The sequence below is a fragment of the Primulina eburnea genome, chromosome 7 (assembly GCF_022965805.1).
Source record: "Primulina eburnea isolate SZY01 chromosome 7, ASM2296580v1, whole genome shotgun sequence".
Classification (NCBI taxonomy): Eukaryota; Viridiplantae; Streptophyta; class Magnoliopsida; order Lamiales; family Gesneriaceae; genus Primulina; species Primulina eburnea.
In genome coordinates, this window is record NC_133107.1 from 1,246,396 (window position 1) to 1,307,343 (window position 60,948).

The following is a 60,948-nucleotide window of genomic DNA, read 5'->3' on the forward strand; positions in this document are numbered from 1 at the left end:
GTGGTTTCTCCTTTTTTTTTTTTTGTTTCACTTGTTGGCCAGGAGGTCTGAAAAGGTTGAGGTTTTTTTTATGCACTAAACAGTGTTTATTGATCTTCATTGACTAGCAGCCTAGCTGTTTTGCTGTTGCCTTTAGTTGTGCAGTTCAACGGGCATGTTTTAGGCCCGTCCTCATTTGGGAATAATATGCTTCGGACTACCTAAACTCTGAAATTATATCGCACTAGTCTTTCCAAGTTGCAGGAAATCATTGCTGGATGTTGATTTATGGTATTTGGTATTTTGATTCCTACAATGTTGTAAAAGAAGTAGTTGAATTAGATGTTTCAGGGGGAGACATTTAAACCGAGCATTTGTGATTCTTTAAATAGTTAGTGGTGAACTTAACTAGTTAGTGGTGAACTTAACAAGAAATACCAGTCTTTGATAATTTAGAGGCAGAGGTTGAACGAGAAGTGGCTGTAGGACTTAAGGACATGCTAATATCGATTTTTGCTGGAATTTTATCAACATTGAGAAGGGTGATTGCAAGACAAGTCTCACTTAAGGTGCTGATGTTTCTCTGTCACCTGATATAACCTCTCTTTCGAATCTGCATACAATTCAAAGCAAGAAGAAGAGCAGGAGCTAATGTTGGTATTTTCCTTTCTATGATTCCAGAATCAACTTAAAAGGCGACTTCAGGCCATGACTATTACTTCTGCCACCTGTTTTATGTTCCCGATTGCCATGTGAGTCATAATATCTTTGATACTGGGTTTGTTATTGAATTTTCTTGGGTTCGAAACTTCTCCATCATGTGAGAATCGAGTCACAAGACTAGGAAACTCAGAACGTGAAAAAATACCTCGCATATTCTGACATTGTGATCTCAAAGCCTTTCCAAATAATTTGTCGCAAGAAAATTACTATTTTCTACGGAAATATCACAGTTGGAAGTACTAGAATAGCATGCTCCAATTTGTTGGCTGCAAGGCATGCCGATAAATGTAACTTTTGCAAACTATGACGCTACATGCATTGTCCATTTTTTACTAAAATCAATGAGATTTGTGTCCATGTTCTCTTATTTTGCTGCTTGCAGCGAATGCTCTTGTGATGAAATGAACAAGAATTCCAAGTGGACGAAACAGCTCGTGAAGGGACACTAAATGCCTCATCTTATGCTGTTCTTCAATCCATCATAGTAAACTGGCCTGTTTGAATCAAGCAGCACGAGTCAGAATGCCTACACTCCGCGTATGTGTGACCTGTGTTTTTAAGTTGCTAAAATTGGAAATAAAAACATGACAGTAAAATTCAAGAAAAATGCGTTATTTTAAAATCAACCATTAATCATGTTTTAAAACTGGAAAGTAATCCAACAAATATCAAGTACATCAACAAGTTAGACAGCATATATATAAAGAATAGTGCATGCATCAAATATTTGTCAAAAGAGCACTCTCAAGTTTCTTTTTTGCTTTAATTCGGCACGTTCGACCATTATGTCTAATGAATGTGTATCTGACAATACAGGGCAACTCTTTGGAGTGTCCGTTCATGGGAAGAGGCAGAGAGATTGACCTTGCAGTGAAAAGATCGACAGCGAAAAAATGAATCCAAGCAGAAGCCGGCGTCATCTCGTTGGAGAACATCTTAGCTATGCCGGTTAACTGGACGATCATCCTGTAGAGGGAAAAAAAGCACTTTCAGTCCAAAACTTCAAATTTTTCTTTAGAAATGGGAGTAAAATTTCCAACCAATTTAAAAGACACCTCTGGCAACCAGTATTTACTTGCAAACATCAGCCGAATAGTATCAGGTGTTCAGGACAGATACAGTAGATAACCGTATAATAGGCCAAGAACTATATAAGCTATGCTGCTCGATATTATTTTCTTGGTCTGCATAACAATAACAGAACTATTAGGGTGTGTTTGGTTGAGTGAATTAAATAAGGATAGATTAATAGTCCAATATTTATCGTTAAAATTTTAAGTTGTTTTAATAATCATTTTGACCCGATTTGAGATCCAATTTTATTAATCAAATAATTATCCATAAAATTGGATTTTAAACCGGGTCAAAATGATTATTAAAACAACTTAAAATTTTAACGATAAATATTGGACTATTAATCTATCCTTAGTTAATCCACTCAACCAAACACACCCTTAAGATACACATACAGATATATATAATCACACATTTCAAACAAGAGCATCGCCCCCAGTGTTTGGTGAACTTGTAGTTGTAGAAGTTCATTATTATTTCAAACTCAAACAATTAATAGGTCGCCACAATGATCTTGTTTATTTTAAAAAACCAAACCATTTTTTGTTTTTTTTGTTTTTCACATCGAAAATCCAATAAACATTCATGACTGGCTTGCGCACTTTTTCTTGTGCAAATAACGAGCTTTGCTTTAACCAGACACAATGGGAAACACTACAAATAAATTAAACAATGTAGGAAAATTATATAACAGATCGAAGAAACATGAAAAAATTACATGAAGCATACAGAGAAGACCTTCTGAACAAAACGATTCTTCCAAGATTAGGTCTAGAGATGATTCTTGATCCTTTAATGAAACTCCAGACAACACATTGACCCACTTTTTTCCCCTCTGCTAGCTGATCAAATAGCAATTTATCCTTTGTGCTTTTCTGATTTCCACACGAGTAGGCCATGTGTATCTGTAGGCGTGGTGCGCATGCAGAGATCGCATTTCTTGGATTCTCATCGGTTGACAGAAATTTGAAAGATGAAGTATTGTCACTCAAGAGGGATCAGACGTTCTGCTGCATATTATATTTCATCTATTTTAATTAATCAAACTGGATAATAATAAAGATAAGAATGTTCATTTAAATTGTTATTCAGACAAGGCTCCAATTCATCTGGGAAGTCCACAAATGTAGACAGTGACTTAACATCTCCAAACATATTGGGACGTTGAATCTAGCTTAAAGATGATATTGTTATGTTAGTTTGAAATTTTCTGCTCGTGTGAGCATACAGAAAATAGGTGGGTTTGTTTTCACTTGTACATGTGTAAACCCTGAATATTTTAAAGAAAAGCATGTGTCTTTTTTCTGAATATTATCCCCATCCGTTCCCCAATTAAATCACCCACTTCCGCTATTACATTGCTAATTATTTTTTCCCTGCCTTTCTGATATAATAATACAGAATTTCCTATTTTCTTGCAAGTAAAATAATTAATATCATCTCAACGAGTTGGCCAGAAACTTCAAAAACAGGTGCAGGAAACAGCCCATGGAAAGATTAGAGACGTTCTAGCAATGCTCGTCAAGCCAAGTTATGATATCACCAAAAACTTTAAGTATCATCTCATCTGGCTCGCCTTCAAGAAGAGAATGATAGACATCATCATACAGGTTGAGTTTCTTGTCTAAACTGCTCGCCTTATTGTACAATGCTTCACTCACAGATGGATCAGTTACTATGTCGTCTTTTCCGTGTAAAATCAATAGTGGCAGCGACACCTGCAAAATGTAAGGCTGGAAATTCAGATTCCATGATATACATTCTTCAACATTTAAGTCCATCCCCCTTTCTTGTGCCTCACGAGTAGTTCACTGATTGAATCAGACATTATTTGATGTACCTTGTCCAGTTGGTGTTCTATCTCCTGTGTTGTCCTCAGCAATTCCACAGCTGTTCCTAGCCGAGGTTTATGCTTGTAAGCAATGACGTTATAAGCTGTCTGAATCAAGAACAAAACACGAGAATCTCATTGTTCTCATAAATAGTTGGCTCTGCATGCAATTCCACTTCGTACAGGATAAAAAAATTAATTTCTTTTAGGCTCTACATATTCAGGTCACGTTTTATTTTATTTTATAATTTTTGGATGGCAAAGAGAACACGCTTCATAAAACAATTACATTATTCAACTCAAAGGCCGAAATACACAAAAAATTGCCCAAAAGTCTACAGTTGGCATTTTCCAATTCTTCTCTCTTAATATTGAATACAACTCCTTGCACGGAATGGAAAATATCCCAGAGATGAAAGCACTAATCACAAGAAAACTCTATCTAATATTTATTACCATTTTGATAACATTAGCAGATATTAATATATTATAATCATGTCATAAGATAAATTTGATTCTAATATCTGAACATGTCAACTTAACATGTCATCACATTCTCTTTGAGAATAAAAAGTAAAAGCTAAAGCTAAAATAAACCACACCTCACTTAACCTCAAGTGTGCTTTCCATTAGCATTCTATTGTGGTTATATTTGGAATTCAAATTTCAATTCCCTCGACTATCATAAACTTGTAACTTAGTTCAAGGAAAATGGCCTACTTGTTCTCTCTTCCTCGCATCTTGGAATGCCATCTCAGCCAAATCCTTCTGCGGAACCAGCTTCTGTTTTGGAAGTAATTTTGAGACTCCAATTAGAATTTGAGTTACTAGCCAGGGAGGGACCATGTCATCTGCAATCTAGAGAAAAGTTTCCATAACGAACAGACACAGTTCAATTGGTAAGCTTTGTAAGAAATAAAATGCATAGAGTACCTTACACATAGGTGCAACAAGAACTGCACCGCTCCACAAATCGGGCTGTTTTAGGTGCACTTTAAGCGCAACTGCTCCCCCCATAGATTGTCCAAAAAGAAAACTTGGCAATGAACTGAAGTTTGGATTCCCTGCACCAACAATCACCTTAATACAATGGAAAAGTATACCGTACACCTTAAAATCCATTCATGGTACTTGAACAGTTCTCTCTTTCTCTCTCACTCAATATCTGTGAGTCATCAATTTTTAAAATAGCTCGAAATAACAGGAGGTGGCACAATGATTAGCTTTGTATTTTAACAACGAGATTTTAGAAAATAGTTGTAACTAACATGGTATCAAAAGAAGTAAATCACATGTTTTATCAGAAAGTAGCCATAGAATTCAAGCGCACTACAAAGTATGGTTACTTTGGAATTATTTATATAATTTACAATGACAGAGGCGACTTGGAAGTTAGTTACAGGTTTAAATGATTTCCTACGGGACAAATCTTATGTTTTCAGTAAAACATTTGCACATCCATGTGTCCGTTAGGTTCATGCCGAATCATCATTCCTTTCTTTATTTGCCATGAGAAACCCATTAGGGATGTGCGCGTTCATTTCCAGTGCTTAAGCATAACACAGCGGTAGAGATTGTTAAAATCTTAAAGCAAAATAAGATAGTTCACCTAACGACAGACCTTTCACCTTTGAATAATGCTCAATTACATCATCCACGAGCCTGTCAAAGCTTGGAATATAGCCATGTAGACCTTCTGACAGACCAAATCCAGCGTAGTCCAGTGCGAAAACACCAAAACCAGAAGATGCTAGCTTTCTGGCAATTCCTGTAAACATTGTATAAAAGCAATAAGTTCAACTTTACTCAAGAAATAAGTTTGCGATATTAGCAGTTACATGAGATTCGTGCCTTCAAAGAAGAATGTGCAAGTATCTCCATAACCATGACAAAAACAAACCACAGGCTTTTGGGGAACCACTTTCTGGAAGCCAACTTTTTGAAAACATCTCCAATCCCCTAGAGTTCACTTCAAGTGACTGAAAATAAAATGATAATAAGTATCTGATAATCCAGTACTAGCACAAGGTGAAAAAAGTCAACAAGATATTCGACAAATGGAGGCAAAAGTTGAACCCTGTCATGCTGGATGGTGCAGGATAAATCAATGTTACCCATAAAGAGTTGGCCAATGGGAGATACCAAGGCATATTCTTGAAGGTACAAGGGTCAGCCAAAATAAAAATCCACCAAGTAAGAAATCTAGATGTGTGTTAACCATGGAAAAGTGGAGAGGGAGCAATGGAACGGTTGAAACCTTAGCATTTCTTTAATATATTTGAAACGAAAACAAACAAATTGGAAAATAATTACCTCATTCATCTTCAATCTTCCATGTGGCATCTGCAAGACAAGTCAAGTCAAGTGTTATACATAATCTCAATTTCAAGTCCATAAAAATCAATTATTAGAGAACGATAAGACTTAGGTGTAAACTACAGATTAAGTCCCAGAAAAATAGTAGACATACTCATCTTTCAAAAGCATTCGAAAACAAGCGAGAACCGACTTGGAGCTGATGATTTTCCTCCAGCGATATAATCATCAAATCAGACCAGGAAGAAAGATTGATTCCAGATACTCGAAATAATATACCTAAAATTATCCTCTCATATTCACAACCAATTTACATTAGCAATCATTACTCACGCAAGATATCACGATCTTACTGCCTTTTTATCGTTCTTTTCTGCCAGATTTTCACTTCTTACGAAAATGACAATTTCTTTCTTATCTATACACATGGTTCGGATTCAGCCTAAAATAATTGGAGATACTACAGAAAAAATGACGAATAAATATTAAACGTAATAAAACATCCGGGGGAATTCATACACAACCATGAGATCAGTCCCAGTAGTCATTTCACACGTACGCAAGCAGCACAAGTAGCTAGTATAACCTTCAAGTATTTTAACTATAGCAGTAAAATAAATCTCCTAGCATTAATTGACCAACAGAAAGTAGCCTAAAAGTAACATATCAGAATCTTAGACTCGACTAATTTTATCATATGTTAAAATTATCCATCAACTAAATCTTAGCATAACCAAATTTAAAACGTGCTAAACTAGGAAATCATTTGCATGAGACAATAATATTAAACAGGAAAGATGAAGCCCTTATGCCTTCCCCGTGACGACAGGGTGGATCCAGGATTTCCAGGGTGGGGCTAAGGAAGTGGCAGCTCAGCGGCATTAGAGGCGGAAACTCGATTTTTAAAAAATTATATATAATTCCAATTTTTTTTTTAACTCTGTATGGGGAAATCGGTCCCGTATGGTAAAAATTCCATCTTTAGCTTAGACTCTAGCACAGATCAAACCAAATCGATAAGATATCTAATACCAACCATTATCATTCAATTTTCGACAACAAAAACGAAGGAAGAAAAACGTAATCTTTAATTCAACCATGATGATTATATCCCATGAAAACACGAGCAGGAAATTACCAAATACCTTGAATAAGATATGATCTATGGAGAGCTGAATGTGCTTGAATGCCTCTCGAGCCCGGCGCCTGGGTCCCACCAAGTCCATGTCAGCATCCAATATCTTCTGCAACTCCTCATCCACACCCACAAACTTTACGGTTTTTCCCATTACTTTCAAAGTTAAATCACTCTTCGCAGGCAAAATCCTGGCCTTCAATTCTTGTCCATATCAAGAACCCACGAAGACTTGAAGAAATAGGAAATCAACGAAAAATGAAAAGAGAATGGTAGGAGTTGGATTTTGCTTGTACCATTAAAAGCGTGTCTGCTATGAATTCTTGAGGAATCCAGTGCCATGTGTTTGAGGTAAGTGGATGGATATGATGAACGAGTCGTAGATGCGGAGCTGTGGGAAGCAAGAGTGTGATGACTTGGACTTTTCAATGGGATCCAATAACTCATTAAATTCAATACTTTTCATTAATTATTAATTGTAAAAATAATGCTTACCAAACTACTCTCGGCATGTTGTTTCAAAAGTCCTTCAAGTTTTAAAAAAGCAGACTGTAGATCTAAAATTATGCATGTTTTTTACAACCTATATTAGGATTGGTATATTCCTATATCACGTGTGATTATAGTAAAAGAGAGAGATGGAATTCATATACACAAAAATCATTGTTATTTTATAAAAATTATGTTTTTAAATAATATTATGATTTTTTTTGCCACGTCAATCATCATATTTGATCTTCGAATACTTTGAGTTGATCTAATACAATTTAACTTATTACTTGAGGCCAAGATCACATATTTTTGACTAATTTCAATTACTCTCAAATTTTTTCACCATCGATTCGCTATCTAATTGAAATATCCAATGATTGAAAGGTGAATATTATTTGATATAATCTGACATAAAAAATGATCAAATTTGTAAAAAAAAAAAAAAGATACAATATTAAAATGACAATTTTCTCTTCTCCCATCAATCAAACTTTAGTGTTGATATTTATTGTGTTTTGATCAAGATAGTGACAATAGTTAATATGAATTTCATTAATAATTTTCGATCGATGATGAATAAAAAAAAACAAAAACAAAATCTACCAACAGAAGTAGATCGAAAAATGGGATCCATATGTTTGGTAAATCAGGTGTGGGCTTCGATGTTTGAAATTACTAATATTGGGTCAGGCCTAAAATTAAGGAAAACTCGAAAATTAAATATCCCAACCGCAACCTACCAACAGAAGTAGAACCCAAAATGTTAGGTAAATCAGGTTTGGGCTACAATATCAGTAATTACAGATGTTGGGTCAGCCACTTCATGTATGCTCCCACGTCCTACCCGATTTCCATATTATTATTATTATTATTATATTAAAGGTTGAGCTTTGAAACATCATAGATATCTGAGTTGGTGAATTAGATATATATTTGACTAGTGATCACGAGTTCAATTTTTTATCCCGATGTTTTAATTCAGTCCATCTAAATATAAAATCTCGGATCCGTACCTGGACCATAGTTATCCAAGAATCACGATCAGAGGGATAAAAATTCACATTTCCCCCTTTCCATCGGATATAACATGGAATCTGGCCACTTTTTATATATCGAAATGTCATATCAAAGATTTTTTAATCGAGTTGACGTTTTGTGTATCATGGGTTAGAAAAAAGATCTAGTCTAGATATGCATTCCTCGGACTAAATCTATTTGCAAATGAAGTGATTTGATGTCACTATAAAACTTTAGATATGACTATCTGATCATACAGCTAGCTTTATTTTTTTCCCCTCGATATGCATGCCTAAGGGTACTGATCAGTAAATTAACTCTGTTTTTAAAAAAAATTACGTGAGTAAATTTTCACAAAAAACTGTCGTGATGCAAATAGTGTTTGTTACTACCCCCACCGTAACTTTTGTGGACTGTCATAATGGTGATCCCTGTGTATAGTTCTGGTGGATAAACTGCAAAAACCCACTAAATTCATTAGAATCCCGGGGGAAAAAATAAAGAAAAAAGAAAAATCAATGAGCTAAAACCCTTCTAATTTTTATATAGTAATATTATATAGATGGAAGAACTGTCGTTTCAAAAATTAACGAACTAAATCCATGTGAAAAATCACCGAACTACAACTCCATTATGTTGAATTTATAGATAAACCCGTGAATATTTTTTATTGTTTAAACCCTTTGTTACTAACTTTGGATATAATTTCATATATGCTTAAAAAGCACATGCACGACAAAGAAATAGTGGCAGCGGTTTTAGCAGTAAGTACAGGACTCGTGGTTTCAAGCTCATAGATTTTCACATGCAGTTTTTAGCAAAGTTAAAGAAAGCATACATGGTTTTTAAAGTTTGACCCATTTTGGTATTGGTCAAGGGAGGATGCGAGTTGACACGCGCTGATCAATATGTGTAATTCTTTGATCATATTCTAACAAAATTATAAGCAATGAAATTGATCAGTAGCTCGAATTCAAGTCGAGTTTTTAGGTATCATGTCATCCACGTTCTAGCCATTCGCGAGTCAGGGATCGGCTCGCCTCCGCTTTTGATCTCAATCCACATAAAAACTTCAAAGAATATATAATATTGTCGATCTTGTTTGATTTGTCAACGTACCCACATTTCAAACCCTGTCACCATCAGTATCCACAACTCAATCTGCTCCACCACACACATTATCAGTCACTTCAATGGTGCGACGACCGATCTTTTTGCATGGCAACAGGGAACTACACTTGCTTTAAGCAAGATGGCCCTGAGAACCAAAATGGATAAAAAAAAATATTTCGGGTGACGTCCAAAAATGATTTTTTTTGTTTTAAAAAAAAGGTTGGTTCTGATGCAAGAATTTATCTTAAAATTTAATAGAATATATTTAATAATGGGAATTTGATTTTGCTGTAATCTTAATACTCTAGCTAATTTCTTTTTCATTGGTTTGATTGATTGGTAGCATACTTATAAATTAAAGTAATTCTTGTAATCTTTTGCTTTTGTTGTTTTCGTTTAGTGGAAGCGGAGACACGGTTCAGTTTTTTCCAAAAGCAAATTATTAGAGCTTGCATGCTGTGGCTTTATCAGAAAGCACTGAAATTTTCCTTAGACTAATGGAAGAGTCGCCCTTACTGTCTGATCGATCAAGAAATTTAATAGAGCTAGCTAGATTAATTCGATTTATTTTATGGATCAAATTATTTCTATTTTTTTAGAAAATAATATAAAGCATATATATATATATAGTTGAATTGTTTTCAATTAATATGAATATCTGTTCATTCAGCAATGAGTATGCTCGTACATAAGTCAATGTCCGAAAATCAAGGGCATTGCAGAACAACTGGTTAGTCTAGTGGCATCAAAAGATGCTTTACATTTTATATATCCACAACCTTTTTTTCGTATACTCCAAATTCTAAATGCATTACTGATTATTCTCCTATCGTTCGAGTTTCCCATCAAGTGAAAGAAATATACCTTTAGTTGAAATATAAAAATATTATCGGACCATAAGAGCCGTACATGTGATTCACATTGTTTGAGGCACTATGTTAAAAAAATCTTATTATAATAAATAACTGTAAATCTAATTTTGCAAATTAAAAATAACCAAACAATAGATATAAGGAAAATATAATTTACGAGTTATATATTTATCTCTTTGCGATTTTTTCTTTCGTTCGCCACAACATCAACATGGCTCTAACATAATGCAGTATCATATGAACAATTATATTGAAAAAAGATTGAAATTGGTAAAAATTGTAAGATATATTGCCAAAATTGAAATTTATCAATATAAACTATCAAAATAACAAAATAAAAAATATAATGAATCAATATTGTAAAAATATATGATTTGTTTTAAATAATAAATATAATATTTTATCAAGAAAATAAAAAATAAAGATATGTAAAATAGGTAAGTATCACAATTTTTTGTGTTTTATTTTTTGAAATAGGCCCAACTACATAAATTCAAGAAAGGAGGCCAAATAATCGACCAAATAAAGTATAAAAGTTTAACACATGAGGTGACACAAGATAAAATAATAAATATATTGGATAAACATTATCATTTTATGCATACAAATTTTTTAAAATTGAATTAATGAGCCGTATAGCTTTATTATTTGGACTCTACATAATTTGATTAAATCCACAATGAACACAATCATCATATTTAATCATGTTTTCAATGGATCAATGTCCAATTTTTTTTTTTTAAATGAGCCATTGCACATACTATTTATGTGCAGGTCTCAACAAAATGAAACTTATGATTTTTTTTGGACCTTTGTGAGGATCGGGCCCTGAGACGATGGCCTCTCTCGCCTTACGGGAGGTACAGGCCCAGCAGACCATCCCTCTCAAATGTTTTGAGTTCTTGTGAGAATGTGATATCTATCTTGGTACCAGAGAGCTTCAGATTCAAAATCTCTAAAATGTACCATTATGTTCGTCTGTTGTTAAATTGATCTTGATTACTGTTTGATTCGCTCAGGTGTGTCTGGTGCCTGGTATATTTGTATTCAAACACTTTTTATCTATGAATTTATTTTTACAAAAAATAAATAAATTGAGTTCAACAGCTTAAATGTGGAAAGTGGAGTAAACAGGCCTTTGGCTGTGCCTTTTTTTTTTTTTTGGATTTCGTCGAGCAATTATTTACCCCTTTACCTAGTGCGATTAACGGCACTGTGCGTTCGTGGGAGAACGGATAAACGGTCACATTGTGAAACATTTGTCAGATTTTAAATGTTAGTTTTTATTAAAAAGAATTGAGATCTTAAAATGAATTTACGTACACACGCTCATCACACGTACTTTTTTTTTAGTGATCCACAATTCCACATTTGTCATTTGCTGCCACATCTTTCCTCTCTTTAATCAAGGGAAAAGGCTCCTGCAAACCAAATTTATAAATCCTTTGTACAAGTTCTTGCAGTGAATGAGTTATTATTGCTGGCGGAATGCTCGAAATTTTGATATTTGATTTGTAATATGATTTGAAATATTTGAGTTGAATAGCCATCAATATTTATAACTTTTTACGAAGTGTTAGATCCTATAATTGTTAGATCGGTTAAATAATATCTTTATCGAAATATGATTTTGATGCGACTCTTAAACTGTTGAACAATTTAAGATATTTATATCATAATGTTATCACCAACTATAGGTATTTCATAGTTTTAATGCTTAATGAATATTGGAACTTCATGAATACCTATTTGTATTGGCCTACAATATTTTAATGCTGAACGTGTACGAAATGTTCATTGGTTTGACAAACTAACAAATATGAAATTTACTTTAATTCGTTTCATTAATTATTTTAATTTGGAAGAAAATTGTCTTTTTTTTGTGGGAGGGAGTTAATTACAAATGATGATCATTAATTTAAATTAAATAATTTCATTTGCACTAAAAGTTGATTATCAAACGTCTATTTAAATTTGGGGGATGAAGGCTTTAGTGGGTGGTTGGGTTGTAGTAAAGGTGAATGAAACGATTAATATTAATCGTTTTTTGACAAGAATATTAATCGTTTTAGTGCGCTTATTTAAAGAAACACTAGATGTTTAACGTTAATTTAATATTATTTATGTTAAACGACACGATTTTGTTGTTTTAAAAGCCATTGATGATGGATATTGCAGCTAATAAAGTTTTGGATCCAAGTCACTCACCTTTAGGGTTTGGTAAAAAGGTGTAGTGTGTGTACATAGCTTTCCCAAAATGGTTTACCAAATTAACATGATTTGCAGGCTATTGTATTAGAGCGAGTCTCATGTGAGACCGTCTCACGGATCTTAGTCTGTGAGACATGTCAACCCTACCTATATTTATAATAAAAGTAATATTTTTACCATAAAAAATAATATTTTTTCATGAATGACCCAAATAAAAGATTCGTCTCACAAAATATTGCCCGTGAGACCGTCTCACACAAAGTTTTTATCATTGTATTAAGTCAGAAGTTTATCCAGTGTATACCGAATAATAACGACTACGATTTCTCATATCATAAAAAATAAAATAAATAAAAACAAGACAAGAATACAAGGATGATCAATATTCAATACACGAAGAGATAGTACTAAAAAAATATAGCCTCAATAAATATATTCAACACGACTCTTCAACATCCACTAGAATCGTTTTGTTACAATTAAAGCTCCTAATTGATTATTGTTGTAAGTTCGATAAATAATTATTAAGCATTTGTTGCTACACTTTGTTTTGACTCATCATATTCAATGTATAGAAGAACAAAGTGACAAGTGGGAAATATGCATATTCAAATGGTTAAATACTACTTATATAGTAAAGACAAATTAAGATGCTAACTAATTCCGATTAAACTGCAATTAGTGCGTGTTTCTGTCTTCCACTTTGACACATTCTTAATTATATATATATATTTAAGAGTGATCTCGGCACCAAAAAAACCCATTTAATTTGTCTGTAGGTATTCAAAGGGATTAGATTAAATAGTGCTTATATATTTAATTTTATGATACTTTTGAATCAAACTATTTCGATATTTACCCCATAAATTGAGCTCAGTAGAAATGGTCATTACATTTCTTTAAAAAAATTCTCAAATTTTATTTCTATTTTCTTAAAATAAAATTAAATTTGTATTTAATTTTTCCTTTACAGATAAATATTGTATTACATTGCCAAAAGTTATGATTCTGAATGTATCCTACCTAATCTTTATGAAAGAATGAGGTTGGTAGTCGAATTAAAACAGTATCGAGTATGAGTGGTTTAACAAATTGTCATCAGGTGTGAGAGGCCATATAAAGTGGTTAGATCCAATGGTTGATTCAATGACTATAAGTGAATTACAATATATATTTTGAACCTGCATTGTAGAGCTATTGGATCATGCGAATTTCACATAACAGTAGTGCCAGTGCTCTACACAACACTATATCCAAGTACATATATTTTTTCATGTGATACAATACATTGACTCACATGAAAAAATACACGTGATTCTTCTACAATTATTGGATCAATACTTGAGTTATTGCCTAAGGGCATGGTTGAATAAATAATTAACAGGTGGGTAAATGGGTTAACTAATTGGTGATAATTGGGATGTCATATATACACTTTGATCCAGTACAATTTCTCGAGGATAAAATACAACATTCAGTGCAATATATTTCATAAGTTAATCTGCCGATATTGGCAAAACAGAAACATTCATAATCAAATTAGAGGTGTACATAAATCGATCAAATCACTCTCAAGTCGTGGTTCAATTGAAATTATTTGGAATTTATATTTTTTTTATGAATTTAAGTCGAGCATGAGTAGCTCAAGTATGTTCAAGTCGAGTTGGAGAACCATTTTCCATTATCTTAAAGATTATTATTTTGATTGTCTATCTCGTTTGAGTGAAGTGACATAAACCTCTCTTTTTTGAGAAATAGATGTATAAGTTGGGAACTTATGTAAAAACAAAAAAATCTCACACCCCAACTCGATATTGTAATTAAAAAACGAAAAAGACTATATCATTAATCTATATGATGATATAAATAAAATATACAGATATATCTAAAAGCTAAAGAAGATAACCTTTTCGACCCACGACTTTGTATTTATGCATATTTTTTAACTGATTCGAAGCTTTATGTGGGCATTTTGCACTTATCCAAAATATAGACAACTCAATCATATACTTCTGTAGAGGACATCTTTCCAACTTAAATGAATAACAAATATGTATGACCAGATACAAGAAATTACTTAACTAATTAAGAGCAAGCAAATTAAAGATTATATATATAAACAATATTCGTTGTGTAATCTTCTTAAAAATATAATGTTTATTATTAATAAAATGGGGTAAGTTCGTCTGTCTCAAAACGTTTACATATGGATATTATTATTATTATTTGTTAATTGTGGAGTCATACCTTATAATCAAATCACTCCATCTCTATCTCCGCATGTATATAGTGACAAAACAAAACCATTATACTAATGCTCTTCAATCTCAACCTTAAAAACCTCAAAACCAAAACAAAAAATTATCTCGACGCAAAATTTGTCACGCACTTAAGGGTGTCAAACGGACTTGAACACCATACTTTGGTTTTATCGTGAGAACAACCACCGGAGCGTGACGATAATTTTCCGATATATCAAAACTGAATCTCGTGATCAACATGGCTAATATGATCTTGGCTTCCATCAGGGCAAAAGATTGGCCTACACAATTTCTCGGACCGGCGGCAAAAGGAATGAAATGTCGACCCGAGGCGAATGATTTCGATACGAATCTAGCGGGATTGAAGTCGTTCACATCTTTGCCCCATATCTCTTCACTGTGATGAATGGCAAGCATTGGGATCCATATGGAAAGACCCTTTGGGATGTGGAGATCACCTAGCTTGATGTCTTCAAATGCCATTCTTGGAAGTACTGACGCTGGTGGATACAACCTAAGTGATTCATTTATCACCATGTTTAACTGCAGTTGGGAAAAAAAAGAAGAAAAAAGTAAATTTATTAGCCGGCATTTTAATAAATCTTTGTGGACCAAAATCCACATTTTTCAAGAAAAAAAAAAGAGTGATGATACTGTATATGCTATCCAATACGTACGTACCCCAAAAAAAAATAATAATAAATATAATATCATAAAAAGTAGCTCTCTTTTACCTAAAATAAAAATAATTATCAGTTGCAAACAACCAAAAATTGCAGATTTTTTAATGCACTGTGTCGTTTATGGTGGTGGAGTTGGAGGGTCACAAAAGAAGAATGATAGCTCTTCTTGAATTATTTTATATTGATACAAGTTCATTTATATATGTTTTTGTACCTCTTAATATTTTTTTTACTTTTAATATCGTTATTCCACTATAAAAAAAACTTTTGAATTATTTTATACACAGTTCTCTTTAAAAGGTTTTTGATCCTGTAAGTCAAAACTTTTGATTCATTAATCACGCACAAAATTTGTAAGAAATCAGTCCTCACCATATAATAAAGATATAGGAGTATATTTTTACTATATATATATATATATATATATATATATATATATATATATATATAATTTAAAACTATTGCCAGTGAGTTTAAGCGATTATAGAAATCCAGCTCATGTGATGCAAATGTTTGTTGCGACATGCATGCGAATAATAATATATTTATTATATTACAAGCTCGGCTAAGAAAATTATTATATTATATGGTTATTTGGAGGGGATGATCGGGTAAAAATTTTAAAATAAGGATTTTTGGAATTTTCAGGTGTTTTTAACCATTGATCATATATAATCACAAATTCGGATTTTGACTTTGTCAAGAATTCATGTACTCACATTAAATTATTTGACTTTGTCAAGAATTCATGTGTTAGTGCATATCATATTAAGATTTTAAATTTTATTATCAATCACCATTAAAATAAAATAATTTCAAACTAATTATAAAAACTGTGTCCATGTTTTTAAAAGAAACAAGGAATGGGAAAAAAAATAAGGTGCGTGCAGTACTCACCAAAGTAAGTTTCGAGAGCTGATCGACAGACGGCGCAGCACCGCCACTGCCGCAGCAGACTTGGCTGACCTCCGCGCGCACTTTCTCCTGCCAATCCCGATTAATCGCCAGCAACATCACTGTCCAAGTCAGCAACAGAGCTGTGGTCTCATGCCCAGCAAAAAAGAAAGTCTTGCACTCATCCATTATTACTTGTAAGTTCAAACTGAACCCGTTACTCCTCTTCTTCTGCATCTCGTTAAGCAAAATTCCCAGCAAATCATTCCCGTGAGACAAGCTTCGCCCTATTTCTACGCAGTCTTTTCTACTCTGTATTATCTCCATTAACAGCCTTTCCACCTCCATTTTCAGTGATTTTATTTCTCTGTTGTATTTGCTTGGAAAAAACCTGTATGCAGGCATTTTTAAAAAATCCTAGTACTTTCAAAAGAAAATATGAGAAATTTGTTGTTTGAATATGATAGTTGCGTACCGGCTTCCAGGGAAGCACAAATGGCGGCTTGCTTGAGCACAAAGATGCTGCAAAACTGTTAACAGATGAAATATTTGCTTCCCCTTTTCATAGTTGCAATCAAATTCAGTCCTTGAAATGATCTCAGCCGTTAGTCGGCTCATGTATTCGCCTATTTCAAATTCTGTTCGGCCATTCTTTACTTCATTCTCCAGTGACTGCAGCATCTGTTTGGTGCATTCCACCATGTATACTGCATAGATCTGCCCACAATTTTTTGAACTAAATACTTTGATATTGACATTTCTTGACATACTATTCACGAATATATATAAACATGTATACCCTTAGCTTGTCTCCCATGAATGCTGGTGCCACAATGTGTCGTTGATGGTACCAGTCGTCCCCATTCGCCATTAACAAACCATGCCCGATAAAATGCTTAGAGCCCTGTTGTTGCAGCCATGATTTCCCGGAAATTGTGCTGTATTTAGATAAAAGTTCTTTGATAAGTTCGGTTTCGGTTAAGCACATCCTGGGCTCAATTCCGTTCCAATATATAAATCTCTTCCCTACAAAAATTTGCACCATCAGGAATCTTGATCATATACAAAACACAACCCTGTCTGTACATGTAATATGCTCTATAAATCAAGTACTTACCGTATGACTCGGACCAAGAAACGAAATGAGGAAGGAGACGTCCCACGATATCATGGTTGATCGAGTCCATGTCGTGGGAGGTTGATTTCGCCACCAAAGAAGCCATCTCCAAGATGTTGCCAACCAGGAATCGGGGTTTTGGGCCGTGCACTCCCTGTTTTTCCATTATTTTCCTGATTCTTTTCGGGGTTATGTAGTAACATGATATAGTTTCATAAACAACTTTTAGGAGGAAATAGAGGCATAATATGAATATGGCCATGAAAACCACCAATTCCATGGTGGAAGATGGATTAAAAACACAGAGACGATGGGAGAAACTCTGTAATTTGTGCGCCTACCAAAAGAATGAGGATGGGTGTGGGGGTTTGTTGTTGAGTTTCTGTTTTGATGGCAATGGAGTGCGGGGAAGTGTGTGTATTTATAGTGCCAATTATATGATATGGGCAATTAAAGCTAACTTGTTTAATGAAAACTTTGAGACATGATCACTATATAATTTTCTTTTTGCTACCAACTCTCACGTATCAGTTCGGATATACGAATAAGATAAAAACTTGTGTGAGACGGTTATACGAGTCATATTTTGTGAGACGTGTATCTTATTTGGGTTATTAACGAAAAAATATTAATTTTTATGCTAAGAGTATTACTTTTTATTGTGAATATCGATAGGGTTGACTCGTCTCACAAATAAAGATTCATGAGAACGTCTCACAAGAGACCTACTCCATGAAAAATTATAAGGGTAAACATATCGATCATCAATCATAAAATTATATCATGTAACGATATTCTAAAATTTAAGACGAAATATTGAATTTAAGATACAATTATAACAAATATATCTCGGACTAAAAAATAAATATATAACTACGTGGACAACATACAATTTGCATGTGAAGAAAGACAATAACTAATTGTTTTCAAACAGGAGAGACAGAGATTCATAATTCGATCTTGTGGCAGCACTGTGCAGCTCTCTTATTAGCATCTAAATTTTTTTATTTTAAAAAAAACATATCATGCTACTGTAAATACAAATTACATACAATACATTAAAAATTAAAAATTAAAATTAAAAATCGTAAGAGACTGTAATTCTATTTGGACAAATATTTCAAAAATATTTTTAGTATTTTATAAGCGAAAACAATTATAGTATGTGTTTGGATAAGTTTTTGAAAACCTTCAATTATAGTTTTTTAAAGAATAATTGAGAAATGTTTTTTTTTTTTTTATGTTTTTAGAAATTAAGACACTGATAAGAATCAAAATATATTATTTTTTAACGTTAAAAACGTTTTATACAGTAGTTGTATAAACGTTCTTAAAACAACTTTTAAAACATTTTCTAAATTTTTGTAAAAAATAATTTTATAAAAATGTTTTATAAGTACTTTTCCAAACGGACCTGAAATGTATACTTTAAATGTTTAAAAAATACATTTAAAATTTCATTTTAATATTTTAAGCGATGATTAATCATTATTCATCGTTAAAATTAAAGTAGTGGTAACATATTTACACTCTCCTAAAGATGGGCTCGTAGGTTCGTTTTGAAAATATTTCGTAACCCAGTACTACATCTGGGGAAGGCCCATATTCGTGTTGAGCCCAATAAAAATTAAAAGTTTTTTAAATAAAGCACTATGATAAAATGACAATGAACACAATAAAAATACGTTTTTTTTATAAATAAATATTTTATTTTCACAAAGATACTGTCTCACACGTTAATTTTGAAATGGTTTTCTTACTCGACATGTCTCATGAATTTTTTTTTGTTTTATGTCAAAAATTTTACTATTCACTTAATATATGAACCAATCAACACGTGAGAGACTGATTCACATGACATTTATTCAAGAGGAAAACATAAAATACTTAAAATTATTTTTAAAATTTGTAATTGGATAATAGAATCATACAGCCTACCAGGCTAAGAAAAATGTTATCGTTTACGAATCAGATTTCTTTGAGCCGTATTTACTTCTATTAAATTTAATCGATTTTGTCCAGAATTTTGGGTTTTGTTCCGGGCAATGGAGTCTTCTCTTTCATTTATTTATTTATTTATTATTTATTATTATTAGCGGGTCGTTGTACACTATTTACGTGTGTTTTGAAAAAAAAAATAAAAATGAAGTATTTATTTAAAAGAATTGAGAAAATTGTTATAAATATTTGAAATTAAAATGAGACTAGATAAAATAAAATATAAAAAATATTATATAAAAATAATAATTTTGATATTTGATGTATTGATTTTATACATTAATTGTGAAATATATAGAAAATCTATTAAATTTATTTATTAGAATAAATTTACAAATTTTTTAATGAATTTCAAGAATATTTAAATTTATAATTTATATTTATTAATCTCGTTTATATTTTATAAAATGTTAAATAAATTCGTGAACCATAAATATATTCATTAAATAAATTCGAATTATCCAAATGTTGGATTCTCGAAATACAGTACCAATAGTTTTTTTTCCATATATATTATAACATTTATTTTTATAAAAAGTATATACAAAGAATTTTTTTTATATTATTTTATTACTATAATACAGACAATAGCATACGAATGATTTCGTTCAGTTAAATATTTATATTCTTTGAATGAATTTTTTTAAAGTAATAAATTATTAATTTGTCGATTAAATTATATTTTTCTTAACTTTAAAGAACCTAACCTAAATTTTTAATAGAATAGTAATAGATATCATAATTCATTGTTTTTAATTTTAATTTTTTGAAACACCGAGGTTTTCTCAGATTTTTTTACTGTCTTTTATTCATTTCACACGTGTCGATCGCTTATTGTGTGTTACGATACCAATTAGTCACCGCGTTGTAAGACAATAATTATCACCTCTTCTATATAAACTGTAGCTGTAGCAGTAACCGCTGCTGTTAAAGCGCTGGCGTGTGCTTGAAGATTTTTTGCCTACCCTTTTCATATACACACACGTAAATATATTCGGCGCCGGCGGGACCGGTGATTGGAGGTGCCGTTTCTGGAATCGTACAGACGTATTGGAAGGTGGAAGATGAAGATTTTTGTGAAGACTTTGAAGGGAACCCACTTCGAGATCGAAGTGAAACCCGAAGATACCGTATGGATTTATCATCTTCCTATCTGTCGCTCTGAGATACATAAATTAGTTCACACATTTTTGTCTGCATGATTTCCGCTTGAATTCTTTTAGATTTTGTTATTGGAGAGCAATTAGGGTTCTTAATCGGGTCATTTTCCTTTTTTAAAAAGGAATTAGCGGCGTAGGGTTTTTAATGGTTGTGATGGAAATCGGTATTAATGTTCTTTTCTCTTTATGTATTTAAGTTAATTTTGCTCTGGGATTTGCTTGTGTGTTTGAATTGTTGGTTCCGATATAAGGCTACCTGGATTGTGCAATCTATGTGAGGGGTATATATTCTCGAGCATTCTATAAATCTTTCAAGTGAAAGGTGTAGTAAATCGTGTTTGATCAGAGGTGATCTTAACTCATGGCGTTTGAGATTGTATGTTGAAGGTGCTTATCAAGCGTCCACTACTTTATTGGGGACGGAATAAGCTGGTGGTAATTTCCCAATTTGTGTTGGTTGCTTCTGCAGTAATTTAAAAGCAGCTCAATTTTTTAGTAATCTATTATAAGATGGGCATATTTTATATGGGGATGGGCAAGAATGCAGTTACATTCATCAATAGGATCGAATTGTCTCAGATATGGATTTTGAATCTAATACCTTACTTATAGCCAAGAATTTGAACGCTTTTATTGCTCGCTGCAAAAAGTTTTCTGGTAATTTCTCATGGAATTATGATCAGTTGCTCCAATTCCATGGAGGTAAAGTTAAACTGTAAATTTGGTATTGGTTTTTATTTTTTCGTGTGTAAGTAGTATTTGTCATTACTCACTTTCTTTTGTATATTGTTTCTGGACTAATTTAATCCACTTTGAACATTTTCTAATGCATCACACTAAAGATCAAATATCAATCATTGCTAGCTATGGCCTTGCTGTCTGATTGTGAATAAGTGAATATTTAATTTGGGACATGATAGAGTTTCTCAGTATAACTGGTATGTTTTTTCCCTTGTTTGACATATGTACGTTGTTCGTATATTCATATAGTTACCTGCTTTTCAGGTGGGGGATGTGAAGAAAAATATTGAGAAAATTCAGGGTTCTGACATCTATCCAGCTTCTCAGCAGATGCTTATTCATCAAGGGAAAGTTCTTAAGGATGACACTACACTGGAAGAGAACAAAGTTGCTGAAAAAACTTTTGTGGTAATTATGTTGACCAAGGTAATTGTCATCCTATCCTCTAGAGAAGTTCTGTAGCTAATACCTAATTACTCGTTAGAGAAGATCTATTGCTAATACCTAATTACTCTTTTTAGTTTCTGTCGCCTGTAAAACCCAGATACTAGAGTGCATCTTAACGCCAAAGAAAAAGAAAATTTTATTTATTGTTGACCATACGTGCATGTGGAAATTTTGTAGAACAAGGCATCATCAAGTGGAGCCTCAACCACATCTGCCGCACCAGCAAGCACAGTGAGTTTATCCATCTTTATTTTTGCCCTGTTTTGTCTTAGCATAATTCAAGAAACATTTTTGCATATTCGAAGTTAATTATTTTATCATGATGGATCTATTTAGAAATTTTGTATATCAAGAAATTGCATCCTCTTTTAGCTTGCCAATTTTTAATGTGCTTGTGGATTTGTTTTTTGATAGTATTTAAATGTTGAACTGATTATTCAAGGGTAAGTGGGATGATCATGAGTAGATTTTCTAGGGATTTTGTCTCAACATGCTTCCATGATTTGATCTTGTTAGCAACCATTGTAGAAAATGAAGTCTGGAAACCGACATACCCTGACATCACACGTAGACCATCAAACATAAAGTCAGGAAAAAGTAGAAAACACAAAAAAATATTCAATGACAACCCTGCAGTAGTTCCAAAATTTTTGAAGCATACACTATATGTTGCCTCTCTGTTGAGGGTATCAGGATGGTAAATTGTCGGTGAAGACATCTATAAAATAAACATCGCCATAATGGGAAAAACCTAATGAATTTGTATCATGCAAGATCTCCGGTATGTTCTAGAATTTACTTCCAAATTTAGGTGCATGAGTGCATGACACGTTTAGAATGTCAAATCTGTTGATATCTATTGTTCGGTTATTTTTTTTTTGTAGGGCCAAACTGCAAGTAATACACCTCCTTCAACTCAGCCAATAGCAGCACCCCTGACACCAGCTGTTGCACCGTGAGTTCATATTGTTCTTTTATATTTCAGCTATGCACCAATAACAAATTAATTTCTACTTCAAGATTCCAATAAATAATTTCTGTTTCATGCATTTGCAGTCCACAATCAGCTCCAGAGTCCGCTCCTGTTCCTGCACCTACCACTGCTTTGGAGTAAACTTATCTGTTTATTATGTGTGATATCGGTTGGATATTTACTGCCAGACTTTTCATTACAAAGAGACGTTTTTCTGTTCAAACAGCTCGATGACAGATGTCTATGGTCAAGCAGCTTCAAATCTAGTTGCTGGAAGTAACTTGGAGGGTACTGTTCAACATATTCTTGATATGGGCGGTGGAAGTTGGGATAGAGACACAGTTGTTCGGGCGCTCCGTGCAGCTTTTAATAATCCTGAGAGGGCTGTTGAATACCTCTATTCTGTCAGTCTCCACAATTCTTGTTCATTTTACCCTGTTTCTTCCTCTTATTATGTCCCAATTTTTTAGTACATGGTGAGGGATTATTGCATTTTTTATTTGCAAAAAATGGCAGTGAGTTAAAATGAAATTACTACATTTCTGTGATTTGTTTTAAATTAATATTCTGTGCATCTTGTATCATGTTTATAATTGTTTGAGAAAAAATGTCACCTCAGGGTATTCCAGAGCAAGCAGAACTTGCTCCTGCAGCTCAACCGCCTACTGGTGGGCTGCCTGTGAATACTTCAGCCCAAGCTACACAGCTAGCTGTACCTCCAGGTGGACCTAATGCCAATCCTTTGGATCTTTTTCCTCAGGTAGTAATTTGTTACTCTTAGATTTCATATGATCTTTTTTGGAGAGAACAAGAAAAAATATTACCTTAAGAAAAACAGAGACTAGTAATTGTATCTTTCTGTTATCAGGGCCTCCCCAATATGGGCTCCAATGCAAGTACCGGGAGCCTAGATTTTCTACGCAACAGTCAACAGGTACTGCTGCTTTTCTAGACATCTTTCTATTAGGAATTGAACGATGGTTTGATCTTGTTTTCTTCTTTTTATTGTTCTCAGTTTCAAACACTGCGAGCCATGGTGCAAGCCAATCCTCAAATATTGCAGGTTCTTAAATTACGCCATTTAGTTATACAGATACTGGTTGTAAATGTTAATTCTCTAATATCACCTCTAAGGCTTTTGATTGTATCTTTCCTTGTGTGCAGCCTATGCTTCAAGAGCTTGGAAAACAAAATCCACAACTAGTGAGAATGATTCAAGAGCATCAGGCTGACTTTCTACGTCTCATTAATGAACCTGTCGAGGGGGAAGGGTGAGGAAACTTGATTTAATTTACTTTTAACATTCTTTACGTTAATATTTCAACCTTTCAAAGGGGAAGAGTGAGATTTACCTGTATTAGTACTAACTTTCTGATTCTCTTCTGAGCTCTGGTTATGACATTTGATGTTTCCAGGAACATATTAGGACAATTTGCTGAAGCAATGCCACAGGCCATCACTGTCACACCGGAAGAGCGGGAAGCAATTGAACGGGTGAGTTTTTTTCTTATTCAATTAGAGTTCGTCTGTCACATCACATGTGTTTTGATGTAACCATGTAATCCATCTCATCATTTGGTTACTACACTTGGATTTCAATTCATTTCTTACTACTAGATATTTTATCTTAAACTCGCACATTGATGGGATATATCTTATATCTCCTTATCATGCTCTCTAGTATATAGTTTTGCTGACTGACTTGAAGTAAATTCGGCAACAATTTACCACACTCGTGTGTTCTTAGATAAGTACGAATTTGAAATTAAACGAATTGCTTAATTGGCGAATCTTTTCGTATTTCAGCTACATACTTGAATTGCAATAATTTTTCTGTTGCTATGTTATCGACAGTGAATTTTACTAATTTTTGGTACTGCTACTCGCAGCTTGAAGCTATGGGTTTTGATCGGGCTTTGGTATTAGAAGTATTCTTTGCGTGCAACAAGAATGAGGAGTTGGCTGCTAACTACTTGTTAGATCACATGCATGAGTTTGATGAGTGAAATTTGTCTTCTCGACTTGCCGTTTAACATCTCTTTCTTGCAATATGGATTTTTTTAAAATTTGGATGAATACAAAGAGTTTCCTAATATTTATGGTATAAAATCTTCTTGTGTCGCAAATTTATTACGCGGAGTCGATATTTTCTTTTATGAAAACATCTGCAATGAATTTAGAGAGAGCTATGAATTTAGATATATACACAATATTAATTGCTAAGATACGAAGGAAAATTATAGTTAAAAATACAGCGCATTAGCTTAAAATTTCGTGACGTGAGATATAATTAACCCGCATTAGCTAAAATTGCGTGCTACCGAATTACATACTTTGAAAATGTGGGGAGACATTTACCTCTATTGTGGCAAAGTGACGGTCTTTCCCTTTGTTAAGTTCATTTTGGGTCAACTTAAATGGCATGCAGAAACTCGGATGTGGCAGCAGCAAAAGAATGAATGGTTCGGGAGACGATATTATTGTTAGATAAAGATATGCAAAAAATCAAAATAGAAAATATGACAATAATAAGAAAGTAAAAAAGAAATATCAAGTAGCCAATAATATTGACGCCTCCCTTCAGCAAAACAACATATAAAACCATAAACTCAAGATCTGCTGACCAATCACCACCAAATTCGGTGATTTGAAACACATTGGTTAAGGCAACGGATCAGGCTTGGATTGGCTGGCGTGCTCGATTGTGGAGACAACCAAAGAATAATTTTTTGACAATGAAAGCCTCTCTTGCCCACAGTCAATAGAATTGTCACGACCATTGATATCCATGCCGTCCTCGTGGACGTCTTCTCGAGATAGCTCATCATGACCAAATGCAATTTCGGTGGATTGAGGTTCGGACAAGCCTTGCTTGTTACGGTGGGAACTTCCAGTGCTATGTCTATCAGATGGATCACGGCGGATTTCTTTAATTTCTGTATCAATAGCATCTGATAAAAGCTGATTGTTCTCATTGCTGGGGGACGTCACTGTGGTCTCGAATTCGTCTTGAACTTGATCAGACATAATATTGCACAACTCTGGGCTATCTGAATTGCTGGGCTCGATGTTATCACTCAGTTGATAGAAATTGAAAGATTCATTATCACCGCTACTGCCTTCTTCAGTAACATGGTGTTCTACCATCTGATTGCTTTTATCTGCTCCTTCATCAAGATCTTGATCTTCAGCAATGAGATTCTCCTTGTTGCCACAAGACGGAGGAGTTGAGTCTCCGATACTATTATCTGAGCAAGAGGTACCTCTTTCTTCCGCAGGAGCAGTTCCATTTCTCGAGGCAGGAAATGACTGGAATGTATCCCAATCATCATCTTCTTCGACGGTACTGTTACTATCAGATTCCTCTGTGGAATCCTTTGGAGGGGCCAACTGAAGGGAACTGTTGGTTTCATTTTGCTCTGTCTGTGAAGGTAACTTGATTACCAAAGGTGCTCCAGAGGATTCGGCCGGTTTTGGGATCTGGTATTGCGTAACAGAAGCGCGGATGATGTCCTGAAAGCATTGGGTTGAAATCGGAATCCCAAATTTTAATGCAGGAGATTAGAAAGGAGAGCTCAAAACTTGAATTCCCAGAGCATGGAATTGAAATCAGAAAAAATTTAAATTTGGAGATTCCAAACAAGAAACAAAGTGGTGCAAAATACCTAGAAACTCAGTAAATTATCATGCACTCGGAAAAAATAACACGCACACACTATTTAATGTACCAACGAACCATTATTTTATAGATAAAGTTGTCTTGAAGCTTAAGCCGATTAGACTGTGAAATTAAGTCATTCACGCCAAGAGAGCTCATACAGATAACTGTAAAAATGGAGGAAAACATAAGGATATCAACAGTAATAGCAACAAGAACAATTAGGAATCAGACATTTATTTTTACAGGGTACTTCTCATTCATTGATCTAAGACGATTCTCATGAAAGATGAGTACAGGAGACAAGCTACTCAGCACTTGGCACACTTGTTAACTGGCACTAAATTGTTTAATAATCTAAGTTTCTCCTCCCTCAATACACGTATCCCTTTTCAAACCTAGGTGAACTGATGATTCTAGGATAGCAACACTGTGGAGACAACCAAAATCTTTTGACTCATTCCAAGAATACCAAAGCCTGAATAATAAAGCAAGAAAAGAACCTGAAGCTGCTGTCTTTGTGTGGTGGGCATTGCCAATAAAATCTCCTTGACAGAAACTGCTGAACTAGGAATTTGTGCAAGTTGTGAAACAATTTTTATAGATACGCTTTGTAAATCATGAACTTGCTGTAATTAAAATTGACGATTAGCTTAGATAAAGAAGAAAATAAATATTAAGCATGCAGTGTATGCCAATGGGATTACCTGAGACAGAGAACCATCTGATATTGAAAAAATTGTGAGAATAGCTTCCAAAAGCAGGTTTATCACACCCTTCTGATGATCACAACCCTTTGACAGGGTATGCAGAAGCGTTAGGATTTTCAGACATTCTCCAGCAATAGCAACTGCTTCTCTTTCAACGTGTTTCTGCAATCAAAATCAAATTACTGGGCACATAAGGTGATGTCAAAATGACATTTTAAGTTTTGCCAAATGAAATTATCACCTCCAATACATTCTGAATTATGATCAACAAATCTCCAACAAGCTCACCAACAAAAAAGATTAAGAAAGTGTTGGACGCTGCACCAATCCCTTTCTGTAATATGACTTTCACTACCTGCAGACCAACTGCTTGAATCTGCACATATAACTTCGAGTTTCATACTTGAAAGTGAATGCCTCAACCAAAAAGAAAAACTCTGAATTTGACCACCTGTATGTCAGAATCACCAAGCATGGCCTGGATACATTGAATGCTGTGATGCAGCATTCTGAACAACACAGGGTTACTTTCTAGGCTATCTCCAGAACCTTCAAAAACAAAAGCTAGAGAAGCAAGTGAAAAAACTTGTTCCACAGAAAAGGCAAGCTTCAAGTACAGAATTTTGCGCAAGTGGAAGCTCTTATTTTGCAATTGATGAATTGCATCAATGCAATCATTTGTGAACTTAGCAGTAGCACATAGACAAGCTCTGATTATTGATGCCAAGTGGGTAATGCCATCAGCCACAAGTTCAGATTTTTCTGCAATAAAAGAATCATCAACCCAATCCATTCTACATGTTACTCAATGAAACGTAACGGATCACCGATAAATTCACATTCTGATGGAGTTGATTCTTCTCAAATTGAAATTTAATTTGAATTTTATCATATTTTTTACCATAATCAACTATTGAAATTTAAAGTCTAAACAATGTTCAGCTATGTAGTAAAGGAATTATAATTTAAAGGTTGAACTTTGTAAGAGAATAAATCCTGCAAATGAATATATGCTAGATAGTATTTAATTATTACACAAAACGCCAAGGTGCAACTAGCAAATTCACTTCTTTAATTCTTTCCGTATTTTGAGAAACACAAACACCACAAGCTTCAATCCCAAACACAAATAATGTAAATGGAACCGTTTATACCAATCTCCCTCTTTTCCTGATAAAAACTGCCATTTAGAATCGACAATATTCTTACATAAGTTGAAAAAATGAAACATTAAGATATAAATTTTAATTTTAGCATCAAACACAGTAAATTCTGCGCTTGTGGTTGCATCATTGTTAATTTTAAGTTGCAGTTTCTCATTTCAGAAATTGGTAAACATTTGTGGAAGCCTTAAACGAAAACCAGCACATTAATTTGGAGCAGATGTTATTGCTTATAATTGGCCTGCAACATAGGTCAAAGATTTCAAGTTTCTCATAGTAACAATAAACATCCATTTGTCATTTATCGGATTATTTCAGCGTAAATGATGACTGTATTTTTATGGTCTTTGCCATATCTACTTCCGGTATATGACCCGTATTGCAAGAAAATTTGTAAACAATAATATATGTTCCAAATTAGCGTTTTGGTTTTCTTTCAAGACTTCCACAGATATTTGTTCCAAATTTTATATGCATATACATATACACACACACACCCACACACACACACACACCCCTATAACATCTCGTTAACAAGCTGGAAATACAATAGGATGCATTGGTGCTTGTGAAGTCTACTCCTACAAACTCACCATGTCCCTTTGGTAAAGAAATGATAAACTTGACAAAGTCAAATATTCTTGCAAGGTATAATTCATTTGATGCTTCTCCAATGCACTTGAAACCAATCAAGAGAAAAGGCAACAATAGTTTTAACCGCATCTGCACAAACAAACAATTTATAATGCTAGTAATCAAAGGAGTTCTGAATTCAAGCACTGCATGAGATGATATAATCCAATGCATCGACATTAAATAACAAAATATAGAACAATATGACAGACGATATAAGGAAAAATAATTATCTTATTGTTTATTCTTTAAAGTCATGGATTAGCACACGTTATATAGATCAAATGAGTAAAATCAAATCCCACTAAATCTGGGAAATATTCTTCATACCGATAATATAGGATCCTAGTTAAAAAATGAGCCTATCAAACCCCAACTACTCGACACTCCCCTCAAGTTGGTGCGAAGATATCATCATCCCCAACTTGCTCGCTTGTTCTTCAAAGATTTGTTTGGATAAGCCCTTAGTCAGGATATCCGCAACTTGTAATAGGCTTGGAACAAATGGAATACAAATAACTCCTTCTTCAAGTTTCTCTTTTATGCAATGATTTTCAATTTCGATATGCTTTGTTCTCTCATGAGGAACTGGATTGTGAACAATGTTAATGGTTGCTTTGTTGTTACTGTACAACTTGATGGGAAACTTCAGAATCATTTTTAGATCCTCCATGACTCATTTAAGCCACAATACTTTACACACTCCTTCTACCATAGATCTGAATTCCGCCTCTGCGCTAATTCTTGCAACTACTCCTTGTTTTTTGCTTCTTTATGTTACAAAGTTGTCCCATAAAAATGTGCAATAACCAGATGTTGATCTTGATCAGTGACTGATCCTGCCCAATCGACATCTGTATATACTTCAACTTCTCGTTTATCAGTTTTTCAAAGAGCAATCCCTTCCCTGGAGTTCTCTTTAGATATTGTAGAATTCGATATACAACATCAAGGTGTTCTCCACACGGCGAGTGCATAAATTGGCTCACCATACTTACTGTGAAGGCAATGTCCTGGCGTGTGTGCGACAAATAAATCAATCTCCCGACCAATCTTTGATATTTTCCGGTATCCACTGCAGCGCCACTGTTGATATCTCGTAGCTTTTTATTGGCTTCTATAGGAGTATCCGATGGTTTGCATCCACTCATCCATGTCTCCTTTAGGAGATCAAGAATATATTTTCTTTCGAACACCATGATTCTTTTTGTTGACCTTGCTACCTTCATTCCAAGGATATACTTCAAGTGCCCCAGGTCTTTCATTTCAAACTCTCTTGCCAAACTTTTCTTTAACATGTTTGTCTCTTCTATATCATCATCTGTCAATAATAACACAGACAATTAACACTAAAATCTTTCCACTATTGGACTTTTTTGTGAAGAGAGTATTATCCAATTGCCCTTGACAATGGCCTTGGCTTCTCACAAACTTTGTGAACCTTTCAAAGCATGCTCTGGGAGACTGTTTCAGTCCATAAAGTGATTTCTTCAGCTCACACCTTTGGTTTAAACTTATAAGTAAATCCAGGTGGTGGTTCCATATGCACTTCCTCTTATAGATCACCATTCAGAAAGGTGTTCTTCACATCTAGCTGATTTAGTGGCCAATCAAGAGTAGCAACAACATAGAGAATAACTCGAACTGTATTGAGTTTGCCATTGGAGAGAGTTTCTGTGTAGTGAACTCCATATGTTTGGGTGAAGCCTTTGGCAACCAACCGTGCTTTATACCGTTCCAGGGATCCATCAGAATTGTATTTGGGGAAAATACAAACTTACACCCGATAACAGATTTCTCACTTGGTAGGTCAGTCTTCTCCAAGGTAGAGTTTTTTCTAGAGCTCTCATCTCCTCATAAATCGTCTCTCTCCATTCAGGGATCTCTAGAGCTTCTCGTACATTCTTAGGAATACCTATGGCATCTAACTGAGAGACAATCGAACAATAGGAAGATGTTTTTTTTATAAGAGACGGAGTTTGAGATTGGGTGTTTTGTGCATAATCGAGTATGTTTTCTCAGGGCAATGGGAAGATCAATGTTGTTTTCAAGAGTGGTCGAGGCATCATTCTAAGTTTCAAGATCTAGTCCACAAGTTGACTCATGGCATTGTTGAATAACTGGGTCTCCCTCTTTCTTGCACCCTTCTTCCCTATATAAATCAATCCTTTAAAATGTTTCTCACATGTCTCCATTGTTATCTCAGATTGATTAAAATTTGAAATTTCATAGTTTCCTAGTTCTACATTAAAATCAGACTCGGTTAAGTGGTCATCTTCACTAACTCTAGATTCCCCCTGAAGATGAGGCGTGTAGAAAGACTTACCTTCAACGAATGTTTTTTTTTTTATCAGAAACTATTTATATTTTATTAATTAATAAAGATTGTTACAATTACAGTGGATGAGTAATCCACAATCTGAGCAATCCACATACATCAAATGCTAGGAAATTAAACTAACAAGAACTTCCAATCCCTAGCTAACTCAGATAATGTGATATGCTGAAACTGGGGAATGATTATTGTCCAAGTAGCCACCCTGAATTTGATATTGTCCCATAAATCTTCCCACGTTTTTTCCTCATCCCTGAATATTCTGCTGTTGCGTTCCATCCAAATAGACCAAAAAGTGCAATGCACAACTAAGTACCAAAAGTTTGTCAGACTCTTGCCCTTGAGGAATCCCGGCTCGGTGATAAGCATGTCTTGCGATCTTCTTGGAAAAACCCATTCGAATCCCAGGTGTTGCATAATTTGTGTCCATATTTTCGTCGTGAACGTGCAGTGCAACATAATGTGATCTTGAGTCTCATCGTTTTTCAACGAATGTTACATCCATGAAGATAAAAAAAAATTGATAAGGGTCAACACACTTGTACCCCATTGGTTTGCAAGATACCCAACAAAGATACATTTTCGTGTCTTTGGGTCCAGTTTCGAGATACCAGGATCAAAGTTATGAACAAATGCTAGACTGCCAAATATTTTCAGAAGGATTTTAGTCAGAAGGCGTGTAATGGGGAAATGTTTTAGAAAATATTCACAGGGGATTGACAATTCAAAATCTTAGATGGTGGTCTATTTATCAAATAGGTGACTGTTAGAACTGCTTCTCCCCAAAGATATTAGGCACTTTAGTTGAAAACTATTTGCTCGAGTAACTTCAAGGAGATGTCTGTTTTTTCGTTCAGCCACACCATTTTGTTGAGGTGTATGGAGACAAGAGCTTTGGTGAATGAGCTCTTGCTCTTGAAAAACCTTGCCAAATATGTTGTTAAAATATTCCCGCCCATTATCATTCCAAATTTTTTTTATCCTAGTGTGGAATTGAGTTTGAATCATTAGGAAAAAAATTTGAAATGTGACCCATGCATCAGACTTATCTTTCAAAAGGAAAACTCAAGTCAGACTTGCATGATCATCAATGAAAGACACAAATTACCGTTTATTAATAATTGTTTTTACTTTACATGAGCCCCAAACATCACTATGAATCATTGTAAATCGCGTGGACTTTTTAAAGGTTGACATGAAAAAGAAGCCCGATGATTTTGTTTGGGTAACTCACAATATTCACAATGCAAAGTAAAAGGATTTTTATTGATAAACAACTTGGAAACACTTTTTTCAAATAAATAAAGTTCGGATGACCTAACCGACCATGCCATAATAAAATATAATCCACACTTGAATAGGAAACAAAATTGAGACACTCGTCTGGATCACGTCTGCCAAGGAAGGATTCCGCAGTAAGAAATTAAAGTCTACCATCTTGTTTAGCATTGCCAATCATCATCCCCGAGGCCAAATACTGAAATTCACAATGAGAGGACAAAAATATGACTCGACGCGTAAGATTAATGGTGAGTTAATTGATTGACAAGAGATTATACGATAACGTGTAACAGTTAACACATTGGTAAGAGTTAAAGAAGGGGAAATAACAACAGTTCATTTCCCTGCAAGCCATGAGCGATTTTAAATTCTTGGTTTCCCTACACGGGATATATGAGGAGAAAAATTGCAATGAACCTGTCATATGATCTGTTACTCCGGAATCTAGAATCCAGACACTGTTAGTTATCGAATTTGCGATATTTGCACAAGGATAAATACATGTCTGGGCCAAAGAACACGAGGGCTTGGATTTATCACGTCTAGAATCAAACAATTGGAATAGCTGCTCTAACCGATCCTTTGTGAAGGGAAGCTAAGGAGGGTGAGGGCACTCCAGAATCTTCACCACCTACTTGAAAAGCTCAACCATCGGTATTTGATCTGGTGGTGCCAAATTTTTTCTTAAGATGGGCTGGTTTCCCATGTATTCTCCAGCATGTTTCTATAGTGTGCCATGTCTTTTTGCACTTCTCGCAAAATGGTCTCCCATCAGAACCCTTATCTCGACTCACAAAGGCTGAACCTTCAGACTCCATGGTGTGTTCAGAATGTTCCAGCATGACTTGGCGTCGAGTTTCTTCATGCCGGAACTCGGAAAACACCTCCCGAAGGCTAGTCAGAGGTTTTCGCCCAAGTACACGTCCTCGAACCTCATCCAGATCCTTGTTTAATCCCACAAGAAAGACAAACATCCTATGTCGGTCTAGTTTTGCCTTGTAGCAGGTACAGTCCTTGCTACTCTCCCACTCATCTGCATCGAGGAGGTCCAATTAGAACTATCAACTTGTTATAGTAAGTTGTGACATCATTGTTACTCGTTGCATCTGCCACACCCGAGTATTTAGCTCGTACAGTTGAGATTATTTTCAGAATCGGTGTAGTTTTCTCGGACAGACTCCCAAACCTCACGAGTCGTGGGTAAGAACATGAATGGTTCCCCGATTGCTGGCTCCATCGAGTTGATCAACAATATCGTGACCAATGAATTCTCGGATTGCCACTGCTTATATCTCGGATCAGTCGAACCCAGGACTTTCACTTCGCCGTTCACAAAATCTAGCTTTTCTTTTCCATCAATAACAAGCCGGGCTGATTGTGCCCACTCCAAGTAATTATTCTCATTCAATTGGTGAATCATTATTTGAAAGGAAGAATCTGGGGGCGTGACATGCGATTGGGTTCCACCGTCACTGCTTAAACTGGCGCCTTAACTACTAGAACCAGCGTCGACCATGGCTGCTTTGAAATTCATGCCCGATTTTAACCTAGATGCTCAGATACCACATAGAACAATATGACAGACAATATAAAGAAAAATAATTCTATTATTTCTTATTCTTTAAAATAATGAATTAATACACTTTATATAGATCAAAAAAGTCGTACCATACCAATAATATAGAATCCTAGTTCAAAATTGAGCCTATCAAATTCTAACTACTCGACACAAAATATTTACTCAAAGACTGTCTACGAGGTACTTGTCATGAACCAGCATAAATGATTTAACATACCTGAGGTTCAGCGCGTTCCAATAGCGTGGAAGCTGTGATAAGCGGGACAGAAATAATGGTCTCCCAGCTTGATGAATAACAGGAATTAGTATCATTACTGAAATTAAAGTAAAATCAGATTTTTTATCAGACATTGAATCTTCTATATAGCATCGATTCCTATATAGCATCTCCAGGAAAAGAAATACAAGATTCAGGTACCTAAGTAAAATCTTGAACAAAGAAGTCAAACAGAGTTCTGATGTCAAATATGCAAAGTTCTCTTCTTCAAGAAAATCTTTCGGGCATTTCTGAATGACCTGCTAAGGCCAGTCAAAGAAACGAGGGATTAAAATCAGAAGGAGCTACCAAAAGTCCCACCACTGCAACGATAACATGTTCTAAAGTATCCAGCTACCTCCTGTTTGTTCTCACAATAAGCTGTTAAACATTCTAGAAAAGTATCAATTTGAAGGAAAAAGAGATTGACTAATGTGCATAAGCACTTGTGACCACATACATAAAATTCTACATACTCAAGCTCAAGGCATGAGAATCAGCACTAGCTTCTCCCTAATGGCAAGAAAAGATGAGCCTACTTGAGATTGTGCTCAAATAACAAAATAATAGGTATTCTCCCCACTTTGTTGACATTGACTGATAAATGGTAAAATTTATATTCTGTGTTCATTTTTTAGGAGTAGTATGCATCTTTCGTGCGAGCTGGGTTAATTGACCAAAATAATAAATATTAAAACAAACAAAATCCAATCATCACCTGTAGAAAGATAGAAAATCCAAGACTATCCCATGCATCTTCCCTGAAAATTAAGTACAAAAAGACCTGCATCCATATCACACTTACAGATGAATAAAAGTTTTTACATGGACAGCCTTCCAAGATAATATAAGAAGCGACAAAATAACCAGGTTCTAATATAACAGAAAACAGTCCACCCTATGTTTCTGTTTTTGTGATGCAGAAACTCTGCATAAACCATAAGGTGCAGAAAAACCAAAATCAGACAAAGGCGTGGCACTCTTTATATGTATAACAATATGCAACAATCTGCGCAGAAAATATTAAAAAGTAGAAATAAGTCTTTCTAAGATAAACTTGGCATTGGTTGCATCATGCAATTGTCCTCTCTATCCGAAAATAAGACTGGGAACCCCTGAATGCAAAAACTAGAAACAACCAAGGATGCAATTGTTTTTGAACATATGTACACTAGCCCACCTGAAAGTAATGGAAAAAATCTAAACAAGAGAGAATTCTTATTCAATTGGGAATACCTAATGTTTGGGGGCGACAAATTGCTCTTGCTCAGGACGATCAAATCTTGACGTTTGGGTTGTTACAAGGTTAGTTGTACAGTTATCCATAACTACAATTTTTTTAATGCAGGGCAAGCACAAGATTGATTGGTATTATAGTCAAGGTCACGCATTTCATTCTCACGTTGGTGCAATTATTAGGAAGGTGATTGTTGGGGAACAACATTTGTCCCTGCTAGGAAAACAATCATAACATAATATTTGGTCTGCTGTATGATTTAAAATATTTAAGTTATCATTATCATTTTAAAATGGTAAGCAATTGATCCTACAATATGTGATACAGACAAGATCTACATGTCCGATTCTCATAACTTGCAAGATAGTGTAATTATTAGGAGAGACATTGTTGAGAATGGTTAATTGTCGATGTTAAGAAAGTGTTTGAAACATGACATTTAGACCATAGTACGGTTTAAAAAGACTTAACTTTTTAGCTTAGACTACAATACAGATTAAAAGACTTAACTTTTGATAAAGCGGAAAATGTTCAATATTATTGTTGGTATTAAAGTGTCGCATACTTGATTCCTATTAGTCGTAAGTTGGTATAATTATTGAGAAGGAAATGGGGAGCGACAATTGCTCCATCAAGGAGAGCGGTTTAAACATGGTGCTTGGGCTGCTCCACGATATAAAATATTTGAGTTATACCGTTATCCAAGTTATAATTATCGGTAATTCGCTCGATCCCATATTCATACTACAGCTATAGCACATTGTAGATTTAAATGTCAGCTGGTGTAAAATAGAAATCTGGCATCTATGCATACCTCTAATAATTCTTTACAAGCATCCATGGTGAGAAATCCCGCTGTGAAAAATCTTTCGGTGATCATGAATTGAAAAACGGGGAAGAATATGTCATATAGTTTTGAGCGTTGAGAATTTGAACCATCAAGTGGGATGTCATTTTTGAAGGATGTGACGCAATATACTGGTATTATATAATTATTAAGGGTAACATCTTGCTCCTGAAATAAAATCATAAGTAAAAAACCCCACAGAAAATCAAATTCATCTTTTCTCAGCTCAACCATGCTGTATCTGGAAATTGGAATATCCTTTGATTTTTCACTCGCTGCAGATCGGTTCACATTTGAATTCACAGGTACTGCATCCAACACCAGTGCTTGAAGAATCACTGGCCATGCTTCTTCTAAGCATGGTTGTAACTCATTTAAAACAACTGGTGTTTGAATCCCATCAAGGAATGGTTTCCACTGTCGTCACAGAAACAAGGACAGAAAATTCAATAACAAGGGTTATAATTTTTTTCCTGCAGACTTTCTTCCAGTGAAGCAGGCTGAATAAGGAAAGAAGGAAAGTCTCCAAATACCAAGCTTACACTTTCCAAATGTAGATGGAAGCGAACAAAGCAGTAGTCGTTCAAGAGAGAGAGCCAATATGTCCCTAGAATGCTAGAACTCTTTGAAAATAATGGAAGTAGTGCTAGATATTCATCGGGAATTTCATCACCCTGTTTCCTTAAGAAAGCAAACATATAGCATTTGAGAGATGCGTGAACCGTCAGCAGCCTTATTTTGATCTGAAATTTATTGAAAAAGAAAAAAAATGAGCATCTAGCAGAGGCACCTTCACGTTTAATCATTAAAGATTTGCTTCAAAGTTGATGCAAAATCTGTGGCACGAAGCCATGGATATTTTAATAGTCAACTCTCACAAAGACAGAGCTATCGAGATTTATACAAGTATACCTTGCATGAGACCCATTCGGCATAGGAGGGATAGTAAAGGCCATTAAAGTCATCCAAAGGACGTGCAATCAATGAAAATATTCTCTTGACGGCAACTTGATCTCGACTAATAATCCCACTTGTAAGCATCTGGACATTACATGCCACAGCATGTAATCAATAAATGTGAATTCACTTCAGTAAACGAAAGAAAAAATATTGCTGCATTTACACCTTCGTTGCTAGCTGAAGCCCGGCTTCAAGTAGGATTGGGCCTGACAATGAGTCCAATGCACTTCGGACTGCAGATACCAATTGGGCCTGGGTGATTTGATTTTAATCAGTCAACCACTAACAAAGATGTATATTGTGCAGTGGAATAACCACAGCGACTCAAAGAAAAAATATCTGGGAAGACTATGTCATAATTACAAAATTGAGATTTATGGGGAAAATTTTGCATGGAAAAGAAAAGTTAAACCTGATATTGTTCCAGAAGGACGTGGTCTGGAAGATCAGGGTCCAGAGATGCTGCAAACTAATAACCCACAAAAACAAATTAATTCCATGATAATCATTGTTGAAATGCAGCATAAACTTGGCTGATATAATTCTGAATTTAGAAAGAGCCATCGTTAACTATGAAAATAGGAGCATGACTAATAATCAAAAGGGGTATGAACTTGGTCAAAGTTGTTTTAAATTTACTTAAATTACCCTTAGCAATGAAAATAGGAGTATGACATTTAAGCAGAAAGGGGGAGAATGCCAACCAAGACATCAGGATTTTAAACTTGCAAACAAGCAATGTATCGTTTACTTGATTTTGAGAAGCATTTGGATGACATTCATATCAGAAACAAGTGTGCAACCATTTGGCCTCCATTTGGAGACATTTAGCAGTGGAATATCAAAATAACTGGTGCCACTGGGTTGCCAAACTCCCAATCCACAGCCAACTATGCAATTAAGTGAAGAAGCATAAATATCGTGCCCAGAGCTACAGGGTGCAAATAATTGTAACATTAATAAATATCCACACTTTTTAGTCAAAATAAAGCCAGTTTTTTTCTCCAACTAAATCAGTCTCCTCGAAGATTCAAACATTAAAAGCTTAAAAAATCTTGCATAGTAAAATGAATAATGTGCATATAGAGGTAAGAAACATAAAATGCAGCATGAAGTGTAATGTGCCTAGTTTTAATTAACCATCTCATATCAGAAAGTCCAAAATACGATAGAGGCTTCTAAAGAATAACCTTGTCCATGACCGTGCATAGAAGTGACACACCAATTGGCTGCATTTTTTCAAACTGAATGGTGCTTATCTGTAAAAATTGATGCGGTGAATATCAACAATCTAAGCACTTTAATATCCAGAAATTTTAAGCACAGGTATGCAATGGTTTTACATCCATCACCTGGTAAGCAAGAGAAATGAGCTCTTGCAATTGAAGAACCAGCCAGTCTCTGGAAAGTGGTCCTTTAGCAGTTTGCTGTCTTGCCAATAACAGGTCAAAGTGAGCAGGATTTTCACCAACTGCATGCGGAAGATGATTCAGGCACCTAATTCCAAGCATGTTTAAGTGATGGTATATCAGTCAAAGGACGTTACATTATCACAAAGAATAAAAGGCTGCTGTGTAAGAACATTCAGTGACTAAGATGAAAGAAAATAGCTTAATCAATTATATAAAAGGCTGGGTCACATACTCAGCAGCAAAAACTCTTGTTCGATATCTGAGGTGCTTATCTCTATTAAAGTTAAGACCGGTGTATTCCACAACGTAACTTGGAATTGGCGAATTTTTGGAGGTAGAGACCATGTTCTCATCATCTTCGCCAAAATTCAAGCTTTTCTCACCATCCAGCACAATCGAAGAATTCACCAAATTGTTGCTAGTGCTTGTTGCATTACGTCTCGATGATGTAGAAAGAATCTAAATGAATTTGATAAAAATATGGTTTCATCACATAATTTTAAAGATTTTTATCTAGTTGGTTGTGTCAGGCATCCATTTGCTATCACACAAACGAATTGCAATATCAGTATTCTAGTAGGTGAAACTAACCATGTTGCGGCATATCGACAGCCACTGGGATGATCTTGAAGGGCATGAAGCATAAAGCAGTCTCATAATAGTGGTGCGCGCTAACTGACCAATCCTGTGAAAATGTAATAGTGAGAAATATTTCTAAATTATGATAGTGACAGTGTGTGACAATTAAACAGAACCATAAAACTCAGAAAGCCTAGGTACACATCTCTGGATGGCTATAGTTTCAATTGGGCCAAGAAAAAGTTAATATTCACATTCCAATTACAAGAGTAAAATGGACACTGTTCTTATTCAGTGCTCAGCAATTTCAATTTACTTTCTTAAATACATGTTTCATTAATAAGCATCAAGGGATTCCCATCCATATATCAGAAGAAGCATCCCATCCTCAACAACAACAAAAAACAATGCAAGGATAGAGGTGCCTTGATAAAGCCAAATAAATCATCAAAGATATTCACGGAACTATACAAAGGAAAAACATTATAACCTCATTTCTATAAAAGGAACGATAGCCAAAGGCATGAAAAATGAACGCTTCAGTGCCCAATAATGTGCACCAAATATTAATCAATATTATACACGATGCTTGATAAAACTTACTCGGTATTAGTCTCCTCATCCAGCATGTGAAACAAGGTTTCTTCTATTTGTTCATCGATGATGGAAATCTGTAACATGGTCATCGGCATATGCTACTAAATTGTATTCAAACCTTGGAAAACATCATTTAAGCCTCACATCATATTCTTTATTTCAACAAACAGCTTTTGTGGGCCAAGAAAGTGTATCCATATAATTAACTTCGCAAAATTTGGTAGCTATCAGTATGTAGATATGTTATTTTGTTAATGTCCTTTCAAAATCGTTTCAATGATACTACAAGAATGAAGTTTCGAAAAAGCAAGGGGGGAGAAGTGTGCATCTTTCCACTGCTTCAATAAAAAATGTAACAAAGATGGTCATAAAAAATAGTATCTGCTACTAACCGGGTCTTTTTCAATGAGGTGTCGCAGAGTGGACAAAGCTAGATGTCTAAGAGTTGGCTGCCACAATGACAAAGTCTTTTAGAAGCAGTATATGAATCAATCAAACCCTTTGAAGGAGCAATAAATGACTATTACTTGTCGAGAGATCAGAGTTGGGAGGAGAGTTTGCACATGGCAATGCACAGAAACTGCCTGTGGTGCAAAAAGAACAAGCTGTTGTGTAAAACGTACACTCCTGTCCAGATGAGAAGAAAAGGTGGAAATAAACAACTGGTCAGTTAAGATTCAGCACAGATAGTTCACAGCTCAATCAACTCCAAGTGATAGAACATGACACAGAAAAGCCATAATGTTCAGATCCACTGCCAATAAACTATAAAGTAGATTAAATCATTTTTCTTTTTTAAAAACAAACACGATAGTAAATAAATAGTTATGTAGACATACTCGAGAAGTGTTGCCGTTTCTTGGCAGGAGCTGATCTCTGCAATGGCCGACTATGCAAAAAACATCATTTAGGTGAAACTTAGTAATCCAATAGACAAAGTGGAAGGACACGTCCGAATAGAATAAATACATATCTTAAAAGGTATAGAGAATATACCAAAAAGGCAGTCAATAATTTTCAAAGTAATCACTCAAAAGTCAAATTTCACATCTTAGGAATATGAAAAAACAAACCTTACAGCGCGAGAAGAAAATGCTATCGGGGGAAAGTTCAGGACCTATAACAGCAACAATAGCATTTATGAGGCTGCCCACAGCCTGCTGCAGGTCAACTAAACCACTCTCCTCTGACAGGAGGATCTCCATAGCAAGGCCAAGTGTTGTCTGCAATAATAAAACACAAATATAAAAATCTGATGAATGTGACTCAAATTCAAACCCAATTGTTTCGCATCCTAAAGATAGCTTCAACACAAAATCAGCAGTCATGCTTAACAGTTCAAAGTGTAGGATTCCAAAGCAGAACGCTATGTACCCAAACAGTAGCTCAAGAACATAGAACATCACACCAGAAGTAAATACGACACTATCAAGAAGAGTCTGCATTCATATGCCCATTCCTCATATATTTACTAAATCAATGAAAAAATCATGAAAGGTATGAGAAGCAAACACCGTTTATCAAATGCCAATATTTATGATATTCATTAAAAACAATAGTGGATTTGGCTTGCTTATATCCCATTTAAAAGCTTACACAGTTGACACCAACTGCCCAATCAAAAACCACCAAATTCCAAAACCTATATGGAATGCTTTATTCAGGTCAGTCATACAATATGCCTGAAGTAAAAATATTTACTGTGTTGAAGATATTTATATGGAAAAATCACTTTCAGTAATAAAACTTGCAACCATTGGTCGAATGGATTACTTAACACCTCGAGAAGATGAGTTTAAACCCGAAGGAAGCTGCAAACTGTTTGTCCCAAAAATGAAACATTTAAAAAAAAAATTATTTATAGAAAACTAATATTATTAGAATATTTAGAGGTTACACCATATACGCGGATGAGTAATCCGCAACAATGTTACAAGAAGACGTTCCTATATCACAAAGCTATGACATCATCACACAATTGTCACGACCATACAAATTTCCAGTCCCTAACTAAATCTGAAATACATAAATGATTGTACTCTGGCAAATTTGTCGTCCAAGATGCGACTCTGAATTTTATTTTCTCCCAAACTTGTTCGACGGACTCCGACACATCTTCGAATATTCTGTTATTTCTTTCCAACCACCGCTATTTGATTCAATCATTAGGAGATTTCATAATCTATTTGAATAATTTCTTGTTTTTGGTCAAATTACAGCAGCATAAATATAAAAAATACAAACTAAAAAATATGTATAAGAAGGAAGGTCTCCATGCTCATATATACCTGTACGTGTGTTACGTAAGACAAACCAGCAGCTTCAATGGTCAAAATAAGTGCGTGCAAGGACCATATCTGTAGACTAGATATTGGACTTTTGGCAAGTGAAGAGACAACATTCACGGTGGTTGGGACTAAACTCGACAAGGCCATGCCTCCTGCACTGCAAACAATAATGATAAAAGGATATTATCTATTATTTTTGACCGAGTAGAAGACTATTTATTACAGAAGTTGCTAAAGCAGAACAAACAAGAGATACACATTGACCACTATCACTTACCAATTACAATTCCGAAGAAAATGACATATACCTTGGTTAAGGATATGGCAGGACGTCTAAATTAAAGTTGAACAGGTCAACTATTGTTTACAGCAATCCCTCTGTTTCACTGTTTCTAGTTCCTTGACTACGCAACTTTAATATGTTAACTTCTAAGTTTGAGATCAAAAGAAACTTTGTCAAGAATTTGACCCATATATTTACAACGAATGTGAGCACTTTGATGTTTGAGTTTCATAATATTTGTGCGGATGATATTGAAGTAAACTGAACATTCAATGATAAGGACTTGAGAACCAGGTTAGGTTTTAACCCAAGGTATGATATAAGTGTGTATGGTGGTAATCCATTCTTCTGGGCCCGGAAGCAAGGCCAGCTTAGGCAAAAACCAAGAAACTTTTAGACTTTCTAAATCTCTAACTACTTCAGGGTAAGTCGGTAAGAGGCACAGACCCTGTTCACACAAGCAAATGCGGGTATATCTTCATCAAAATTTTCATAGTTACCTGCGATGAATGCAGCCAAGAGCTAGAGAAATTGATCCGGTATAGTTGGAATCTTCAACGCTGGTTACATCACCAAGAAGTAGTTTCGTCTGTTCACAAAATCTAGTAAAAATCATGACATAGATGCTCCATGAGAAATATGAAAGACCATGGCAGAAAAGAGTAAGGGGAAGGCTAAAAGAAAATATCAGGAGTGGGAATGAGTAAGAAGAGACATGGTAAAACAATAAATTTGGAATGTCCAGATTGCATCTATAAGAAGTAATAGAAGAAAGAGAGGTCTGTAAGGAAACGGCAGATTCAGGAGGCAAGAATGAACTTTAAAATCTAGTCCAGATTGTATGTGGAGCGACTGCTTCATAAGCATCAAATCAGCAGCTACCAAATAGACATTAAATCAGATCCAACTGTACAGACAACTACTAATGGTGAATAAATTCTCAAATGAAACTAAAAAAAGGGCAGTAAAGAAATACCATCGAATAACTGAGATACAAATTTGACATTATGACTTGGGCATTGATAAATTATTGTAAAGTCTCCATAATACTTGCCAAAAAACGTAAATATAACATCTTTACAAGAATTAGAAGTACCATCCGGAAAAAGATGAAAGAGGAATCAACAACCACATTACTATGTGAAACTACTACACATGCGAACCAATCGAATTTAACTCACCAATCTGGCAGTGAATATATCATTTCCTAGCCTTGCTAACAAGCCAAGCCCTTCTGCTGACGCTCTACGTTGTGATGCACAAATATCACCTTCAGCTAGAATACTCTGTCACGATTATTGGGTTAATTTCCACCAAAAAAAGAGGGATCAAATATCTGAAAATTTTACACTAAAAGAAGCAGCATAACCTGAAAAATAGCCTGAGCTGCACTTAGTATCTCCATTCCCAAGGGTTCAGGACGTAGAGCAAGCAATGTCTGGAAGACAAGCATAGTCCACATACGAAGTGTTATAATGTAAAAAAATGGGTTGTAATAATGGTTATCATATTGCTATATAACCTTCAGCCCAGCTAGCAACCCAACACATATATTGGTAATACTGGCCGTGTGCCAAATTTGTTTTTTCCCAGCTTTCAAGCATTGATCCATCATGCCAATAAATTTGAGCATCCCGTTACTATCCTGTGAGAATTCCAAAAAATAAACACAACAATCAGCCCTTTCTAACTAGACTGGCACACATGAATTCAAACACAAAACTCACAACGAATTAAACTCTCAATAATTTAACTTACCTGAAAAGCAAACATAGTTCCGAAACAGAGGAGCATCTGATTCACCAACATCTTGCTTATAGTCTCAGGCTTCATGATCATTTACATGTAACCAAATCAGCGAGTCAATAAAAATGAAATTTGACGAGTTATCAACCTAGGCGTGAATTAGATCCTCAATGAATTGGCAATGCACTTTTACCTGAGGAAAACTAGGAAGCTCATTCTCCCATACACAAGTCAATACGCCGTCTTTTCCTCCTAGAAATGAACGTAGCTCGTCTTCAAACCAATCCCTGCGAAAGCATAAATGGCAAGTACAAAATGAAGAGGGCTGGAAAAAAGACTTCATACGTCTTAGAAAAATGGTATGAATCCTGAGATTAGAATGGAGTAGGAGCATCTGTCCAAAAGATAAATTCAGAAAAAATGTATGAGGGCGAAGATTAGACCTTCCAGGAGTCCAAGGGCCCAACCATGCGTCTCTCTTGTCTAACAACATCATCAAACAGGAGCTTTCCTCGCATTTAGAAGCTTCCCTGTTTCATGATTCAATATAAAAACCATATAAGATTAAATTAGTTTAAGAAACAATCAAATCTGTGCAGCAAACAAATTTATAAAAAGAAGCAAAATGCCAGCATGACAAGGCAAAAAGGGGAAACTGAGCATAGATATTAATCGATTGAAATTACCTAAAGGGCGTAGTACATATTTGAATGATATGACCATGGTCACTTTTATATAAAGATGGATCTGAGAGGGCTTGATATGTTAGCAACACCCGGACGATAAACAAGCTCATTAAAGGTTTAGTTCCAGGTCGTTCATTGTCCACTACCTGTGATATATAGGACAATGCCCTAATCCATACAAACAAAAAATCAAATTGTCAATAGAAGTTCCTAGATGGGACAAAGAAAATCATAGCTAATAGGATACCAAAAAAAGATGAAAATTTTCCAGAAGTATTATACCGATTAAGATATAAAAGAACTGGCTGGAGTAAAATTCTTCTGTTTATGGCGTCAGAAGCAAGAAAACATTTTATAAATGAAGTGAGCGCATCCATGGCAGCAGACCACATGCTGTAGAGGAAAAGTTACTCTATAACCAAAATTGATATGATAAAAGATATTTACAAGTAAAAATTAACAATTGAGGTAGAGATGAAAAAAGTTGCAGAACAACGAAGACTACAGCACAATAGAAATATAAGCTGTGATGAGGGACATTGAAAGAAATACATATTCCAAGTTATATGCTAATTAAATCTACATCTTGAGTTTAAAGATATCAAGTTATGCAGATGCATTCTATGTTACCAAAGGCCAACGTACCAGATGGAACTAAAATACTGCTCAAAATATGCTAGTCAAAAAACAACTCAAAACTATTTGACTAAATATGAGGATTAAGTGTGAAGAATGAAGAAAGCTTCGATTAAGGCAAAAAATGAGAAAAACGGTCAACCAAAGTTTAACCACATTAAGCGCAAAAAATATGATTAAGCCTTATCTTCTAAAAAAAGTAAGTTAACTTTTATTTTTTATTTTTTTTAAATTAACTTTATTATTTTGTTGATAAAAGATAAATTCTAAATTTTAAATATTTGATAATATAAATTTTTTAAACGAAAACCATTAAAGCCATCGAAATATTCTTTAATAGTTACTTTTTAAAGTAAATAATTTCTACGATTTATTCATTTATTCTTAAATTATGTATGCTTATGTGTACTTTAATATTTTAATTGACTTGATATAATTAAAATAATAGTAAAAAACTAAAAAAGTTTTTTTTTTTATATAAGAAATGATATTTTACTAATGATAATGTAAGAACAAATTACATCAGTGGACTAGTGGTCCACAAGTTTATTATATCTCTCTTAAACTTGTAAAACTTGAATCCTAACCTTAATGCTATGTCATGCTTCGCAATTTTCAGAATCTTACTATATACTCTCTCTAAAGTAAAGATTGTGAATGACAAGAGTTCACTTCCGTATAGTTTGTATTAGATAAAGTTACTTGCTGGCCATTGTTTACCATTAAAATGTGCTAAAGCCACCTCACAGCCCTCATATACGAATCAGATTTTAATTCTAAGAGTCTTGCATAAATTTTCACCATTATTACATAGTTTTCATATATTTTTAATCCATTCATTCACTCTATAGAAACACAAAGACCAGAAAAAACAGTCAAGAGTGTTCGGGACCTTCTACTCATAAGTTACTGCAGTAGTTATAGCACAAAATATATGAGAATAAATTTTTTATCACATCCTAAGTGGTACACAATATTAGGTCAACCATTCTGTTTCTCTGATCGCATAAATGATTCAGGCCCCAACCTAGTTCTGTGATTGCTTGAGTGCTACACACCAAAGGCTTCCTCATGGACAACACATCCAATGTTGAAGCATCTCAAACCATGAGGTGAGAATACCCAAGGTAAAAGATGAAGCAATAATATACATCATTAAACTCACCATATTTCTGATGCGAGATCTTGGGATTGATTTATGTGTTGTCTAGGATTCCGACTAAATGTTGGAGCCCATAAGGAAAGGATATCAAAAACCTGGTCTTGAAGCTCCTGCAACCATCAAACTACAACCTTTGAGACAGAATTTCCACTTATAACTACAAAAGTAGATCAACAAGCATTGACCTCCATTGACATTGATGACAGGAGTGAAGACAGAATTGTCCATCCAGCCTCTTTTTCAACAGCAGCTGCTGCAGGGTTCCGGCCGGATTCCATCAGCAGCTTCTTGCAAACATCAAGTACAGAACTGGGCAATCTACATCAACCACATACCACAACAAGTAAGAGATGTAAAAGGCAAAACGGTTATTTATGAATGGATTCGTCTGGTGTTTTCAAGTTGACGTCATCTTAGAAGACTTATACAACTTCCACTTAGAAGATGAAAAGATGAGCCAATGAACTCTAGAAGTGGACATCACGACGAAGGAAGCAAGTTACAATGTAACAAAGTACGCCAACACATTCATTACACTGTCTTAAAGCACCTTGGTGCACAATGGAAGTAATTAAAGCATAAGAGAGGAGAATCATGTGAAGAACCAAGACTCAACCTGGCTGGATATCCTAAATGTAACTTCCGAGAAATTGACACGAGTGAAGCCAAAACTGCAGCTTGCCCATGTAGAGACTCAAGCTCCTCTTTGAAATTAGATGCCTGGAAATTATTGGAGGTCATTGTGTACATCATCATGACCAACACAATTACCAGACCCCACCAAACTGGGGAAAATGGTAGTTTGAGCCCAAAAAAAATAAATAGAACAAAGGCAAAGTAATTCCACATTTCATGTTTTCTTCAATAGCTTTGTGCAAATATTTCTTATGTAAATAACAGATTGGTGGTTAAAAAAGCATGCAGTAGTGTCCAGTCCTTCCAAAATGAAGAAAATTTAGTTCAATGCCATCAATATTAATCTTAAGCTTTTAACATGAACTATAGTGCTTTATTAATACGTGTATCACATCTCGTCAAAGTATAATGTTTAATTACTTTTCCTTGAATAAGTTGCAATATAATATCACATTCCAATGGATGGTAACTCATCCCTAAAGTACATTGTCGAGGCTTCAATGTCTATTGACCAAATATGGTAAACTAGGCTACAATCAATAATTTTCCATTTCTTCCTTAACAACCCTACATCAACTCGGTATAAGGTCAGTTTTGGATACACAAGTCATAACATATACAAAAATAAATAAATCGCTTATTTAATCTTGTTTTTTCTTAGAGTTTGTCTCAAAAACAAAACAGCTTTGATGTTTGGATAAAGCAATGAAAATGAGTTTTTTTTTTTTTTAAACGAGAGGTTGAAGCAGAAGTTCAGAAACCATATTTTCCAACTTCAGGAAAAGAGCTTTTAGAAGCACTTTTTATTAAAACTTCTCTATTCCAGTGCCATCATACCGTAAGCAAATATATCAAACGTGAGTACCAAAATATTGAATTTACGATTCCAAGAAGTTATAGGGCATGCATGACCTATTCAAATTCAAAGTATCCACCAGACAAAGGGCAAAGTGAGGAGGTGAAGTAAAAGTGAAAAAAATGAAGTAAAAGGACATCCAACATGTATTTATGAACACAATTGAGAGCACTGGGCCATGTTTCTATTCAGCGACCTCATTAACTTGACCACAATCTAGTACAAATTCAGTTTCATCAGTGCAGCCTTGAGAACACTTTATATTCATATCAGTTAAAACTATAATATCATCTCTCTTTTAGTGTTGATTTTTAATTGTGATTTCACTCCCTATTTGGATCAAATTTACTCACTCGATCTTTAATAGCAGCTGTTTGTACTGCATCTCCCTTTATGATTCAAGTTCACTTACAAAAGTTAGAACATCAATTCTAAATGAGTTGGGTGTGGGAATAGTGAACTGCGTTATCAGAAATAACAGATGAGAATTCCAAAATGACAGCAGGAAAGTTGCATGTTCCAAGAAGCCATAGAACATATAGTGAACACAGGGATGGTAAATTTTACCTTCTCAAAGGAAACATTTTCTCTGGCTGCACAAAGCATCGTCATGGCATAAGAAATCAAGCCGCCAACACAGGAGGGATCAACCTCAGCCAGAGCACGAAGAGTTAAGGCAGCTTCAACTCTTACCTACAAAAAACTTTGTTTGTCATGAATTCATGATTGAAGAACTAGATACATCAAGAGAAAGTACAGAGAGCACCAAAGAAAAATAATCATCTAAAAAAGCTTACCAGCGGGGAATAATGGGAAAGAGCTGCAACAACTGTGTCATCAAGAACTTCCTTGAACTCAAGTGGAACCTGCAGTTCAACATATTAAAGAATTTATCTTAGCAAAACTCTAATATAATTAGCATTATGTCAAAAACACATATTAAGCTTGTTTAATTTAAAGAAATTGCTCAAAGTCAACTGTAAAGAAAAAAAAGGTGCACCGGCTAAATAGGGAGCACAAAGTCATTGCAAGAGAAGGGAGTAGACAAAGATGTGGTGCCCAAAAAAATCAGTATGCAAGATTAATTAAAAAAATCAATCATAGAGAAGCTACAAAAAAAGAGCCAAAAAAAAGCACATCACCTCTCCCAATGTTTTTAAAACATAAGAAAGAGTTCTTAAAGTGGCGACTCGCATGGAAGGTGTGAAATCAGGTGACTGAAGCTGCAGAATATAACATGGTCAGTCTCCAAGTATGAGACCAACATTATAAGTATCCCACAAATAATACAATAGTGTGGTTCACATAACAAACCTGCTTGCCAAGAAAAACCAAAAAGCCTCTCTGAGTAGGTTCAGTCATTTGATCAGTCACACCTATTCGCAGAACATACAGTACACATGCCTTCAAATTAACAAGAGAAAAATCAAGATCCTGATCATCACGAGTTTGCTGGATTGAGATATAGGAATATAATCCACCAAAAAGAGATGCCAATTAAAATGTGTGATACAATAAACAAAGCTTGAGCTAAGCAAGACATGCAACTCAATCTGTAGACTGCAATGCGCGATTGACAAAAGTAAGGTTTCTGAAACGTTAACAAGTAGACAAAGTTGCCTACATGTTCATATCGGATGGGGAAAATATTGGTAGGCACTAACATTTAAACCATCTAAAGTTATCCCAAGTTTCAATGAATCAATAACCTCAAATTTATCAAAACTTTGAAAGAATATCTCATACAGGCTATTCTACCACGATAATAATCACTATCAATCGCTGAGTTTTTTTGGCCTTATCTTTACAAGAAAATGGAGAACAATTCAAATAAATTGTGGCACACACTACCTGATCGAATTCTATGCGCTTGAACAAGTAGCCTCTTTTTTTCCAAATATAAGTTTATTCCTATGTGAATCTATGAAGAACGTAAAAATTGTTCTTTATGGACATATTTCATAAGACCACATAGTCCATGAGACAAACTTTTTTTTATATATATAAGAAACTTGATAATATTAATAAGACATGATAGTGTTTCTTTTACATAATAGTGTTTCTTTTCCCAGTCAATATCTTTAACGTTTGGTATTTATCAACCTTATATAAATTTAAACCTTCTATATGAATCTCTTGCCTTAAATTGTGCATGAAATTGTTCCAATATAATATTTAAAATCACTTGAATCTTATTTAATAGTTCGTGCTAAATCATTGAATTTCTTTGACATCCTTTTTTACCGTAGTTTACATTTTAATTTATATCTCATCCAACTTCATCGCAATATATTTTCCATCGTACACATACCATCTTTCGCCTATACTCCTAAGTTTATTGATAAATGTTATCACCACAACGTAATCTTTATATTCATTTTGTAATTCAATTTATTTTAGTGTGGCAACTAAATTGTATAATCATGTACTTGAATCCAAGTACGACTAAATTGACAACAGACTTACTCGGTCTTAATTTTTCTCGACACAATACCACTTTGTGAGTGGGAATGATCCAAGACATGATATCCCTCATGTGTTCAATCTTCCTATTCTAAACAATTGGAATATTGTTCACTCAATCCCAACATATCATCTCATGGTTCATTCAGATCAATTGATTTTGGATCAAATCAAAAGTAACTAGGACTTTCCACATATGAGAATCACCTTTGTGCATTTTCTACTTGATATATTAGTAATAAATGCCATAACTTAGAGGTAAGAAATTATCGAAAAAGCAACCCAGATTTCTATCAGCTCATAGCTTGAATCCTATCACTGGAATTCAAACAATTAAAACTTAAACCAATAGAGGAGATCGTAGCACCCGAACAATATTTTAGTGTCCAGTAATTAACTTTTATGGTGTTGTATGTTTATAATAAAATGCTTTAACAATTTAACTTAATGTTTTCCTAAATTAATCAAGATGGTGCTTTATTAAGTTGTACCAAACTTCTAGTTTCACAGTCTGGGTAATCTACCGACCTCGGAGGTGATGCAAAAAAAGTGACCCTCAATTGCTATGAGTCCCAATTGGTGTGTGTTGTGTAGGAATGAAGTGAAAACGCAGGATCATATGCTAATTCATTGTGCATTCACGAACGGCTTGTGGACTGGAGCTTTGAAAGAACTGGAATTGGTTTTGGGTGGTGCCTAAGTCGATGACTGATTTATTCTCTATGGATCTAGGACAACTAACAGGTACGAGGGGAAGAATTTTTTGGCAAGTGGTGGTGCAAGACATATGCTGGACAGTATGACTAGAAAGAAACCCCTAAAACTCAAGACACATCAACAATATATTAATTTTCAATCTCTAAATAAGCCTATAATCGAGGGCATAGCATAACTCTTCATGCCTCATAATCCACAAAGAAACCCACAACTTGATATTTTCCCAACACATTACACTCGATTCCACTATATCTTCGAAAATTATCTTGTTCCTTTGTAGCCAAACATACCAGCAAATATAATGAACCACCACCATCCAATGCACTATCTCCCTCCTACCAAGGTCGCGCCCTAGATCAGCCACAAATAAATCCTTCGTTGTCCTCGGAGTTACCCAAACCAGATTCATCTCCTTCAGAGCTCTATGCCAAAGGCATCTCGTGAATGGCAATGAATACAAATGTGGTCTTATGTCTCCACCTCATGCCGACATAGCACACACCAACTTGGGCAGTGATAACCAGTACTTGATATATTGTTATGCAAATATGTTCATGGCAAAAATATGAAAATAAACTAGATGTTACTAATAGAAGGTTGTGTTAACAAAGACGAAAATAAAGTAGATGTTACTAACAGAAGGTTATGTTTGAGTTGCATATATGAAAATATAATTGGTATACAAAAAGATTTGATAAAGATACCAGTGCTTGAGCATCAGTCGATGTATCTGAGTGAAGCATATCCATAACCTGCAGAGCATAGTCTTGCAGTTCACTGTCTGGGTGAAAATACTTCAAACAAATAACCTGCAAACAAAATTTCAAACAGCTGCAGATGTGATATCATCTAACATGAAGATTTTATAATACTTTAACGGATGCTCAGTTTCACAATTTCCCACGTCACTATGCAACATATGCTTCTCAATTGCTTTCACATGATAATAATTTAGTTTTATATGTTTTCAATCACTATTTGTTTAACTAAATCAGAATTATAATTTCCACCAAACCTTAAAAAATATAGAGTGAGGCAGTTATCAAAGCCTTGGTCCCTTTGATTATCGATATTTTGCCTGGAGGATATTTCATTACACTTAAAGAAATAGTGAGAAGTTGGAATTGAAATTGCTCTCCGATGTAATTTAGATGTCAAAATATCCGGCCGCCCATTTGTAATCTACGGTAGATGTCAATACACTTGAAACAAAAGGGAAATAGAAGTTGACATTGCTTAGATTCCAATAAATTTGTAAAGATCACATCTAGGGGTGAGCAAAAACTAAACCAAACCCCAAGCTGATAATCCAAACCAAACCACAGTTTGGTATGGTTAATATCTATCACAGTATGAATCGGTTTTAAAATCAATCACACCGGAAAAAGTTTGTTTGGTTTAAAGTTTAGATTAAAAAAATCCAAATCAAACCGATTTTATACACATAAAAATTGTATCATGGACTTTGTTAAAAACTCAAGTTACTAAGATTTTTTAAATTACAAAAACATCGTTTGTTGTAATTGATTTTGCTTTTAAAAAAAAATATTTATTTTCTTCTCTACTTTTTAAGAGATGTTTGTCGATATAGGTTATAACAGATGAATGTGAAGTTTTTTTGAAGCTAAAGTAAATCATTTTGAGGATTTATATTTTTTATACTAAATTTGTAATGTCATATGCTATAGGGTCAAATGCTTTTAATAACTATATGTATATTGATGCTTGTTTATTTATGATAGCTAAATCAAAGTTTAATTTGCCTATTTCTCATTTTGTTCATTTTGATAATGCATCGTCTACTCAATCATGGGACTTCCATTTTAGAAGGGAAGTCAGAGATGTAGAGCTTTTTCAGTTGTCCGAGTTATTACGTGTGTTAGAGAGCACTAGATTGATTGAAGGGGTAGATAAATTCCGGGTATAGAGAGGGGATTCTTCTGGTTTTTTTTCGGTCAAATCATTCTTCGAGTCTTTTTTTCCTCATACTAGTTTTCCAGTTTTTCCTCTATTCAATCAAATTTGGAAGGTTCCAGTTCCAAAAAAATCAGGTATTTTCATGGACAGCGACTCAGGGTAAGCTACCGACCTCGGAGATGATAGCAAAAAAGTGGCCCTTAATTGCTATTTGCCCAAATTGGTGTGTGTTGTGTAGAAATGAAGCAGAAACTCAGGATCATATGCTCATCCATTGTCCATTCACGACCGGATTGTGGGCTACAGCTTTGCAAGAAAAAAGGATTTATTTTTTATGGATTTAGGACAGTTAACTGGCAAGAGGGGAAGAATTTTTTCACAAGTCGTGGTTCATTCCATATGCTGGATAATATGGCTGGAAAGAAAAGAAGAATTTTTTATGACAAGGAAGAAAATAGAGAACTTTGTTGGGAAAAAATCAAGATCACAGTAGTTATGTGGATCGGAACTCATGATGACTTCAAGAATGTCTCGATATTAGATATATTGCGAGACTGGGCTTTTGTGTATCATTAAAACATCCTTCGTCATATGTACTTCATGATGTAATGGACCACTAGTCCACTGATGTAGTTTGTTCTTATCATAATCATTAATAAAATAACGTTTCTTATATAAAAAAAAGTTTAAAATCGATCATCCAAATTATAATTTTTTATCAAAAGAGAAATATTTGATCCTATACGTAACAACCATTTGAAAAGGAATTAAATCTCTATCACACAATGATCACATATTTTCACGCACAATTCTAAAAGTATCTGACTGGAATTAATATATATTTTATGTTGTAATAAAGGGTTTGTAAATCAAGTTAAGCTCACTAGCTACCAACCTGTAAAAGGCAAACCCACGATAAGGAGAGGCCAACTCGTATATCCTTCGAACGAGGTCCGCTAACTGCAAGTTACAATTGGTCATAAACATATAAGCGAAAATAAAATTTAGACTTCAGCAAATAAAGAAATGTAAATACAGAAGCAATCACTAAATAATATTAACATATTGCCAGACTTGAAGATTCAAAAAGACCAATACATGAATTTTTTTATTAGAACAACGGGATTTAAATAAGCAGACACTTTTTTTATAGGAAATAATACTATATTAAATAATTAAAAACTAATAATTACAAGAAGCGGACATGTGATCCGCACAGAAAATTAAAAAAACGTAAGCCTTGATCGTATGAAAATAAGCAGGCACTTTTTATTATGATCAAACTATTGATTGTTCTTTTGAGGAGGGGTAAAAATTTTTGAGACGTGGTGGTTCACTGTTTGAGTTGGTCCATGTGGATGGAGCGGAATAGGAAGATCTTTGAAGATCAAGAAGACTCGACCTAGGAGTGTTGTGACAAGATTAAATTCAAGGTTTCATGCTGGAGTTTGAGAAATGTAAAGTTCAAATCGTTCTCGGTCTCATATTTGTATCGAAATTGAGGTCTAGTATTATGTTAATCTATTTTGACTATGGATCTCACTTCGTTTTATGTGGACCTCTGGTACGCTTTTTGTAATTAATTTTGTCAACCAATATATTATTGTTTCTGATAAAAAAAACTATTGAGTGTTCTTTTCTTCCAAGTTCCAAGACCATCATGTTTCTTACTGTCTTATTACCAAAAGAAAGTTGGCTACCAGCAAATTCATAACCATCACCTCAAATATTAGTTATTCCAACAAAAGGCAACCTTGAGCAGAAATAGCCACATATTTGCCAAGGCAGCGGAAGCATATCGGGAAGCTAATTTGCAGAGATATACATAGCGCCCTAACGACGAAATATTTCAATGTCCATAAAAAATCCTCATGTTTTTTACCGATTCTTTAAAATCTAGCCCAGACTCGCAGTTGGACCACAACCTCATCTTGCCTTCATTCCTAGATAGCCTAGACCGAAAACCTGACAAGTTCGCCCCCAACGCTCAGCATCATCAGAACTATTAGACTTAGTAGGAGAATTCACGAAACTGAAAACTTTTTAACACTTCTGATAGATTAACTATAATCTCACAAACTATAGTTCTGTACAGTTCTTTTGCAAATAAATTCAAATTAGTCAACAAGACCTAGTTTTCGAAAATCTATAGGTGTCTGTACCTTTTATAAATGGAATGCATAAGTGCTTCTGCAAGCCACCTTCAAGTTTCTTGGGAGCGACATGACTTTTTCCTCGTGGTTGCACCTAACATATGAATGATAAAAAATTAGAGAGGTGCGAGATAGAACCAAGTTGAGAACAAAGATTCATACCTGTGCATCAGGATTCATTCCAAGAGCCAGCAATGCTCCTAAAGCTTCGGCAAAAGCATCCCTTACAGATTTCACCGGATCCTCAAGGGCCTACAACAAATAGACTTTATCGCTTCCTATCTATAGAAAGAATCAATACTAATAAGATAAATAAAGAGAGAACATGATAACATCAGAACCTTTACACAAAGAGACAAACAGTTCTCAAGTTCTCCAAGTCCTATTCCTGGTCCACCAATATTCGCAAATGACTTGAGGCATTTTGCAGCAGCTATTCTAACACTAAAACATTTATCTACAACTCCTATCCGTGTAATCGCACGAAAGGCCTCTGTATAAGCTGCAGAATTAGCACTCCCACCAGAACCTTCCAAAGCATTGCGAAGCATGTGTAAGGCCTCTTGTCTCACAAAATCCTAGAGCACCCAGCAGTTAGGTAGGATATTCATGGCTATTTAATGAAATTCATATTGAGAATAAATAATAACACTTTTATCATGTGACATATTTCAGTTGAAACAAATCGGAGAAGCATCACAAATAAAGCTTTCAATATCTAAACTCTGGAATTAATGATGAAACACATTGAAATTTGCAAGAAAAGAAAAAAATAACTTTCTGACGAGTCATTTCATTATTCATTCTCCCCAACTGTGTGCATGAACTGTTATAAGGAAACAAGGTAACTTAAATCAGATTCATCTCAGTGCCTGAGTTTTTTAATGTTTGTCAACCCGTCTAAAGAAATAAAATGCGGCTTCATTGCAGAAGCGAGGAGAATGAAAAGGCTTCATTGCATAAATTTTCGCATTTAAGGATTTGGACCAGTTTGATGAGAAAAATGATGCTGACCAAGGTGTAGAAAGTATCAGAGTATGACCAACATTTTCTTCCTAAAGAGGAAACAAATCACGGACAATAAATAAACTAACGTTGTGCGACAACTTTACGTCAGGCCCAGATTCTCAATGTACAATTCCGCAGCCTCAGATTTTAAACCAAAGGATTTTAGAACTTTTAAAATTTAAAAAAAATGTAATTACATCACAATTTAATTGCACAGTGTCAAAAAAGTAAAAGATGAAAAGAGGTTAACATTACTCCAAACTTTTGTTTTGAATAATATCAAGAGAATTTGAGGGCCAATTGAACGCAGAAAATTTAAATAATGTATGTTCTTAAATAATGCCAGAAGGAAGGAAAAAATTATTTCCTGTAAGAAGTAACAAAAAAGGAAATATTTTATAAGAAACATAAATAATATTACTGAAAATGCATGAATTAAGGAAACCCAGCACTGAGATAATCAATTTTATACCGCCTAATGTAAGCAACTGTTCACTGCAGAGATTCGCAGGGAAGAGAGAGTGTAAAGAGGGAGCAACGTGTAAAAGAGAAAACATGCTTTTACTCAAAAAATTCCAAATCTACATTACACCATCTAACTCTACATAAATGACATAACAAGTCAGGTTTCAATCCTGAGTTTAATTAAGAGATAGCAAGGTTCACTCACTGTGATGTCCTTGAAAATAATTCTTGATTGACATAAATTGTTCAACAAAATCCAATGTCGGTTCTATCCTATAAGACATAAAAAAATCATTTTCGTTTGAAATTTCTCACATCTATCATCTATGGAAGATCGAAAGGTGACAGGCTAGTGTTGAAAAGGCTTCAGTCTTCACCACAAAAATCCTTGAACCACATACAACTCAAACAAAACTTTATTTTATTTTCTTTTCTTGGAGAGGTGCACGGAGGAGAGGAATTCTTCCGCGTTCTCTAGCTTCAACAACCTTCTGTTGCCGAAAGAAAACAAAAAGAACTTGTATGTGTGACATGAGTAAGGCATACATATATGCTTCAAATGTGACAGATTAAACAAATCTATGCAGGTTTTGTTACCCCGTGTTTCCAGAGCAACAAATATTGACTACTCAATGTCAATATAAAGCATAAAACAGCTACTTTTCTTCCTCGTTAGATAAAATGGATGATGTTATAGGAAAGAAAGTTAAAAACTACTTGATTAAAAAGGGATTTAAAAAATACCTCACTAAATTTTAGAAGCTTTACAACAATATTAGTTGTTTCAAGAAATCCAGAAACAATCCGTCTTCCAAAGCAGCGATACAATTCTCCCAAGCATTGGGCAGCACCTAAACCAGTATCCAGAAAATGACAATAATGAACACTTCCCTCAAATACTATTACCCAATTTTACGATCAAAACATATTTGGCATAATAACAATGCCTTTTCATAAAAATGTAAAGAACATATCATCAACCATATGTTCCCCCAGCGGCCAGCCTGCTATAAAATGATTATTCTCAGGGTCGGGATGCTGTTTTCAACATTTGTGCTGGATGATGGGGCAGAGTGAAATTACAAAAAACTAGCGCAAGAACAGTAATCCAGTGTGGCTACAAGTTATTGCTTTTTGGGGGGAAATAATAGTTGCTGAATGCAGGATACAGGATGTTGGGTTCTACACACCAGCTACCTATGAATAGCCTAAGAAAAGAAAGAAACTAGCAAGGAGTTCAGAAAGCCAAGGCCATAACTCATGCATAACCACGAGCCCATAACAGTAAGAGTGCATTGGTCATATTAGTGCATCAGAGTAAGGGTTAGCAGAGAAACCAAACCACAAGTTTGAATCGGTTTTAGAATTAACCAAACCAAAAAAATTGGTTTGGATTCAAAGTAGAGTTAAAAAAAAATTCAAACCAAGCAGACCATATTTTGGGCCCTGAAAATCTATTCATAATGATAATTAAGCAAAAAAAGAAACCTAAAAATAATTTAGAAAATTTATTCATAAGTATAATTTATTAATGATAATATCATTGTCACGCATTACATTAGTAAATGCTTTAATGTTTAAATGTGTACTGATATTTGTTTACTTACAATATCTAGTTTATAAATTTTAAATTTTATTTTAAATTAATCAAAAGATTTCATGTGAAAATCCATCATCCAAATCGTGCCAAAACAAAAATCTGTGTCCTCCAGTTTTGTTTGTTTTCTAATTTTTAATGGCTAGGTTTAATTTGCTATTTAGTAAGACCGATAAACTTGGTTTGGTTTGAGTTTCTATCAAAACCCTAATTAACCGGTATTGGCTCACCCCTATATTAAAAGCACAACTTAACGACATGATGTATCGAAAAGTTTAAAAAAAAAATGGCCTCACTGCAATAAAACCATCTCTCAGATATGTTCTAACTTGTCTACATAACAAATAACAAGAAAAAATTCATTATGGGTAAAAAAACAAATTTGGTACTAACCAGAAACTTTTTGAGCCTCACTCTTCTTTCCATCAGAAAGAAAACCCTGCAGGCTGCTTGCTCTAGAGTATATTGAAATCCCATCACCCTTCGAGATTATCTTTGCCATTGCCACTGATGCCAAATGTCGCACTGGCCTACGAGCTCCGAGCACAAGTAGAGTATACAGAGTGTCCTCACATTTCCTTTGCCAAAGCAGTATGGATTCCTGAAATGTTGGAACCTATGATCAGATGTCTGAAGCCCTCAATTTCACAAGCACCAAAAATAAGAGAACCATAAAGAATTTAACCCCTACAACATGAGGAAGTGCTGGGAAATAATAGATTGAAATAAAAAGGACAACATTAAAAAGGATTTAAAAGGGCATTGATACAGAATGTTTTGATCAAGATAGACCAAACACCTCAAAAACATTTTTCTCAAAAATTAAAACCCTTATGGCTTTACAATCATTCACCCGACCACCGGCCAAGATGTCATAAAAAAGAAACCTACATCTTGAGATTCCAGCAATGTTAATAATATAACTCTATTACAAGCTGTATGCAATTCATTGTAATTTTCTTTTAATATCAACAAGTAACTAAGACTAATCTCATTGAATTTCACGCTGAAACAGATGCATTTTTTCCTTCAACAACTCAAAAACGACACAAACGCAAGACAAAGACCGTAATAAAGCTGAGATTTTTTTAAAACAAAAAAAGAGGACCTTTTTAGGCCAATTAGATACCGAAATTTCTCAAAAAAAAAAAAAAGCAGGAAGAGAAGTAGGCAACACCACATTGAGCACAAAACTTAAATAAGCTAAGAGGTGATCAAATACAACCTTGGGCTCCTCTTCAATTGCCGATATTAGATCAGACAAAAGATCAAAACAGAGAAGTGGGTCCGGAGGCTTATGAGCGGCAGAAGCCACGATTGATTCGAGCTGCGCTACCAGCACTCCGAATCTTGACAAAGGCACGTTCTCTCTCACGAAATTTTTCGCCATAGCCTTGCTCATATGCGAGATGTATTGGCGTCTGCCACACTGAGGAAAATATGAGGAGAGAACAGAAATGCTTTGTCTTCTTTCTGGGAATTGCACTATATTTCAGCTATACTGCTCGTCTTTTTTTCGGCGATGGATTCTGGGAAGAGAGCTTATGTTTATTGACATTTCTATTTTCTCGCAACTTTTATATCTAAAAAATGGAAATAAAATAATGATTAATGATTCAAGATAATAATACAATTATAATAAGAAAAACTATATTTGGAGTTTGAGGGTTGGAAAAAATATGTAATTAAATTTTTATTAAGCTGTTTATAGGGAGCACATAGGATCGATACTCTCATATACCCAATTTTTTTCTCAATTATGCTTTCGGGATTGTTGGAAAATTTATTTAAATTGAGAGTAATTGCTCTAATTTGCTTGTTTGAAATGGAAATTTAACACTAATCATTGGATTTGAAAATTATGAAATATGCTATTTTATTTTCAATCCCATCAAATATCAATATAGAATGTAGAATTCTCAAATATATATATATATATATATATATATATATATATATATATATATATATATATATATATATATATATATATATAACTCCTACTTTCATATTTTAGGCATTATTTTGTCGAACAAACTAAACTCAAATGC

The 60,948-nt window shown here is 34.6% G+C and overlaps 3 protein-coding genes, 1 long non-coding RNA gene and 1 pseudogene across 6 annotated transcripts in view; 2 read left to right on the plus strand and 3 right to left on the minus strand.

Annotated features, from left to right (window-relative positions):
* LOC140836400 (uncharacterized) overlaps positions 1-3,617 on the plus strand; it is a 4,017-nt gene extending 400 nt beyond the window's left edge. Inside the window, exons 1-5 of one of the 2 annotated variants that reach the window (XR_012119084.1) lie at positions 1-548; positions 661-731; positions 1,085-1,245; positions 2,750-3,386; positions 3,483-3,617. The exon at positions 1-548 is cut by the window's left edge and continues 400 nt beyond it. This is a non-coding gene — a long non-coding RNA (uncharacterized lncRNA). Of the gene's footprint in view, positions 549-660; positions 732-1,084; positions 1,246-1,518; positions 1,835-2,749; positions 3,387-3,482 lie in introns of those variants that run through there. The other variant, XR_012119085.1, reaches the window with a different exon arrangement.
* LOC140836396 (caffeoylshikimate esterase-like) lies at positions 3,037-7,497 on the minus strand (annotated as a pseudogene).
* A 7,405-nt stretch (positions 7,498-14,902) lies between these two features.
* On the minus strand, positions 14,903-18,147 carry LOC140835945 (cytokinin hydroxylase-like). Its single transcript, XM_073201356.1, has 5 exons — positions 17,719-18,147; positions 17,401-17,627; positions 17,077-17,318; positions 16,605-16,992; positions 14,903-15,567 (listed from the first exon to the last, which is right to left on the minus strand). The coding sequence occupies exons 1-5, from the start codon at positions 17,996-17,998 to the stop codon at positions 15,145-15,147; spliced, it is 1,560 nt and encodes a 519-aa protein (XP_073057457.1). The 5' UTR covers positions 17,999-18,147; the 3' UTR covers positions 14,903-15,144.
* Positions 18,148-20,611: 2,464 nt separating this feature from the next.
* LOC140836401 (ubiquitin receptor RAD23d-like) lies at positions 20,612-25,132 on the plus strand. Its single transcript, XM_073201886.1, has 12 exons — positions 20,612-20,846; positions 21,882-22,043; positions 22,242-22,295; positions 22,949-23,019; positions 23,121-23,174; positions 23,264-23,441; positions 23,657-23,797; positions 23,906-23,971; positions 24,053-24,100; positions 24,202-24,308; positions 24,453-24,531; positions 24,927-25,132. The coding sequence occupies exons 1-12, from the start codon at positions 20,781-20,783 to the stop codon at positions 25,041-25,043; spliced, it is 1,143 nt and encodes a 380-aa protein (XP_073057987.1). The 5' UTR covers positions 20,612-20,780; the 3' UTR covers positions 25,044-25,132.
* Positions 25,133-25,548: 416 nt separating this feature from the next.
* On the minus strand, positions 25,549-60,448 carry LOC140836402 (protein SWEETIE). Of its 2 annotated transcripts, none has more exons than XM_073201888.1 (48): positions 60,123-60,448; positions 59,291-59,498; positions 58,045-58,151; positions 56,169-56,405; positions 55,990-56,079; positions 55,837-55,921; positions 54,570-54,634; positions 52,462-52,566; positions 49,892-49,981; positions 49,720-49,800; positions 49,375-49,443; positions 49,145-49,270; positions 47,702-47,805; positions 47,271-47,403; positions 47,089-47,195; positions 45,570-45,680; positions 45,288-45,455; positions 45,045-45,131; positions 44,795-44,888; positions 44,614-44,682; positions 44,378-44,500; positions 44,225-44,293; positions 44,037-44,141; positions 43,356-43,444; positions 42,573-42,729; positions 41,358-41,507; positions 41,124-41,173; positions 40,812-40,911; positions 40,677-40,733; positions 40,291-40,358; positions 39,700-39,793; positions 39,341-39,567; positions 39,049-39,193; positions 38,887-38,955; positions 38,109-38,165; positions 37,862-37,948; positions 37,649-37,777; positions 37,279-37,479; positions 36,704-37,153; positions 35,371-35,436; positions 34,815-34,912; positions 34,614-34,680; positions 29,162-29,291; positions 27,857-28,167; positions 27,647-27,781; positions 27,403-27,567; positions 27,199-27,324; positions 25,549-26,550 (listed from the first exon to the last, which is right to left on the minus strand). In XM_073201888.1, exons 1-48 carry the CDS (start codon positions 60,297-60,299, stop codon positions 25,699-25,701), a joined length of 6,690 nt encoding a protein of 2,229 aa, XP_073057989.1. In that variant the 5' UTR covers positions 60,300-60,448; the 3' UTR covers positions 25,549-25,698. The 2 variants fall into 2 exon arrangements, with proteins under 2 accessions (XP_073057989.1, XP_073057988.1); XM_073201887.1 differs by having other exon boundaries at positions 34,614-34,710; positions 60,123-60,447.
* Positions 60,449-60,948: the final 500 nt, after the last annotated feature.

What these genes read in the sequence shown, in the direction of transcription:
- LOC140835945 (XM_073201356.1), bottom strand. Translation starts at nt 17,998, where the DNA reads ATGGAATTGGTGGTTTTCATGGCCATATTCATATTATGCCTCTATTTC. An exon ending in TTGTGCTTCCCTGGAAGCCG is followed by an intron (nt 16,993 to 17,076) that starts GTACGCAACTAT and finishes GCCTGCATACAG; the next exon opens with GTTTTTTCCAAGCAAATACA. An exon ending in AGCTCTCGAAACTTACTTTG is followed by an intron (nt 15,568 to 16,604) that starts GTGAGTACTGCA and finishes TCCCAACTGCAG; the next exon opens with TTAAACATGGTGATAAATGA.
- LOC140836401 (XM_073201886.1), top strand. Translation starts at nt 20,781, where the DNA reads ATGAAGATTTTTGTGAAGACTTTGAAGGGAACCCACTTCGAGATCGAA. An exon ending in AAGTGAAACCCGAAGATACC is followed by an intron (nt 20,847 to 21,881) that starts GTATGGATTTAT and finishes CCTGCTTTTCAG; the next exon opens with GTGGGGGATGTGAAGAAAAA. An exon ending in CTTTGGATCTTTTTCCTCAG is followed by an intron (nt 23,798 to 23,905) that starts GTAGTAATTTGT and finishes TTCTGTTATCAG; the next exon opens with GGCCTCCCCAATATGGGCTC.
- LOC140836402 (XM_073201887.1), bottom strand. Translation starts at nt 60,299, where the DNA reads ATGAGCAAGGCTATGGCGAAAAATTTCGTGAGAGAGAACGTGCCTTTG. An exon ending in ACAAGAGTTTTTGCTGCTGA is followed by an intron (nt 39,194 to 39,340) that starts GTATGTGACCCA and finishes GCTTGGAATTAG; the next exon opens with GTGCCTGAATCATCTTCCGC. An exon ending in TCATTTCTCTTGCTTACCAG is followed by an intron (nt 38,956 to 39,048) that starts GTGATGGATGTA and finishes CAATTTTTACAG; the next exon opens with ATAAGCACCATTCAGTTTGA.